Here is a 72,089-nt window from a genome sequence, read left to right on the forward strand (position 1 = left end):
AGACTGGAATTGCATGTAAAGCATAGGAAAAGAGGCAGAACGACCACAATGATGCACTTGGCCAAAAAGGGCGTATGCGTTTTTTCCTGAATATATTCAGGAAAAAACGCATACGCCCTTTTTGGCCAAGCAAGCAAGCTTGCAAAGGAAATCTGCACTACAATGAAGTCTCACTGCCCCCCGGTCAAAACGGCCATCTGATAAAAGTGTAAAATCCAGAAAGGCAGGACAGGCCATGGAGAACTGGGAGCCTTGTTATGCTGATGCGCGGGATGTAAATTGCCAACAGCCACTCTGGAGAAGTGTATGGTGTTTCCTGAAACATCCAAAAAACAAAGCAACAGAGCCTAGGGCACTTCCACTTATGGTCCTATAGCTTAGGGAAATTAAAATCAAAAAGACACAGCCACCCCAAAGTTTGGGACGGCTCTGTTTACAAGAACCTCGTTTACGGTAGAAGTTCAATACCACAAAAAGCAAAAAATGGATAAAGAAGTTGTGGTACTTACGTACAATGCAATATCACTCAGAAATGAAATCTATGTCATCAGGCCCATCGCAGCATAATGAGTGGATTCAGGTACGATGATTCTAAGTGAAATAAGTCACACAGAAAAAGAAACATCATAAGATATCACTACTACACGGAATGTAAACTTGGCTACACAGGAACTGAATTACAAAACAGAACAGGGTCTCAAACGTAGAACACCAACTTATGCTTGCTTAAGGGGAAAGGTGAGTTGGGGTGCTGCATAAAACCAGAGATTGAAATTAGCACAGATACCGTTCCATTAGCCTAATATGTAATAGACAAGAGCTACTCCTTGCTCATCGAAGTGGACTCAACACCCCATTTTAAACGCCTAAGAATATACCTGACTAGTAAGAATCTTAAAACCTATGGATTTATATGTCTCCGAAAGAGAATCAAGCGTGTGTTCAGCGGCATAAATGCAGCAGTGATAGGATTGGTGAGGTTTGGTGAGCAAATGCAGACCCTTTGAAGTCATATTGCATGGTACCCATTCCATGGGTCTCAACTCTCCAGGTAAGGGATTCTTCCTTCAGCTAAAACATGCATGTGGAACCCAGAGTATGATCCACCGTGTGATCGGGAAATGTGTTCAAATGTGTCTCAGTTTTCGTCCCCTGGTACTCGGGTCAACATTCCAGACGCTTTACTAACACTCTCCCAACTTGGAGAGTCAGTGCCTTTAACCTCCTGTTTGGCCCAGTTTGCAATTTCTGTGGAAAATGAACAGGAATAGGGAGAACCAATGAGAGACTAGCTGGAGGTGTCTGGACGGGCAAATTTAACTCTCATTTCCCACCAGGAAGAGGAATTAACCAAAGGCTCAGCGTGACGTGCCGGAACCACACTAGGGCCTGAAGCAATCCTGTGCTGTTGTGGCCAGCTCACAAGAAAGAGAGTTGAAGAAAGGAGCTCAGGGGCACTGTAATTCACAATCCTGCAGAGTTATAAATGACAGCTATCGTCCAAAAATATATTGAAGTAAGGCTGCCAAGAGGACTTGAAAGCAGGGCAGAATTGCAGGAAACCGATTTCAGGAGGTAGACTGGAATTGTATGTAAAGCATAGGAAAAGAGGCAGAGCGTCCAAAATGATGCACTTGGCCAAAAAGGGCGTATGCGTTTTTTCCTGAATATATTCAGGAAAAAACGCATACGCACTTTTTGGCCAAGCGAGCAAGCTTGCAAAGGAAATCTGCACTACAAAGAAGTCTCACAGCCCCCCGGTCAAAAGGGCCATCTGAAAAAAGTGTAAAATCCAGAAAGGTAGGACAGGCCATGGAGAACTGGGAGCCTTGTTATGCTGATGGGTGGGATGTAAATTGCCAACAGCCACTCTGGAGAAGTGTATGGTGTTTCCTGAAACATCTAAAAAACAAAGCAACAAAGCCTACGGCAATTCCACTTATGGTCCTATAGCTTAGGGAAATTAAAATAAAAAAGACACAGCCACCCCAAATTTTCGGACGGCTCTGTTTACAAGACCTCGTTTATGGTACAAGTTCAATATCGCAGAAAGCGAAAAATGGATAAAGAAGTTGTGGTACTTACGTACAATGCAATATCACTCAGCAATGAAATCTATGTCATCAGGCCCATAGCAGCATAATGAGTGGATTCAGGTATGATGATTGTAAGTGAAATAAGTCACACAGAAAAAGAAACATCATAAGATAACACAAATACATGGAATGTAAACTTGGCTACACAGGAACTGAATTACAAAACAGAAGAGGGTCTCAAATGTAGAAAACCAACTTATGCTTGCTTAAGTGGAAAGGTGAGTTGGGGTGCTGCATAAAACCAGAGATTGAAATTAGCACAGATACCGTTCCATAAGCCAAATATGTAATAGACAAGAGCTACTCCTTGCTCAACAAAGTGGACTCAACATGCCATATTAAACGCCTAAGAATATTCCTGACTAATAAGAATCTTTAAACCTTTGGATTTATATGTCTCTGAAAGAGAATCAAGCATGTTTACAGCGGCATAAATGCAGCAGTGATAGGATTGGTGAGGTTCGGTGAGCAAATGCAGACCCGTTGAAGTCATATTGCATGGTACCCATTACATGGGTCTCAACTCTCCAGGTTTAAGGGATTCTTCCTTCAGCTAAAACATGCATGTGGAACCCAGAGTATGATCCACCATGTGATCAGGAAATGTGTTCAAATGTGTCTCAGTTTTCGTGCCCTGGTACTCGGTTGCAACATTCCAGACGCTTTACTAACACTCTCCCCACTTGGAGAGTCAGTGCCTTTAACCTCCTGTTTGGCCCAGTTTGCAATTTCTGCGGAAAATGAACAGGAATAGGGAGAACCCATGAGAGACTAGCTGGAGGTGTCTGGACGGGCAAATTTAACTCTCATTTCCCACCAGGAAGAGGAATTAACCAAAGGCTCAGCGTGCCGTGCCAGAACCACACTAGGGCCTGAAGCAATCCAGCAGTGTTGCGGACAGCTCACAAGAACGCGAGTTGAAGAAAGGAGCTCAGGGGCACTGTCATTCACAAACCTGCAGAGTTATAAATGACAGCTATAGTCCAAAAATATATTGAAGTAAGGCTGCCAAGAGGACTTGAAAGCGGGGCAGAATTGCAGGAAACCAATTTCAGGAGGTAGACTGGAATTGCATGTAAAGTATAGAAAAAGAGGCACAACGTCCACAATGATGCACTTGGCCAAAAAGGGCGTATGCGTTTTTTCCTGAATATATTCAGGAAAAAACGCATACGCCCTTTTTGGAAAACCAAGCAAGCTTGCAAAGGAAATCTGCACTACAATGAAGTCTCACTGCCCCCCGGTCAAAAGGGCCATCTAAAAAAAGTGTAAAATCCAGAAAGGCAGGACAGGCCATGGAGAACTGGGAGCCTTGTTATGCTGATGGGTGGGATATAAATTGCCAACAGCCACTCTGGAGAAGTGTATGGTGTTTCCTGAAACATCCAAAAAACAAAGCAACAGAGCCTAGGGCATTTCCATTTATGGTCCTATAGTTTAGGGAAATTAAAATCAAAAAGACACAGCCACCCCGAAATTTGGGACGGCTCTGTTTACAAGAACCTCGTTTACGGTACAAGTTCAATATCACAGAAAGCGAAAAATGGATAAAGAAGTTGTGGTACTTACGTACCAGGCAATATCACTCAGCAATGAAATCTATGTCATCAGGCCCGTCGCAGCATAATGAGTGGATTCAGGTACGATCATTCTAAGTGAAATAAGTCACACAGAAAAAGAAACATCATAAGATATCATTACTACACGGAATGTAAACTTGGCTACACAGGAACTGAATTACAAAACAGAACAGGGTCTCAAATGTAGAACACCAACTTATGCTTGCTTAAGGGGAAAGGTGAGTTGGGGTGCTGCATAAAACCAGAGATTGAAATTAACACAGATACCATTCCATAAGCCAAATATGTAATAGACAAGAGCTACTCCTTTCTCAACGAAGTGGACTCAACACCCCATATTAAACGCCTAAGAATATACCTGACTAGTAAGAATCTTAAAACCTATGGATTTATATGTCTCTGAAAGAGAATCAAGCGTGTGTACAACAGCATAAACGCAGCAGTGATAGGATGGGTGAGGTTCGGTGAGCAAATGCAGACCCTTTGAAGTCATATTGCATATTACCCATTCCATGGGTCTCAACTCTCCAGGTTTAAGGGATTCTTCCTTCAGCTAAAACATGCATGTGGAACCCAGAGTATGATCCACCGTGTGATCGGGAAACGTGTTCAAATGTGTCTCAGTTTTCGTCCCCTGGTACTCGGTTGCAACATTCCAGACGCTTTACTAACACTCTCCCCACTTGGAGAGTCAGTGCCTTTAACCTCCTGTTTGGCCCAGTTTGCAATTTCTGCGGAAAATGAACAGGAATAGGGAGAACTAATGAGAGACTAGCTGGACGTGTCTGGACGGGCAAATTTAACTCTCATTTCCCACCAGGAAGAGGAATTAACCAAAGGCTCAGCGTGCCGTGCCAGAACCACACTAGGGCCTGAAGCAATCCTGCAGTGTTGCGGCCAGATCACAAGAACGCGAGTTGAAGAAAGGAGCTCAGGGGCACTGTCATTCACAAATCTGCACAGTTATAAATGACAGCTATCGTCCAAAAATATATTGAAGTAAGGCTGCCAAGAGGACTTGAAAGCGGGGCAGAATTGCAGGAAACCGATTTCAGGAGGTAGACTGGAGTTGCATGTAAAGCATAGGAAAAGAGGCAGAACGTCCACAATGATGCACTTGGCCAAAAAGTGTGTATGCGTTTTTTCCTGAATATATTCAGGAAAAACGCATACGCCCTTTTTGGCCAACCAAGCAAGCTTGCAAAGGAAATCTGCACTACAAGGAAGTCTCACTTCCACCCGGTCAAAAGGGCCATCTGAAAAATGTGTAAAATCCAGAAAGGCAGGACAGGCCATGGAGAACTGGGAGCCTTGTTATGCTGATGGGCGGGATGTAAATTGCCAACAGCCACTCTGGAGAAGTGTATGGTGTTTCCTGAAACATCTAAAAAACAAAGTAACAGAGCCTCCGGCACTTCCACTTATGGTCCTATAGCTTAGGGAAATTAAAATAAAAAAGACACAGCCACCGCAAAGTTTGGGACGGCTCTGTTTACAAGAACCTCGTTTACGGTACAAGTTCAATATCGCAGAAAGTGAAAAATGGATAAAGAAGTTGTGGTACTTACGTACAAGGCAATATCACTCAGCAATGAAATCTATGTCATCAGGCCCGTCGCAGCATAATGAGTGGATTCAGGTACGATCATTCTAAGTGAAATAAGTCACACAGAAAAAGAAACATCATAAGATATCATTACTACACGGAATGTAAACTTGGCTACACAGGAACTGAATTACAAAACAGAACAGGGTCTCAAATGTAGAACACCAACTTATGCTTGCTTAAGGGGAAAGGTGAGTTGGGGTGCTGCATAAAACCAGAGATTGAAATTAACACAGATACCATTCCATAAGCCAAATATGTAATAGACAAGAACTACTCCTTGCTCAACGAAGTGGACTCAACACCCCATATTAAACGCCTAAGAATATACCTGACTAGTAAGAATCTTAAAACCTATGGATTTATATGTCTCTGAAAGAGAATCAAGCGTGTGTACAACAGCATAAACGCAGCAGTGATAGGATGGGTGAGGTTCGGTGAGCAAATGCAGACCCTTTGAAGTCATATTGCATATTACCCATTCCATGGGTCTCAACTCTCCAGGTTTAAGGGATTCTTCCTTCAGCTAAAACATGCATGTGGAACCCAGAGTATGATCCACCGTGTGATCGGGAAACGTGTTCAAATGTGTCTCAGTTTTCGTCCCCTGGTACTCGGTTGCAACATTCCAGACGCTTTACTAACACTCTCCCCACTTGGAGAGTCAGTGCCTTTAACCTCCTGTTTGGCCCAGTTTGCAATTTCTGCGGAAAATGAACAGGAATAGGGAGAACTAATGAGAGACTAGCTGGAGGTGTCTGGACGGGCAAATTTAACTCTCATTTCCCACCAGGAAGAGGAATTAACCAAAGGCTCAGCGTGCTGTGCCAGAACCACACTAGGGCCTGAAGCAATCCTGCAGTGTTGCGGCCAGATCACAAGAACGCGAGTTGAAGAAAGGAGCTCAGGGGCACTGTCATTCACAAACCTGCACAGTTATAAATGACAGCTATCGTCCAAAAATATATTGAAGTAAGGCTGCCAAGAGGACTTGAAAGCGGGGCAGAATTGCAGGAAACCGATTTCAGGAGGTAGACTGGAGTTGCATGTAAAGCATAGGAAAAGAGGCAGAACGTCCACAATGATGCACTTGGCCAAAAAGTGTGTATGCGTTTTTTCCTGAATATATTCAGGAAAAACGCATACGCCCTTTTTGGCCAACCAAGCAAGCTTGCAAAGGAAATCTGCACTACAAGAAAGTCTCACTTCCCCCCGGTCAAAAGGGCCATCTGAAAAATGTGTAAAATCCAGAAAGGCAGGACAGGCCATGGAGAACTGGGAGCCTTGTTATGCTGATGGGCGGGATGTAAATTGCCAACAGCCACTCTGGAGAAATGTATGGTGTTTCCTGAAACATCTAAAAAACAAAGTAACAGAGCCTCCGGCACTTCCACTTATGGTCCTATAGCTTAGGGAAATTAAAATAAAAAAGACACAGCCACCGCAAAGTTTGGGACGGCTCTGTTTACAAGAACCTCGTTTACGGTACAAGTTCAATATCGCAGAAAGTGAAAAATGGATAAAGAAGTTGTGGTACTTACGTACAAGGCAATATCACTCAGCAATGAAATCTATGTCATCAGGCCCGTCGCAGCATAATGAGTGGATTCAGGTACGATCATTCTAAGTGAAATAAGTCACACAGAAAAAGAAACATCATAAGATATCATTACTACACGGAATGTAAACTTGGCTACACAGGAACTGAATTACAAAACAGAACAGGGTCTCAAATGTAGAACACCAACTTATGCTTGCTTAAGGGGAAAGGTGAGTTGGGGTGCTGCATAAAACCAGAGATTGAAATTAACACAGATACCATTCCATAAGCCAAATATGTAATAGACAAGAGCTACTCCTTGCTCCACGAAGTGGACTCAACACCCCATATTAAACGCCTAAGAATATACCTGACTAGTAAGAATCTTAAAACCTATGGATTTATATGTCTCTGAAAGAGAATCAAGCGTGTGTACAACAGCATAAACGCAGCAGTGATAGGATGGGTGAGGTTCGGTGAGCAAATGCAGACCCTTTGAAGTCATATTGCATATTACCCATTCCATGGGTCTCAACTCTCCAGGTTTAAGGGATTCTTCCTTCAGCTAAAACATGCATGTGGAACCCAGAGTATGATCCACCGTGTGATCGGGAAACGTGTTCAAATGTGTCTCAGTTTTCGTCCCCTGGTACTCGGTTGCAACATTCCAGACGCTTTACTAACACTCTCCCCACTTGGAGAGTCAGTGCCTTTAACCTCCTGTTTGGCCCAGTTTGCAATTTCTGCGGAAAATGAACAGGAATAGGGAGAACTAATGAGAGACTAGCTGGAGGTGTCTGGACGGGCAAATTTAACTCTCATTTCCCACCAGGAAGAGGAATTAACCAAAGGCTCAGCGTGCCGTGCCAGAACCACACTAGGGCCTGAAGCAATCCTGCAGTGTTGCGGCCAGATCACAAGAACGCGAGTTGAAGAAAGGAGCTCAGGGGCACTGTCATTCACAAACCTGCACAGTTATAAATGACAGCTATCGTCCAAAAATATATTGAAGTAAGGCTGCCAAGAGGACTTGAAAGCGGGGCAGAATTGCAGGAAACCGATTTCAGGAGGTAGACTGGAGTTGCATGTAAAGCATAGGAAAAGAGGCAGAACGTCCACAATGATGCACTTGGCCAAAAAGTGTGTATGCGTTTTTTCCTGAATATATTCAGGAAAAACGCATACGCCCTTTTTGGCCAACCAAGCAAGCTTGCAAAGGAAATCTGCACTACAAGGAAGTCTCACTTCCCCCCGGTCAAAAGGGCCATCTGAAAAATGTGTAAAATCCAGAAAGGCAGGACAGGCCATGGAGAACTGGGAGCCTTGTTATGCTGATGGGCGGGATGTAAATTGCCCACAGCCACTCTGGAGAAGTGTATGGTGTTTCCTGAAACATCTAAAAAACAAAGTAACAGAGCCTCCGGCACTTCCACTTATGGTCCTATAGCTTAGGGAAATTAAAATAAAAAAGACACAGCCACCGCAAAGTTTGGGACGGCTCTGTTTACAAGAACCTCGTTTACGGTACAAGTTCAATATCGCAGAAAGTGAAAAATGGATAAAGAAGTTGTGGTACTTACGTACAAGGCAATATCACTCAGCAATGAAATCTATGTCATCAGGCCCGTCGCAGCATAATGAGTGGATTCAGGTACGATCATTCTAAGTGAAATAAGTCACACAGAAAAAGAAACAACATAAGATATCATTACTACACGGAATGTAAACTTGGCTACACAGGAACTGAATTACAAAACAGAACAGGGTCTCAAATGTAGAACATCAACTTATGCTTGCTTAAGGGGAAAGGTGAGTTGGGGTGCTGCATAAAACCAGAGATTGAAATTAACACAGATACCATTCCATAAGCCAAATATGTAATAGACAAGAGCTACTCCTTGCTCCACGAAGTGGACTCAACACCCCATATTAAACGCCTAAGAATATACCTGACTAGTAAGAATCTTAAAACCTATGGATTTATATGTCTCTGAAAGAGAATCAAGCGTGTGTACAACGGCATAAACGCAGCAGTGATAGGATGGATGAGGTTCGGTGAGCAAATGCAGACCCTTTGAAGTCATATTGCATATTACCCATTCCATGGGTCTCAACTCTCCAGGTTTAAGGGATTCTTCCTTCAGCTAAAACATGCATGTGGAACCCAGAGTATGATCCACCGTGTGATCGGGAAACGTGTTCAAATGTGTCTCAGTTTTCATCCCCTGGTACTCGGGTGCAACATTCCAGACGCTTTACTAACACTCTCCCCACTTGGAGAGTCAGTGCCTTTAACCTCCTGTTTGGCCCAGTTTGCAATTTCTGCGGAAAATGAACAGGAATAGGGAGAACCAATGAGAGACTAGCTGGAGGTGTCTGGAGAGGCAAATTTAACTCTCATTTCCCACCAGGAAGAGGAATTAACCAAAGGCTCAGCGTGCCGTGCCGGAACCACACTAGGGCCTGAAGCAATCCTGCAGTGTTGCGGCCAGATCACAAGAACGCGAGTTGAAGAAAGGAGCTCAGGGGCACTGTAATTCACAAACCTGCACAGTTATAAATGACAGCTATCGTCCAAAAATATATTGAAGTAAGGCTGCCAAGAGGACTTGAAAGCGGGGCAGAATTGCAGGAAACCGATTTCAGGAGGTAGACTGGAGTTGCATGTAAAGCATAGGAAAAGAGGCAGAACGTCCACAATGATGCACTTGGCCAAAAAGTGTGTATGCGTTTTTTCCTGAATATATTCAGGAAAAAACGCATACGCCCTTTTTGGCCAACCAAGCAAGCTTGCAAAGGAAATCTGCACTACAAGGAAGTCTCACTTCCCCCCGGTCAAAAGGGCCATCTGAAAAATGTGTAAAATCCAGAAAGGCAGGACAGGCCATGGAGAACTGGGAGCCTTGTTATGCTGATGGGCGGGATGTAAATTGCCAACAGCCACTCTGGAGAAGTGTATGGTGTTTCCTGAAACATCTAAAAAACAATGCAACAGAGCCTAGGGCACTTCCACTTATGGTCCTATAGCTTAGGGAAATTAAAATCAAAAAGACACAACCACCCCAAAGTTTGGGACGGCTCTGTTTACAAGAACCTTGTTTACCGTACAAGTTCAATATCACAGAACGCGAAAAATGGATAAAGAAGTTGTGGTACTTACGTACAATGCAATATCACTCAGCAATGAAATCTATGTCATCAGGCCCGAGGCAGCATAATCAGTGGATTCAGGTACGATGATTCTAAGTCACACAGAAAAAGAAACATCATAAGATATCACTACTACACGGAATGTAAACTTGGCTACACAGGAACTGAATTACAAAACAGAACAAGGTCTCAAATGTAGAACACCAACTTATGCTTGCTTAAGGGGTAAGGTGAGTTGGAGAGCTGCATAAAACCAGACATTGAAATTAGCACAGATACCGTTCCATAAGTCAAATATGTAACAGACAAGAGCTACTCCTTGCTCAACGAAGTAGACTCAACACCCCATATTAAACGCCTAAGAATATACCTGACTAGTAAGAATCTTAAAACCTATGGATTTATATTTCTCTGAAAGAGAATCAAGCGTGTGTACAGTGGCATAAACGCAGCAGTGATAGAATGGGTGAGGTTCGGTGAGCAAATGCAGACCCTTTGAAGTCATATTGCATGGTACCCATTCCACGGGTCTCAACTCTCCAGGTTTAAGGGATTCTTCCTTCAGCTAATACATGCATGTGGAACCCAGAGTATGATCCACCGTGTGATCAGGAAATGTGTTCAAATGTGTCTCAGTTTTCGTCCCCTGGTACTCAGGTGCAACATTCCAGACGCTTTACTAACACTCTCCCCACTTGGAGAGTCAATGCCTTTAACCTCCTGTTTGGCCGAGTTTGCAATTTTTGAGGAAAATGAACAGGAATAGGGAGAACCAATGAGAGACTAGCTGGAGGTGTCTGGACGGGCAAATTTAACTCTCATTTCCCACCAGGAAGAGGAATTAACCAAAGGCTCAGCGTGCCATGCCGGAACCACACTAGGGCCTGAAACAATCCTGCGGTGTTGCGGCCAGCTCACAAGAAAGCGAGTTGAAGAAAGGAGCTCAGGGGTACTGTCATTCACAAACCTGCAGAGTTATAAATGACAGCTATCGTCCAAAAATATATTGAAGTATGGCTGCCAAGAGGACTTACAGCGGGGCAGAATTGCAGGAAACCGATTTCAGGAGGTAGACTGGAATGGAATGTAAAGCATAGGAAAAGAGGCAGAACGTCCACAATGATGCACTTGGCCAAAAAGTGCATATGTTTTTTTTCCTGAATATATTCAGGAAAAAACGCATACGCCCTTTTTGGCCAACCAAGCAAGCTTGCAAAGGAAATCTGCACTACAATGAAGTCTCACTGCCCCCCGGTCAAAAGGGCCATCTGAAAAAAGTGTAAAATCCAGAAAGGCAGGATAGGCCATGGAGAACTGGGAGCCTTGTTATGCTGATGGGCGGGATGTAAATTGCCAACAGCCACTCTGAAGAAGTGTATGGTGTTTCCTGAAACATCCAAAAAACAAAGCAACAGAGCCTAGGGCACTTCCACTTATGGTCCTATAGCTTAGGGAAATTAAAATCAAAAAGACACAGCCACCCCAAAGTTTCGGACGGCTCTGTTTACAAGAACTTCGTTTACGGTACAAGTTCAATATCACAGAAAGCGAAAAATGGATAAAGACGTTGTGGTACTTACGTACAATGCAATATCACACAGCAATGAAATCTACGTCATCAGGCCCCTACCAGCATAATCAGTGGATTCAGGTACGATGATTCTAAGTGAAATAAGTCACACAGAAAAAGAAACATCATAAGATATCACTAATACACAGAATGTAAACTTGGCTACACAGGAACTGAATTACAAAACAGAACAGGGTCTCAAATGTAGAAAACCAACTTATGCTTGCTTAAGGGGAAAGGTGAGTTGGGGTGCTGCATAAAACCAGAGATTGAAATTAGCACAGATACCGTTCCATAAGCCAAATATGTAATAGACAAGAGCTACTCCTTGCTCAACGAAGTGGACTCAACACCCCATATTAAACGCCTAAGAATATACCTGACTGGTAAGAATCTTAAAACCTATGGATTTATATGTCTCCGAAAGAGAATCAAGCATGTGTACAGCAGCATAAACGCAACAGTGATAGGGTTGTTGAAGTTCGGTGAGCAAATGCAGACCCCTTGAAGTCATATTGCATGGTACCCATTCCATGGGTCTCAACTCTCCAGGTTTAAGGGATTCTTCCTTCAGCTACAACATGCATGTGGAACCCAGAGTATGATCCACCGTGTGATCGGGAAACGTGTTCAAATGTGTCTCAGTTTTCGTCCCCTGGTACTCGGGTGCAACATTCCAGACGCTTTACTAACTCTCCCCACTTGGAGAGTCAGTGCCTTTAACCTCCTGTTTGGCCCAGTTTGCAATTTCTGCGGAAAATGAACAGGAATAGTGAGAACCAATGAGAGACTAGCTGGAGGTGTCTGGAAGGGCAAATTTAACTCTCATTTCCCACCAGGAAGAGGAATTAACCAAAGGCTCAGCATGCCATGCCGGAACCACACTAGGGCCTGAAGCAATCCTGCGGTGTTGCGGCCAGCTCACAAGAAAGCGAGTTGAAGAAATGAGCTCAGGGGCACTGTAATTCACAAACCTGCAGAGTTATAAATGACAGCTATCGTCCAAAAATATATTGAAGTAAGGCTGCCAAGAGGACTTGAAAGCGGGGCAGAATTGCAGGAAACCGATTTCAGGAGGTAGACTGGAATTGCCTGTAAAGCATAGGAAAAGAGGCAGAACGTCCACAATGATGCACTTGGCCAAAAAAGGCATATGCGTTTTTTCCTGAATATATTCAGGAAAAAACGCATACGCCCTTTTTGGCCAACCAAGAAAGCTTGCAAAGGAAATCTGCACTAAAATGAAGTCTCACTGCCCCCCTGTCAAAAGGGCCATCTGAAAAAAGTGTAAAATCCAGAAAGGCAGGACAGGCCATGGAGAACTGGGAGCCTTGTTATGCTGATGGGCGGGATGTAAATTGCCAACAGCCACTCTGCAGAAGTGTATGGTGTTTCCTGAAACATCCAAAAAACAAAGCAACAGAGCCTAGGGCACTTCCACTTATGGTCCTATAGCTTAGGGAAATTAAAATCAAAAAGACACAGCCACCCCAAAGTTTGGGACGGCTCTGTTTACAAGAACCTCTTTTACAGTACAAGTTCAATATCGCAGAAAGCGAAAAATGGATAAAGAAGTTGTGGTACTTACATACAATGCAATATCACTCAGCAAAGAAATCTATGTCATCAGGCCCATAGCAGCATAATGAGTGGATTCAGGTACGATGATTCTAAGTGAAATAAGTCACACAGAAAAAGAAACATCATAAGATATCACTAATACACGGAATGTAAACTTGGCTACACAGGAACTGAATTACAAAACAGAACAGTGTCTCAAATGTAGAAAACCAACTTATGCTTGCTTAAGGGGAAAGGTGATTTGGGGTGCTGCATAAAACCAGAGATTGAAATTAGCACAGATACCGTTCCATAAGCCAAATATGTAATAGACAAGAACTACTCCGTGCTCAACGAAGTGGACTCAACACCCAATATTAAATGCCTAAGAATACACCTGACTAGTAAGAATCTTAAAACCTATGGATTTATATGTCTCCGAAAGAGAATCAAGCGTGTGTACAGCGGCATAAACGCAGCAGTGATAGGATTGGTGACGTTTGGTGAGCAAATGCAGACCCTTTGAAGTCATATTGCATGGTACCCATTCCATGGGTCTCAACTATCCAGGTTTAAGGGATTCTTCCTTCAGCTAAAACATGCATGTGGAACCCAGAGTATGATCCACCATGTGATCGGGAAACGTGTTCAAATGTGTCTCAGTTTTCGTCCCCTGGTACTCGGGTGCAACATTCCAGACGCTTTAGTAACACTCTCCCCACTTGGAGAGTCAGTGCCTTTAACATCCTGTTTGGCCCAGTTTGCAATTTCTGCGGAAAATGAACAGGAATAGAGAGAACCCATGAGAGACGAGCTGGAGGTGTCTGGAAGGGCAAATTTAACTCTCATTTCCCACCAGGAAGAGGAATTAACCAAAGGCTCAACGTGCCGTGCCGGAATCACATTAGGGCCTGAAGTAATCCTGCGGTGTTGCGGCCAGCTCACAAGAAAGCGAGCTGAAGAAAGGAGCTCAGGGGCACTGTTATTCACAAACCTGCAGAGTTATAAATGACAGCTATCGTCCAAAAATATATTGAAGTAAGGCTGCCAAGAGGACTTGAAAGTGGAGCAGAATTGCAGGAAACCGATTTCAGGAGGTAGACTGGAATTGCATGTAAAGCATAGGAAAAGAGGCAGAACGTCCACAATGATGCACTTGGCCAAAAAGGGCGTATGGGTTTTCTCCTGAATATATTCAGGAAAAAACGCATACGCACTTTTTGGCCAACCAAGCAAGCTTGCAAAGGAAATCTGCACTACAATGAAGTCTCACTGCCCCCCGGTCAAAAGGGCCATCTGAAAAAAGTGTAAAATCCAGAAAGGCAGGACAGGCCATGGAGAACTGGGAGCCTTGTTATGCTGATGGGTGGGATGTAAATTGCCAACAGCCACTCTGGAGAAGTGTATGGTGTTTCCTGAAACATCTAAAGAACAAAGCAACAGAGCCTAGGGCACTTCCAATTATGGTCCTATAGCTTAGGGAAATTAAAATCAAAAAGGCAAAGCCACCACAAATTTTGGGATGCCTCTGTTTACAAGAAACTCTTTTACGGTACAAGTTCAATATCACAGAAAGCGAAAAATGGATAAAGAAGTTGTGGTACTTACGTACAATGCAATATCACTCAGCAATGAAATCTATGTCATCAGGCCCGTAGCAGCATAATGAGTGGATTCAGGTACGATGATTCTAAGTGAAATAAGTCACACAGAAAAAGAAACATCATAAGATATCACTACTACAGGGAATGTAAACTTGGCTACACAGGAACTGAATTACAAAACAGAACAGGGTCTCAAATGTAGAAAACCAGCTTATGCTTGCTTAAGGGGAAAGGTGAGTTGGGGTGCTGCATAAAACCAGAGATTGAAATTAGCACAGATACCGTTCCATAAGCCAAATATGTAATAGACAAGAGCTACTCCTTGCTCAACGAAGTGGACTCAACACCCCATATTAAACGCCTAAGAATATACCTGACTAGTAAGAATCTTAAAACATATGGATTTATATGTCTCCGAAAGAGAATCAAGCGTGTGTACAGCGGCATAAGCGCAGCACTGATAGGATTGGTGAGGTTCGGTGAGCAAATGCAGACCCTTTGAAGTCATATTGCATGGTACCCATTCCATGGGTCTCAGCTCTCCAGGTTTAAGTGATTCTTCCTTCGGCTAAAACATGCATGTGGAACGCAGAGTATGATATACCGTGTGATCGGGAAATGTGTTCAAATGTGTCTCAGTTTTCGTCCCCTGGTACGTGGGTGCAACTTTCCAGACGCTTTACTAACACTCTCCCCACTTGGAGAGTCAGTGCCTTTAACCGCCTTTTTGGCCCAGTTTGCAATTTCTGCGGAAAATGAACAGGAATAGGGAGAACCAATGAGAGACTAGCTGGAGGTGTCTGGACGGGCAAATTTAACGCTCATTTCCCACCAGGAAGAGGAATTAACCAAAGGCTCAGCGTGCCATGCCGGAACCACACTAGGGCCTGAAGCAATCCTGCGGTGTTGTGGCCAGCTCACAAGAAAGCGAGTTGAAGAAAGGAGCTCAGGGGCACTGTAATTCACAAACCTGCAGAGTTATAAATGACAGCTATCGTCCAAAAATATATTGATGTAAGGCTGCCAAGAGGACTTGAAAGCGGGGCAGAATTGCAGGAAACCGATTTCAGGAGGTAGACTGGAATTGCATGTAAAGCATAGGAAAAGAGGCAGAACGTCCACAATGATGCACTTGGCCAAAAAGGGCGTATGCGTTTTTTCCTGAATATATACAGAAAAAAACGCATACGCACTTTTTGGCCAACCAAGCAAGCTTGCAAAGGAAATCTGCACTACAATGAAGTCTCTCTGCCCCAGGGTCAAAAGGGCCATCTGAAAAAAGTGTAAAATCCAAAAAGGCAGGACAGGCCATGGAGAATTGGGAGCCTTGTTATGCTGATGGGCGGGATGTAAATTGCCAACAGACACTCTGGAGAAGTGTATGGTGTTTCCTGAAACATCCAAAAAACAAAGCAACAGAGCCTAGGGCACTTCCAATTATTGTCCTATAGTTTAGGGAAATTAAAATAAAAAAGACACAGCCACCCCAAAGTTTGGGACGGCTCTGTTTACAAGAACCTCGTTTACAGTACAAGTTCAATATCACAGAAAGCGAAAAATGGATAAAGAAGTTGTGGTATTTACGTACAATGCAATATCACTCAGCAATGAAATCTATGTCATCAGGCCCGTAGCAGCATAATGAGCGGATTCAGGTACGATGATTCTAAGTGAAATAAGTCACACAGAAAAAGAAACATCATAAGATATCACTAATACACGGAATGTAAACTTGGCTACACAGGAACTGAATTACAAAACAAAACAGGGTCTCAGATGTAGAAAACCAACTTATGCTTGCTTAAGGGGAAAGGTGAGCTGGGGTGCTGCATAAAACCAGAGATTGAAATTAGCACAGATACCATTCCATAAGCCAAATATGTAATAGACAAGAGCTACTTCTTGCTCAACGAAGTGGACTCAACACCCCATATTAAACGCCTAAGAATATACCTGACTAGTAAGAATCTTAAAACCTATGGATTTATATGTCTCTGAAAGAGAATCAAGCGTGTGTACAGCGGCATAAACGCAGCAGTGATAGGATTGGTGGGGTTCGGTGAGCAAATGCAGACCCTTTGAAGTCATATTGCATGGTACCCATTCCATGGGTCTCAACTCTCCAGGTTTAAGGGATTCTTCCTTCAGCTAAAACATGCATGTGGAACCCAGAGTATGATCCACCTTGTGATCGGGAAACGTGTTCAAATGTGTCTCAGTTTTTGTCCCCTGGTACTCCGGTGCAAAATTCCAGACGCTTTACTAACACTCTCCCCACTTGGAGAGTCAGTGCCTTTAACCGCCTTTTTGGCCCAGTTTGCAATTTCTGCGGAAAATGAACAGGAATAGGGAGAACCAATGAGAGACTAACTGGAGGTGTCTGGACGGGCAAATTTAACGCTCATTTCCCACCAGGAAGAGGAATTAACCAAAGGCTCAGCGTGCCATGCCGGAACCACACTAGGGCCTGAAGCAATCCTGCGGTGTTGTGGCCAGCTCACAAGAAAGCGAGTTGAAGAAAGGAGCTCAGGGGCACTGTAATTCACAAACCTGCAGAGTTATAAATGACAGCTATCGTCCAAAAATATATTGAAGTAAGGCTGCCAAGAGGACTTGAAAGCGGGGCAGAATTGCAGGAAACCGATTTCAGGAGGTAGACTGGAATTGCATGTAAAGCATAGGAAAAGAGGCAGAACGTCCACAATGATGCACTTGGCCAAAAAGGGCGTATGCGTTTTTTCCTGAATATATACAGAAAAAAACGTATACGCCCTTTTTGGCCAACCAAGCAAGCTTGCAAAGGAAATCTGCACTACAATGAAGTCTCTCTGTCCCAGGGTCAAAAGGGCCATCTGAAAAAAGTGTAAAATCCAAAAAGGCAGGACAGGCCATGGAGAACTGGGAGCCTTGTTATGCTGATGGGCGGGATGTAAATTGCCAACAGACACTCTGGAGAAGTGTATGGTGTTTCTTGAAACATCCAAAAAACAAAGCAACAGAGCCTAGGGCACTTCCAATTATGGTCCTATAGTTTAGGGAAATTAAAATAAAAAAGACACAGCCACCCCAAAGTTTGGGACAGCTCTGTTTACAAGAACCTCGTTTACAGTACAAGTTCAATATCACAGAAAGCGAAAAATGGATAAAGAAGTTGTTGTATTTACGTACAATGCAATATCACTCAGCAATGAAATCTATGTCATCAGGCCCGTAGCAGCATAATGAGTGGATTCAGGTATGATGATTCTAAGTGAAATAAGTCACACAGAAAAAGAAACATCATAAGATATCACTAATACACGGAATGTAAACTTGGCTACACAGGAACTGAATTACAAAACAGAACAGGGTCTCAGATGTAGAAAACCAACTTATGCTTGCTTAAGGGGAAAGGTGATTTGGGGTGCTGCATAAAACCAGAGATTGAAATTAGCACAGATACCGTTCCATAAGCCAAATATGTAATAGACAAGAGCTACTCCTTGCTCAACCAAGTGGACTCAACACCCCATATTAAACGCCTAAGAATACACCTGACTAGTAAGTATTTTAAAACCTATGGATTTATATGTCTGCGAAAGAGAATCAAGCATGTGTACAGTGGCATAAACGCAGCAGTGATAGGATTGGTGGGGTTCGGTGAGCAAATGCAGACCCTTTGAAGTCATATTGCATGGTACCCATTCCATGGGTCTCAACTCTCCAGGTTTAAGGGATTCTTGCTTCAGCTAAAACATGCATGTGGAACCCAGAGTATGATATACCGTGTGATCGGGAAACGTGTTCAAATGTGTCTCAGTTTTCGTCCCCTGGTACTCGGGTGCAGCATTCCAGACGCTTTACTAACACTCTCCTCACTTGGAGAGTCAGTGCCTTTAACCTCCTGTTTGGCCCAGTTTCCAATTTCTGCGTAAGATGAACAGGAATAGGGAGAACCCATGAGAGACTAGCTGGAGGTGTCTGGACGGGCAAATTTAACTCTCATTTCCCACCAGGAAGAGGAATTAACCAAAGGCTCAGCGTGCCATGCCGGAACCACACTAGGGCCTGAAGCAATCTTGTGGTGTTGCGGCCAGCTCACAAGAAAGCGAGTTGAAGAAAGGAAATCAGGGGCACTGTCATTCACAAACCTGCAGAGTTATAAATGACAGCTATCGTGCAAAAATATATTGAAGTAAGGCTGCCAAGAGGACTTGAAAGCGGTGCAGAATTGCAGGAAACCGATTTCAGGAGGTACAGGGGAGTCGCTCTTAAAGCATAGGAAAAGAGACAGAACTTGGAAAATAATGCACTTGGCAAAAAAGTGCATATTTATTTTATCCAGAGCTCTCATAACTGAGGGGAGGAGATTCCCAGCAGGCTCCAACTGCCACCTGAGGGCTCACGTTGCCAAGGCAACATGAGCAAGCCAGGCAGGAGTTACCTCACAGCAGAGGTCCCACCTCACAGAAGGGTGAGAACCCCAGCCAACATCAGACTCTCACCAGAGGGCCCACATCACCAAGTGTATGGGAACCAGGAAGGAGTGTCTTCACACCAGTGGGGCCACATCATCGAAAGGTGAGGTACTCAGCACATGTGTCCTCAAACCAGAGGACCCACATCACCAAGGGCCTCGGAGTGAGGCAGGCAGGAGTAGCCTCACAACACTGGGCACATAGAATAACAAAGTGAGGAATCCAGCAGTTGGAACCTCCCAGCAGGCGGCCCAGAGCACCGAGGCTATGGGATCCAGGCCACAGTGAACTCACAGAAGAGGGCTCATGTCATGAAACTAAGCAACCCAGCCATTGGGACCTCAGAGCAGGAGGCCCACATACCCATGGGGATGGAAATCTGGTAGGAGTGTCCTCGCACCACTGAGAACCTATCAGAAAAGTTTGGGAGACCAGCACTTAGGGCCTGACGCCAGAGGGCCCTCATCACCAAGGGAAGGAGACTCCCAGCAGGCTCCAACTGCCACCAGAGGGCTGACATCGCCAAGGCGATGTGTGCCAACCAGGCACGAATGACCTCACAGCAGAGGGCCCACCTCAGAGAAGTGTGACGAACCCAGTCAGGATCAGCCTCACACCAGAGGGCCCACTTCACCAAGGGGATGGGAACCAGGCAGGAGTGTCCCCACACCAGTGGGACAACATCATCAAAAGGTGAGGATCCCAGCACATGTAGCCTCAAACCAGAGGAACCACATCACCAAGGGGTTCAGAATTAGGCTGGCAGGACCAGCCTCACAACACAGGGTCCATAGAATATAAAAGTTGAGGAATCCAGCAGTTGGAACCTCCCAGCAAGCTGCCCAGAGCACCGAGGCTATGGGATCCAGGCCGCAGTAAACTCACAGCAGAGGGCCCACATCATGAACCTGTGAGCAGCCCAGCCTTTGGGACTTCAGAACAGAAGGCCCACATCCCCATTGGGATGGGAACCTGGCAGGAGTGGCCTCGCACCACTTAGCACATATCAGAAAATGTTAGGAGCCCAGCAGTTAGGGCCTGACGCCAGGGGGCCCTCATAACTGAGGGGAGGAGACTCCCAGCAGGTTCCAACTGCCAACAGAGGGCCCACGTCTACAAGGTGGCATGTGCCAGCCAGGCAGTAGTGACCTCACAGCAGAGGGCCTATCTAACAGAAGGGTGAGGAACCGAGGCAGGATGAGACTCTCGCCAGAGGGCCCACAACACCAAGGGGATGGGAACCAGTCAGGACTGTCCTCCCACCAGTGGGACCACATCATCGAAAGGTGAGGAACCCAGCACATGCGGCCTCATATCAGAGGACATACATCACAAAGGGGATGGGAGTGAGGCAGGTAGGAGTAGCCTAAAAACAGAGGGCCCAAAGAATAAGAAAGGTGAGGAATCCAGCAGTTGGAACCTCCCAGCAGGCGGCCGAGAGCACAGAAGCTATGGGATGCAGACAGGAGTGAACTAACAGCAGAGAGCCCACATCATGAAACTGTGAGCAACCCAGGCGTTGGGACCTCAGAGCAGAAGGCCCACATCCCAATGGGGATGTGAACCTGGCTGGAGTGTCCTCGCACCACTGGGCGCACATCACAAAATGTGGGGAGCCCAGCAGTTAGGGCCTGACGCCAGAGGGCCCTCATCACCGAGGGGAGGAGGCTCCCAGCAGGCTCCAAGTGCCACCAGAGGGCTCATGTCCACAAGGCGAGGTGAGCAAGCCAGGCAGGAGTGACCTCACAGCAGACGGCCCACCTCACAGATGGGTGAGGAACCCAGCCAGGATCAGACTCTCAACAGAGGGCCCACATCACCAAGGGGATGGGAACCAGGCAGGAGTCTCCTAAGACCATTGGTCCCACATCATCGAAAGGTGAGGAACCCAGCACATGTGGCCTCAAACCAGATGACACACATCACGAAGGGGCTGGGAGTGAGGCAGGCAGGAGGATCCTCACAACAGAGGGCCCAAAACATTAAAAAAGTGAGGAATTCAGCAGTCGGAACCTCCCAGCAGGTGGCCAAGAGCACAGAGGCTATGGGATCCAGGCCTCTGTGAACTAACACCAGAGAGCCCACATCATGAAAATGTGAACAACCCAGCCGTTGGGACCTCAGAGCAGAAGGCCCACATCCCCATGGAGATGAGATCCTAAGAGGAGTGCCAAAGCATCACTGGGCTCACTAAGAAAAGTTGGTGAGCCCAGCAGTTAGGGCCTGACCCAAGAGGGCCCTCATCACCGGGGGGAGGAGATTCCCAGCACGCTCCAACTGCCACCACATGGCTGACTTCACCAAGGCAATGTGTGCCAGCCATGCAGGAGTGACCTATCAGCAGAGGGTCTCCCTCACAGAAGGGTGAGGAACACAGCCAGGAACAGACTCTCACCAGGGGGTCCACATAACCACGTGGATGAGAACCAGGCAGGAGTGTCCTCACACTAGTGGGGCCACATCATCGAAAGGTGAGGAACCCAGCAAAGGTGGCCACAAACCAGAGGACCCACATCACCAAGGGGTTGAGAGTGAGGTAGGTGTCTGGACGGGCATATTTAACACTCATTTCCCACCAGGAAGAGGAATTAACCAAAGGCTCAGTGTGCCCTGCCAGAAGCAGATTAGGGCCTGAAGCAGTCTTGCGGGTTTGCGGCCAGCTCACAAGAAAGCGAGTTGAAGAAAGGAGCTCAGGGGCTCTGTAATTCACAAACCTGCAGAGTTATAAATGACAGATAACGTCCAAAAATATATTGAAGTAAGGCTGTGAAGAGGACTTGAAAGCGGGGCAGAATTTCAGGAAACCGATTTCAGGAGGTAGACTGGATTTGCATTTAAAGCATAGGAAAAGAGGCAGAACATCGACAATGATGCACTTGGCATAAAAGGGTGTATGAGTTTGTTCCTGAATATATTCAGGAAAAAACACATACGCCCTTTTTGGCAAACCAAGCAAGCTTGCAATGGAAATCCGAACTACTATGAAGTGTCACTTCCCCCCGGTCTAAAGGGCCATCTGAGAAAAGTGTAAAATCCAGAAAGGCAAGACAGGCCATGGGGAAAAAGGAGCCTTGTTATGCTGATGGGCGGGATGTAAATTGCCAACAGCCACTCTGGAGAAGTGTATGGTGTTTCCTGATACAACTGAAAAACAAAGCAAAAGAGTCTAGGGCATTTCCACTTATGGTGCTATAGCTTAGGGAAATTAAAATCAAAAAGACACAGCCACCCCAAAATTTGGGACAGCTCTGTTTACAGGAACCTCTTCTACAGTACAAGTTAAATATCCCAGAGAACAAATAATTGATAAAGAAGTTGCGGTACTTACATACAACAGAATACCACTCAGCAATGAAATCTGTGTCACCAGGCCTGTACCAGCATAATGAGTGGATTGAGGCACGATGATTCTAAGTGAAATAAGTCACACAGAAAAAGAAACATCATAAGGTATCACTAATGTACGGAATGTAAACTTGGCTACACATGAACTGAATTACAAAACAGAACAGGGTCTCAAGTTTAGAAAACCAACTTATGCTTGCTTAAGGGGAAAGGTGAGTTGGGGTGCTGCATAAAACCAGAGTTTGAAATTAGCACAGATACCGTTCCATAAGCCAAATATGTAATAGACAAGAGCTACTCCTTGCTCAACGAAGTGGACTCAACACCCCATATTAAACGCCTAAGAATATATGTGAGTAGTAAGAATCTTAAAACATATGGATTTATATGTCTCCGAAAGAGAATCAAGCGTGTGTACAGCGGCATAAGCGCAGCACTGATAGGATTGGTGAGGTTCGGTGAGCAAATGCAGACCCTTTGAAGTCATATTGCATGGTACCCATTCCATGGGTCTCAGCTCTCCAGGTTTAAGTGATTCTTCCTTCGGCTAAAACATGCATGTGGAACGCAGAGTATGATATACCGTGTGATCGGGAAATGTGTTCAAATGTGTCTCAGTTTTCGTCCCCTGGTACGTGGGTGAAACTTTCCAGACGCTTTACTAACACTCTCCCCACTTGGAGAGTCAGTGCCTTTAACCGCCTTTTTGGCCCAGTTTGCAATTTCTGCGGAAAATGAACAGGAATAGGGATAACCAATGAGAGACTAGCTGGAGGTGTCTGGACGGGCAAATTTAACGCTCATTTCCCACCAGGAAGAGGAATTAACCAAAGGCTCAGCATGCCATGCCGGAACCACACTAGGGCCTGAAGCAATCCAGCGGTGTTGTGGCCAGCTCACAAGAAAGCGAGTTGAAGAAAGGAGCTCAGGGGCACTGTAATTCACAAACCTGCAGAGTTATAAATGACAGCTATCGTCCAAAAATATATTGATGTAAGGCTGCCAAGAGGACTTGAAAGCGGGGCAGAATTGCAGGAAACCAATTTCAGGAGGTAGACTGGAATTGCATGTAAAGCATAGGAAAAGAGGCAGAACGTCCACAATGATGCACTTGGCCAAAAAGGGCGTATGCGTTTTTTCCTGAATATATACAGAAAAAAACGCATACGCACTTTTTGGCCAACCAAGCAAGCTTGCAAAGGAAATCTGCACTACAATGAAGTCTCTCTGCCCCAGGGTCAAAAGGGCCATCTGAAAAAAGTGTAAAATCCAAAAAGGCAGGACAGGCCATGGAGAACTGGGAGCCTTGTTATGCTGATGGGCGGGATGTAAATTGCCAACAGACACTCTGGAGAAGTGTATGGTGTTTCCTGAAACATCCAAAAAACAAAGCAACAGAGCATAGGGCACTTCCAATTATTGTCCTATAGTTTAGGGAAATTAAAATAAAAAAGACACAGCCACCCCAAAGTTTGGGACGGCTCTGTTTACAAGAACCTCGTTTACAGTACAAGTTCAATATCACAGAAAGCGAAAAATGGATAAAGAAGTTGTGGTATTTACGTACAATGCAATATCACTCAGCAATGAAATCTATGTCATCAGGCCCGTAGCAGCATAATGAGCGGATTCAGGTACGATGATTCTAAGTGAAATAAGTCACACAGAAAAAGAAACATCATAAGATATCACTAATACACGGAATGTAAACTTGGCTACACAGGAACTGAATTACAAAACAAAACAGGGTCTCAGATGTAGAAAACCAACTTATGCTTGCTTAAGGGGAAAGGTGAGCTGGGGTGCTGCATAAAACCAGAGATTGAAATTAGCACAGATACCGTTCCATAAGCCAAATATGTAATAGACAAGAGCTACTTCTTGCTCAACGAAGTGGACTCAACACCCCATATTAAACGCCTAAGAATACACCTGACTAGTAAGAATCTTAAAACCTATGGATTTATATGTCTCTGAAAGAGAATCAAGCGTGTGTACAGCGGCATAAACGCAGCAGTGATAGGATTGGTGGGGTTCGGTGAGCAAATGCAGACCCTTTGAAGTCATATTGCATGGTACCCATTCCATGGGTCTCAACTCTCCAGGTTTAAGGGATTCTTCCTTCAGCTAAAACATGCATGTGGAACCCAGAGTATGATCCACCGTGTGATCGGGAAACGTGTTCAAATGTGTCTCAGTTTTTGTCCCCTGGTACTCCGGTGCAAAATTCCAGACGCTTTACTAACACTCTCCCCACTTGGAGAGTCAGTGCCTTTAACCGCCTTTTTGGCCCAGTTTGCAATTTCTGCGGAAAATGAACAGGAATAGGGAGAACCAATGAGAGACTAACTGGAGGTGTCTGGACGGGCAAATTTAACGCTCATTTCCCACCAGGAAGAGGAATTAACCAAAGGCTCAGCGTGCCATGCCGGAACCACACTAGGGCCTGAAGCAATCCTGCGGTGTTGTGGCCAGCTCACAAGAAAGCGAGTTGAAGAAAGGAGCTCAGGGGCACTGTAATTCACAAACCTGCAGAGTTATAAATGACAGCTATCGTCCAAAAATATATTGAAGTAAGGCTGCCAAGAGGACTTGAAAGCGGGGCAGAATTGCAGGAAACCAATTTCAGGAGGTAGACTGGAATTGCATGTAAAGCATAGGAAAAGAGGCAGAACGTCCACAATGATGCACTTGGCCAAAAAGGGCGTATGCGTTTTTTCCTGAATATATACAGAAAAAAACGTATACGCCCTTTTTGGCCAACCAAGCAAGCTTGCAAAGGAAATCTGCACTACAATGAAGTCTCTCTGCCCCAGGGTCAAAAGGGCCATCTGAAAAAAGTGTAAAATCCAAAAAGGCAGGACAGGCCATGGAGAACTGGGAGCCTTGTTATGCTGATGGGCGGGATGTAAATTGCCAACAGACACTCTGGAGAAGTGTATGGTGTTTCTTGAAACATCCAAAAAACAAAGCAACAGAGCCTAGGGCACTTCCAATTATGGTCCTATAGTTTAGGGAAATTAAAATAAAAAAGACACAGCCACCCCAAAGTTTGGGACAGCTCTGTTTACAAGAACCTCGTTTACAGTACAAGTTCAATATCACAGAAAGCGAAAAATGGATAAAGAAGTTGTGGTATTTACGTACAATGCAATATCACTCAGCAATGAAATCTATGTCATCAGGCCCGTAGCAGCATAATGAGTGGATTCAGGTATGATGATTCTAAGTGAAATAAGTCACACAGAAAAAGAAACATCATAAGATATCACTAATACACGGAATGTAAACTTGGCTACACAGGAACTGAATTACAAAACAGAACAGGGTCTCAGATGTAGAAAGCCAACTTATGCTTGCTTAAGGGGAAAGGTGATTTGGGGTGCTGCATAAAACCAGAGATTGAAATTAGCACAGATACCGTTCCATAAGCCCAATATGTAATAGACAAGAGCTACTCCTTGCTCAACGAAGTGGACTCAACACCCCATATTAAACGCCTAATAATACACCTGACTAGTAAGTATTTTAAAACCTATGGATTTATATGTCTGCGAAAGAGAATCAAGCATGTGTACAGTGGCATAAACGCAGCAGTGATAGGATTTGTGACGTTCGGTGAGCAAATGCAGACCCTTTGAAGTCATATTGCATGGTACCCATTCCATGGGTCTCAACTCTCCAGGTTTAAGGGATTCTTGCTTCAGCTAAAACATGCATGTGGAACCCAGAGTATGATATACCGTGTGATCGGGAAACGTGTTCAAATGTGTCTCAGTTTTCGTCCCCTGGTACTCGGGTGCAGCATTCCAGACGCTTTACTAACACTCTCCTCACTTGGAGAGTCAGTGCCTTTAACCTCCTGTTTGGCCCAGTTTCCAATTTCTGCGTAAGATGAACAGGAATAGGGAGAACCCATGAGAGACTAGCTGGAGGTGTCTGGACGGGCAAATTTAACTCTCATTTCCCACCAGGAAGAGGAATTAACCAAAGGCTCAGCGTGCCATGCCGGAACCACACTAGGGCCTGAAGCAATCTTGTGGTGTTGCGGCCAGCTCACAAGAAAGCGAGTTGAAGAAAGGAAATCAGGGGCACTGTCATTCACAAACCTGCAGAGTTATAAATGACAGCTATCGTGCAAAAATATATTGAAGTAAGGCTGCCAAGAGGACTTGAAAGCGGTGCAGAATTGCAGGAAACCGATTTCAGGAGGTACAGGGGAGTCGCTCTTAAAGCATAGGAAAAGAGACAGAACTTGGAAAATAATGCACTTGGCAAAAAAGTGCATACTTATTTTATCCAGAGCTCTCATAACTGAGGGGAGGAGATTCCCAGCAGGCTCCAACTGCCACCTGAGGGCTCACGTTGCCAAGGCAACATGAGCAAGCCAGGCAGGAGTTACCTCACAGCAGAGGTCCCACCTCACAGAAGGGTGAGAACCCCAGCCAACATCAGACTCTCACCAGAGGGCCCACATCACCAAGTGTATGGGAACCAGGAAGGAGTGTCTTCACACCAGTGGGGCCACATCATCGAAAGGTGAGGTACTCAGCACATGTTTCCTCAAACCAGAGGACCCACATCACCAAGGGCCTCGGAGTGAGGCAGGCAGGAGTAGCCTCACAACACTGGGCACATAGAATAACAAAGTGAGGAATCCAGCAGTTGGAACCTCCCAGCAGGCGGCCCAGAGCACCGAGGCTATGGGATCCAGGCCACAGTGAACTCACAGAAGAGGGCTCATGTCATGAAACTAAGCAACCCAGCCATTGGGACCTCAGAGCAGGAGGCCCACATACCCATGGGGATGGAAATCTGGTAGGAGTGTCCTCGCACCACTGAGAACCTATCAGAAAAGTTTGGGAGACCAGCACTTAGGGCCTGACGCCAGAGGGCCCTCATCACCAAGGGAAGGAGACTCCCAGCAGGCTCCAACTGCCACCAGAGGGCTGACATCGCCAAGGCGATGTGTGCCAACCAGGCACGAATGACCTCACAGCAGAGGGCCCACCTCAGAGAAGTGTGACGAACCCAGTCAGGATCAGCCTCACACCAGAGGGCCCACTTCACCAAGGGGATGGGAACCAGGCAGGAGTGTCCCCACACCAGTGGGACAACATCATCAAAAGGTGAGGATCCCAGCACATGTAGCCTCAAACCAGAGGAACCACATCACCAAGGGGTTCAGAATTAGGCTGGCAGGACCAGCCTCACAACACAGGGTCCATAGAATATAAAAGTTGAGGAATCCAGCAGTTGGAACCTCCCAGCAAGCTGCCCAGAGCACCGAGGCTATGGGATCCAGGCTGCAGTAAACTCACAGCAGAGGGCCCACATCATGAACCTGTGAGCAGCCCAGCCTTTGGGACTTCAGAACAGAAGGCCCACATCCCCATTGGGATGGGAACCTGGCAGGAGTGGCCTCGCACCACTTAGCACATATCAGAAAATGTTAGGAGCCCAGCAGTTAGGGCCTGACGCCAGGGGGCCCTCATAACTGAGGGGAGGAGACTCCCAGCAGGTTCCAACTGCCAACAGAGGGCCCACGTCTACAAGGTGGCATGTGCCAGCCAGGCAGTAGTGACCTCACAGCAGAGGGCCTATCTAACAGAAGGGTGAGGAACCGAGGCAGGATGAGACTCTCGCCAGAGGGCCCACAACACCAAGGGGATGGGAACCAGTCAGGACTGTCCTCCCACCAGTGGGACCACATCATCGAAAGGTGAGGAACCCAGCACATGCGGCCTCATATCAGAGGACATACATCACAAAGGGGATGGGAGTGAGGCAGGTAGGAGTAGCCTAAAAACAGAGGGCCCAAAGAATAAGAAAGGTGAGGAATCCAGCAGTTGGAACCTCCCAGCAGGCGGCCGAGAGCACAGAAGCTATGGGATGCAGACAGGAGTGAACTAACAGCAGAGAGCCCACATCATGAAACTGTGAGCAACCCAGGCGTTGGGACCTCAGAGCAGAAGGCCCACATCCCAATGGGGATGTGAACCTGGCTGGAGTGTCCTCGCACCACTGGGTGCACATCACAAAATGTGGGGAGCCCAGCAGTTAGGGCCTGACGCCAGAGGGCCCTCATCACCGAGGGGAGGAGGCTCCCAGCAGGCTCCAAGTGCCACCAGAGGGCTCATGTCCACAAGGCGAGGTGAGCAAGCCAGGCAGGAGTGACCTCACAGCAGACGGCCCACCTCACAGATGGGTGAGGAACCCAGCCAGGATCAGACTCTCAACAGAGGGCCCACATCACCAAGGGGATGGGAACCAGGCAGGAGTCTCCTAAGACCATTGGTCCCACATCATCGAAAGGTGAGGAACCCAGCACATGTGGCCTCAAACCAGATGACACACATCACGAAGGGGCTGGGAGTGAGGCAGGCAGGAGGATCCTCACAACAGAGGGCCCAAAACATTAAAAAAGTGAGGAATTCAGCAGTCGGAACCTCCCAGCAGGTGGCCAAGAGCACAGAGGCTATGGGATCCAGGCCTCTGTGAACTAACACCAGAGAGCCCACATCATGAAAATGTGAACAACCCAGCCGTTGGGACCTCAGAGCAGAAGGCCCACATCCCCATGGAGATGAGATCCTAAGAGGAGTGCCAAAGCATCACTGGGCTCACTAAGAAAAGTTGGTGAGCCCAGCAGTTAGGGCCTGACCCAAGAGGGCCCTCATCACCGGGGGGAGGAGATTCCCAGCACGCTCCAACTGCCACCACATGGCTGACTTCACCAAGGCAATGTGTGCCAGCCATGCAGGAGTGACCTATCAGCAGAGGGTCTCCCTCACAGAAGGGTGAGGAACACAGCCAGGAACAGACTCTCACCAGGGGGTCCACATAACCACGTGGATGAGAACCAGGCAGGAGTGTCCTCACACTAGTGGGGCCACATCATCGAAAGGTGAGGAACCCAGCAAAGGTGGCCACAAACCAGAGGACCCACATCACCAAGGGGTTGAGAGTGAGGTAGGTGTCTGGACGGGCATATTTAACACTCATTTCCCACCAGGAAGAGGAATTAACCAAAGGCTCAGCGTGCCCTGCCAGAAGCAGATTAGGGCCTGAAGCAGTCTTGCGGGTTTGCGGCCAGCTCACAAGAAAGCGAGTTGAAGAAAGGAGCTCAGGGGCTCTGTAATTCACAAACCTGCAGAGTTATAAATGACAGATAACGTCCAAAAATATATTGAAGTAAGGCTGTGAAGAGGACTTGAAAGCGGGGCAGAATTTCAGGAAACCGATTTCAGGAGGTAGACTGGATTTGCATTTAAAGCATAGGAAAAGAGGCAGAACATCGACAATGATGCACTTGGCATAAAAGGGTGTATGAGTTTGTTCCTGAATATATTCAGGAAAAAACACATACGCCCTTTTTGGCAAACCAAGCAAGCTTGCAATGGAAATCCGAACTACTATGAAGTGTCACTTCCCCCCGGTCTAAAGGGCCATCTGAGAAAAGTGTAAAATCCAGAAAGGCAAGACAGGCCATGGGGAAAAAGGAGCCTTGTTATGCTGATGGGCGGGATGTAAATTGCCAACAGCCACTCTGGAGAAGTGTATGGTGTTTCCTGATACAACTGAAAAACAAAGCAAAAGAGTCTAGGGCATTTCCACTTATGGTGCTATAGCTTAGGGAAATTAAAATCAAAAAGACACAGCCACCCCAAAATTTGGGACGGCTCTGTTTACAGGAACCTCTTCTACAGTACAAGTTAAATATCCCAGAGAACAAATAATTGATAAAGAAGTTGCGGTACTTACATACAACAGAATACCACTCAGCAATGAAATCTGTGTCACCAGGCCTGTACCAGCATAATGAGTGGATTGAGGCACGATGATTCTAAGTGAAATAAGTCACACAGAAAAAGAAACATCATAAGGTATCACTAATGTACGGAATGTAAACTTGGCTACACATGAACTGAATTACAAAACAGAACAGGGTCTCAAGTTTAGAAAACCAACTTATGCTTGCTTAAGGGGAAAGGTGAGTTGGGGTGCTGCATAAAACCAGAGTTTGAAATTAGCACAGATACCGTTCCATAAGCCAAATATGTAATAGACAAGACCTACCCCTTGCTCAACGAAATGGACTCAACAATGAGGTATCACCTCACACCTGTTAGAATGGGCATCATCTGAAAATCTACAAACAACAAATGCTGGAATGGGTGTGGAGAAAAGGAGGCCTCTTCCACTATTGTTGGGAATATAAATTGATACAGTCACTATGGAGAACAATATGGAGTTTCTTAAGAAACTAATAATAGAATTACCATATGATACAGCAATCCCAGTACTGGACATATACCCAGACAAAACCATAAATCAAAAAGAGACATTCACCGCAATGTTCATTGCATCACTATTTACAATATCGAGGTAATGGAAGCAACCTAAATGCCCACAGACAGACGAATGCATAAAGATGTGGTACATATATAAAATGGAATATTACTAAGCCATGAAAGGAATGAAATTGGGTCATTTGTAGAGACGTCGATGGATCTAGAGACTGTCATACAGAGTGAAGTAAGTCAGAAAGAGAAAAACAAATCTTGTATATTCATGCATATATGTGGAACCTAGAAAAACTGTACAGATTAACTGTTTTGCAAGGCATAAATAGAGCAACAGATGCAGACAACAATCGTATGGACAACAAGGGGGGAAAGCTCTTGGGGGGGTGGTGGTGGGAGGAGTTGAGAGATTGGGATTGGCATGTAAACATTTATATGTATAAAATAGATAACCAATAAGAACCTGCTGTATAAAAATATAAAATAAAATTCAAAATTAAAAAGAAATAAAATTTAAAAAATAAAACAGAAAAAACAATTATTCCCTTCACATACATGTATTTATATGAATAAATTATTTCCATGCTTATATCTGTAAATACAAAAAAGAGGAATAAAATCTACCTTGAACCAAAAACGAAAAAGAGAAAAAAAAAAACAGAACCCACCAGTTACACAGAGGAAAACCGTATCAGGGCACTTGCTCCAGTTGTAAACAATTCTGAAGTTGGTCAGTGGTGGGGAATCGTCTCCCATTCAGCCAGCAGCCCCCACACAACAAGCGTCCTCATTGCAAAGCTGGGGCACTGTGCCGAGGCATCTGTGAGTAAACGTGAGCTGAGCCCCAGGCCAGTTGCTGCTGAACTGTTCCCACCCTTCCCAGGTAAAACACCTGAATATATACAAGGACTTGAAAGCATAGGGGAAGGGCCATGGAGCCACATGAGTGACAGCATGCCAGCTGACTTGGTGCCTGCAGGCCAGCCAGGATGGTCCTGGCCCTGGGTGCTCTTCTGGAAGATTTCCATTTCCCTGCCTGAGATACCCGTCCTGTCCCTGCCCCCACTGCTTTTTTCCTTCCTCACCTCTGCCCAGGGAGAAATTCCAGCAGCAGGTATGGGTGACACATCCTCTTCTTTAGCAGGTGGCAGCCTGGCAACTGCTGCAGAAAGTCCAGCAGAGCCCCACTCACACTGGGCCACCCACAAAGCCGTGGCCTCTCACTCCCTCCCACCAGCCCAGCCCCGAGACTGCTGACAGGGCAGAGAAAATGGCGTCAGGCACAGCTGCAGGGGCTCTTGCTGCCTGGAGTGGTATTTATATTGATCTCAACCCAGGCACACCTGGGGAGGGCTGGCCGGCACGGTAAGGCTGCCCAGCTCAGCCAATCATCACCCCTCAGGGGCTCACAGTTGCAGAAAAGGGAACTTGCTGAACCGGCCAGGTCCAAGGAACAGGTGTGGGCTCCTGAGAGTCAAGATAGACAAGGGGATGCAGCTTTGGCTTGTTTTCTAATCATTTTATCTGGCCCATGAGTGGGAGACAACTTCAAGAAAACCCTCTCCTAATGAGAGGAACCCAGGAGTCAGGGAGAGGAGGGGTGGGTGGTGGTTGGAGACAGAGGCCTGGTGCCCTGGGTGCAGTGGAAGTCTCTGGAAGACCAGGTGGAGGGAGGCCACACACAGTGATGCCCAGGGTCACAGACCTGTCGGAGCTGCTGTTTGTTAGTTCAAGTCCTGCTCTGAGGTGCTCTGTGTCAGCTCTGAGCAACAGGTGAGCTGGGGGTGCTCTTCAATGAGGGCTATGTGCACGGTTCCTGTGTGCCCAGCCTTGCCATGGTACCTGCAAGGGTAGCTCTGTATCCTGGGAGAGGCTTGACCACGAGAGCCCCGTGGGCTGGGTTGGGGGTGGGGTACCTGCCCAGGAGAGCTCCATATCCTGGGATTGGCCTGACCACGAGAGCCCCATGGGCTGCTGGGGACCTGGTAAAGGATGTCAGGACAGTCAGTGAAGCCACCAAGGATATACCTCCAGTTGCTCCTGATTCCTACACCCTGCTGGTCATTCTACCAACCACCAGGACATGGTATTCTGTATTAGTCTTCAATGATGCCTTCTTTTGTATTCCATTAGTCCCAGAGTCACAAGAAATTTTGGCTTGTGAGTGGCAGGACTCAACATACAACTAAAACAATACTTCCGGGCCGTCTTGCCCCAAGGGTTCAAAAATTCCCACACCATCTTTGGGGAAAGCTTAGCTAAAGACCGAAAAGTTCTACCTCTGGAAAAGGAAACCCTCCTTCAATATGCAGATGACATTCTGATCGCCAGCCCTACTAAGGAGGCCTCTGAACTACCAAGCCAATAAAGGATAGAAGTTGTCCAAGAAAAAGCTCAAATATCACAGACTGCGGTGACCTGCCTGGGCTTCATTCTCACACAAGGTCAGAGAAGCCCATCCCAGGAAAGGGAAGAAACCATTTGCAGCCTTACCCCTTTCTAAAACTAGAAGACAGCTTAGGCGCTCCTGGGGAGGCCAGGGTTTGCTGCTTCTGGATCCCTAACTACAGTCTACTAGCTGGGCCTCTATATGAAACACTGAAAGGAAAAGATGATGATCCTTTTGAACAGAATCCAGAAGTGGCCTTTCAAGAATGGAAAGAGCAGTCAATTCAGACCCTTGCCCTGGACCTCCCTAATTGAGCTAAACCCTTTGACCTTTCCATTCCCGGTGAAAGGTGAATCGCCATTGGAGAATTAGTGCAAAAACTGGGACCACTTGAAATGGAACAACGCAAGAATGCCATCCAGGTAGGATAAACTACAGTCACCAAGGGGCTTGGCCCACTGCCACATCTGGCCAAGATACTGGTGGTATCTAAAAACCTGGAAATCAGCAGCCCAAAAGGCCACCTCCCTCCTAAGGGAAAAGGACCCCACGTGGTGATCCTAATCACCAGCCATGCCCTGAAGTTGCAGGGTTCGCTCCGTGGGCACACCGACCTCGAGTGAAGAGGCCCTCCAACTCCAACATCCAGAGAGATAACCGGGGGCAACAGGGCACCATGACGACTCGTGTGAACATCACTTGACCTGGAGTTTCTCTCATAAAACAACAATAGTGTGTCCCAAAGGAGTAGACTACTGCTTGCAGGACTTACTGCACCCGGAGGGGAGCTAATAATCTTGGCGGGGGAACCGTATATCACACTGTCACCATAGAAAAGCCTACAGACACCGTGATGATGGTGGCCAATAAGACCGGCTGGACTCCTGTTTACTTCAAAAGGCTGTTGACTCAGTGGCCATCATGGTCCTTGATCACCACTGACCCTGGACTGTCTGGGAGTTGAGCGGGCAGGGCTCTGACACCTGGTGCTGTTTTTACGTTAATTCAGGGGCCTCATTGAAGAAAGAGCAGACTACTGGTCAGAGCATCTAGGCTGGCAGAAACGGTCAGCCTAAGGTGGCCAAACAAATGTGGGGCGGGGTGAAACCGGCCCCCACAGCGTCTCTGCACATCTCTTTCCTGGACCCTTAAAGGTCATTAGAATCTATAACACTTCCAATGCTGGTGCCCAGGCGGACGAGCAGGGAGGCAGGGGTCCTGGGGCCAATCAACGTCACCTGGAGGCTGCTGGGGAGAAGTTCTGACCCTCGTCCCCTGGTATGAGGGCTCCCAACTCAGCACTCAGCAGTTACAGAAGAAGGGTCTGCACCCTCAGCACTCCAAGAATGAGGAACGGGACAAAAGGCAGAGGAGGGGTTTGTCCCCAGCAAAGCCCATTAAAAATCCCTGGGAGATAAAAATAGAATCTGGGCAATAAAGTCAAGTCTGACCTTTTTTATCCTTTGTGCTTTGTCTAATTTCACGTGCTCCTAGGGTCCCGCATGCAGAGGTTCCACACCCGGCACTTCAGACCAGATTTCCTAGTGCAGAATGGCTGGGTCGACACCTCAGCTCCTGGGGCCCAGTGCAGACTCCGAGATATAGAGCCTGAGCTGCAGCCAACCCGGCCCTCGAGAGCTCCGCCCCCTCCCTCCCACTGACTCTCACAGGATCTCTACACAGCAGCCCAGCCCACAGCCCACGGGGTAGTGCATGCTCTCACCTCTCCATTCTCTGATCAAAATATAAAGTTTCCTTTGCTTGTGAACCAAACTCAGTCTCGATCTGTTGGCCCCAATGACACTGGGCAGGGGGACACTTGTTGGGGTCCACTCTGGAGGATCAGTTACAGAAATTGAGACTATTGTAACTTCAATGAACAGATGTGTGAGCCAAACTGTAGTTAACATAGAACAGCTTATAAGGCTCGGGTAAAATAAGATGTTTCTAACACTTCCATTTGATATTTCCATCACTTTATTATAAGCAAGTTCAGTGAAAAGGTTTGTCTTATTTGTCAGGTCAATATTAGAGAAATGAAGTGATTTCTTTCCAAGGATGTACATCTAATAATCTTGGTTAAAGCTTCAATCTTGTTTTAAATGCTTTTCCATTGAAAATGATACCTCTCTTTCAGCTCCCCCATTTCTGAGAAGTATAAAATCTTATAATTTATTATTACCAAAGGGGAAAGGTGGGAGGAGGGATAAATTAACAGTTTGGAATTAACACATACACACTGCTATGTATAAAATAGATCATCAACAAGGAACTACTGTATAGCACAGGGAACTACACTCAATATTTTGCAATAACCTATAAGGGGAAATAATCGGAAAAAGAATATATTTTTATTGACATCATCTATCAATGACTGTTAAAGTGTAACCTACGGGAAGCCGGTGGTGAGTGCTTCTGACCCTGAAGACTTCAATCATCTAAAGTTTGGACTCTGCCTACTTCCCAAGGCCCTTAATGAACATATGTGTAGCCATAGCTTAAAAAACTCCCCAGTTTGGGTTTCGGGGAGACACTGATTTTGAAAAAGCCCTGGTGTTCTCCTTACATGAATGGGACTCTTCCTACTGCTAAAACATGTCTGTCACACCCAGAGGATGTTATACCGTCTGATCGGGAAGAGTTTGGAAAAGGCATCTCATCTCCTCATCTCCTGGTGCTCAGGTTCACCCCTCCAGCGTCTTTACTAACAGTCTCCCCACTTGGAGATGTCAGCACTGTCAACATCCTGTTGCGTACAGTTTGGAATTTGTCCAGAGGATGAAGCGGAAGGATGAGGAACAATGAGAGACAAGTCCTAGGTGTTCAGACAGGCACATGTCACTCTAATTTCCAATCAGGAAGACGAATTGACCAAAGGCTAGGGTTGCCCATGGAAACAGTATAGGGCTTGAGGAAATCCCACTGCTTTGTGGCCAGTTCCCATAAACACAAGTTGAACAATGGAACTCAGGGGCAGTAAAATTCACGAAACTGCAGAGTTGAAAATATCTATCACTGAAAAATGTCTTGAGGAAAGTCAGAGAAAAGGATTGGTAAGCAAGGGAGAATGGCAGGAAAGGGATTTGAGGAGGTAGAAAGGACTTGCCATTAAGCACAAGAAAAGGGGCTGAACATTGCCAACATTGCAGTTGGCCAAAAAGGCTGTATGCGTTTTTTTCTGTATATATTCAAGAAAAGGGCATACACTTTTTTAGCCAACCAAACAGGTGGGCACTGGAAATCAATACTACAAAAGATATCACTTCGCATCAGTCAGAAGAGCCATCCTCATAAAGTGTAAACACCAGAAATGCAGGACAGGGCAAGGAGAAGAGGGAGCCCTGTGAGGCTTATAGTGGAAATGTATATTGCCAACGGCCATTCTGGAGAAGTGTATTGTGTTTACTAAAGCATCTAAAAAATGAGCTACAGAGCATAGGGCACTTGCACTCATGGGCGTATATCTTGGGAAAAACAAAAATCGAGAGGACACAGGCACCTCAATGTTTACTGCCTCTCTGTTTAAAAGATCCTCGACTAGGATATAACTTAAATGTCTCTGGAGGGAAAAAATGGATAGAGATGTGGTACTTATGTAGAGTGGAATATTACTCAGCCTGGAAATCAATGAAATATGGCCAGTTGTAACAACTCCGGAGGAGTTACGTATGATCATTCTAAGTGACATAATTCAAAAAGAAAAAGACACATATCATAAGATATCACTTAAAGGTGGAATCCAAAATGGCTACACATGAAATAAATTACAAAACAAAAACATAGTCAAATATGTAGAAAACACGCGTAAGGCTGCTAAACGGGAAAGGTGGGGAGGGGTGAGGCATCATCCAGGAGGTTGAAATTAGCAAAGATACCATTCCAAATACCAAACTGATAATCAACAAGGCCTACATGGTAGCTAAAAGAACTGCACTCAGCACACTCAAGTCACCGGAAAAGAATATCTATGACTGGTAAGAATCTGAAAAAGAATTTATTGATGTCTCTCTGTACGTGAATCAAGTGGATGTACAGCAGCAAGAAACAGAGCTTTGAAAATCAGCTGTAACCAATATAGTAATAAATTGAAAAAAATAAACGACAGAGAGACAGAGAAAACCTCTTACAACTTTTCCTCAGGGACGGTGATGCAACATGGATTGAACACATCTAGACCCACAGCAGGATGAGACATAAGGCTGGAAACTGTTCGCGCTAAGAGAAATGTGAGGTTGGGTGAGGAAATGCACACCCTTTAAAGTAATACTACCTGGTACCCATTCAATGGGTCCCAAATCTGCAGGTTCAAGGAATCTTCCTACAGCTAAAACATGCATGGAAAACCCAGAGGACTGTACACCATGTGATCGGGAGATGTGTCTAAAATGCACCTCATTTATCCTCTCCTGGTGCTCCTGTTCATCATTCCAGCCACGTTACTTAGAATCTCCCCACTTAGAGAATCAGCACATTTAAACTTCTGTTTCACACATTTTGCAAATTGTGAGGAGGATGAACGGGAAGAGGGGGAACCAATGAGAGAATAGTTGTAGGGGTTTGGACGGGCACATGTCACTCTAATTTCCCATTAAGAATAAGAATTAAAAAAAGGCTCAGCCCACCTCGCCGGAGCCAAAATAGGGCCTGAAGCAATCCTGCGGCTTTGAGGCCAGCTCACAAAAGAGCAACTTAAAAAATGGAGCTCAGGGTCACTGCAATTCGCAAACCTGCAGAGTTATAAATGAAAACTAACGTCCAAAAATATGTTGAGGTAAGGCAAAGAAGAGGATCTGAATGCAAGACAGAATTGCAAGAAACAGATTTCAAGAGATAGATTGGACTCGTCTTTAAAGCACATGAAAAGCGGCAGAATTTCGACAATGATGCAGTTGGCCCAAAAGGGAGTATGCGTTTTTTCCTGAATATATCCAGGAAAAAACGCATACGCACTTTATGGGCAACCAAGCAAGCAAGCAATGCAAATGTGCACAACAAAGAAGTCTCATTTCCCACCGGTCAAAAGGGCCATCCGAAAAAATTGTAAAAACCAGAAATGCAGGACAGGCCATGGAGAACAGGGAGCCTTTAGACGCTGATGGACAGTGTGTGAACTGTCGAGAGCCACTCCGGAGAAGTGTATGGTGGTTCCTAAATCATCTAAAAAACAGAGCTACAGAGCATAGGGCACTTCCAATCACGGGAGTATATCTAGGGAAGTCTAAAAATCAACAAGACACAAGCACACCACAGTTTAGGGCTACTCTGTTTACAAGAACCTCAACTTCAGTACACCTTAAATATCCCAGGAAAGAGAACAATGGATAAAGAAAATGTGGTACTTATGTACAATGGAATATCTCTTCACCATGAAATCAATGTAATAAGGCTAGTAGAAGGATAAAGAGTGGATTTAGGTCTGATAATACTACTTGAAATAAGTCAAACCGAAAAAGAAACATATCATAAGATATAACTTATAGAGGGAGGATAAATATGGCTGCACAAAAAATGAATTACAAAACAGAACAGTGTCTCACATTTAGAAAACACACTTATGTCAGCTTAAGGGGAAAGGAGAGGTGGGGTGATGCATAAAACCAGAGTTTGAAATTAGCACAGATACCGTTCAATAAACCAAATAGGTATTAGACAAGATCTACACCTTGCTCAATGAACTGGCCTCAACACACCCTATACACCGCAGAGAAATATATCTGAGTAATAAGAATCTTAAAACCCATGTATTGATATATCTCCATAAGGGAATCAAGTGTGTGCAGAGCGGCACAAACACAGCAGTGAAAATGAGCTAAACCCCATTATAGAAATAAATTTTAAAACCAAAACGCAGAAACAATGAAAGAGAGAAAAATTCTTACAAAATTTGCTCAGGGGCTGTGATGCAACCTGGAATGACCACATATAAACCCACAGCTGGATAAGACATAAGGCTGGACAGTTGGGGCTGAGAGGAATGGTGAGCTTTGGTGAGCAACTGCCGAAATGCAATACTTCATGCTACTCATTCCAAGGGTCCCAACACTCCAGGTTGAAGGGAATCTTCCTACAGCTAAACCATGCATGGGAAATCCAGCAGATGGTATACCATATGATCGGGAAAGGTTTCTAAAACACACCTCATTTTCCTCTCCTGGGGCTCCGGATCAACATTCCAGCCACTTTACTAACAACATCCCCACATGGAGAGTCAATGCCTTTAAGTTCCGGTATCGCACAGCCTGCAGTTAGTGTGGAGGATGAATGGGACTAGGGGGAACCAGTGAGAAAATAGCTGTAGCGGTTTCAATGGCCACATGTCACTCTAATTTCACATAGGAAGAAGAATTAACCAAAGGCACAGCAAGGCACCCCAGAAGAAGAATAGGGCCTGAAGAAATCCTGCGGATATGAGGCAAGATCACAAAAATAAGACCTGAAAAATGGAGCTAAGGGCCACTGCAATTCAAAAACCTGCAGAGTTATAAAGGCCAATTATTTTTCAAAAGTATATTGAGGTAAGGCTATGAAGGGGCACTGACAGCAAGGCAGAATTGCAGGAAACCGATTTCAGGAGGTAGACTGGAATTGCATTGAAAACATATGAAAAGACTCAGAACATCGACAATCATGCACTTGGCCAAAAAGGGCGTATGCGTTTTTTCCTGAATATATTCAGGAAGAAACGCATACGCCCGTTCTGGCCAACCAAGCAAGCTTGCAAAGGAAATCTGCATTACAATGAAGTCTCACCTCCGCCCAGTCAAAAGGGGCATCTGAAAAAGTGTAAAATCCAGAAAGGCAGGACAGGCCATGGAGAACTGGGAGCCTTGTTATGCTGATGGGCGGGATGTAAATTGCCAACAGCCACTCTGGAGAAGTGTATGGTGTTTCCTGAAACATCTAAAAAACAAGCAACAGAGAATAGGGCACTTCCACTTATGGTCCTATAGCTTAGGGAAATTAAAATCAAAAAGACACAGCCACTCCAAAATTTGGGACGGCTCTGTTTACAAGAAACTCATTTACGGTACAAATTCAATATCGCAGAAAGCGAAAAATGGATAAAGAAGTTGTGGTACTTACGTACAATGCAATATCACTCAGCAATGAAATCTATGTCATCAGGCCCGTAGCAGCATAATGAGTGGATTTAGGTACGATGATTCTAAGTGAAATAAGTCACACATAAAAAGAAACATCATAAGATATCACTACTACACGGAATGTAAACTTGGCTACACAGGAACTGAATTACAAAACAGAACAGGGTCTCAAATGTAGAAAACCAACTTATGCTTGCTTAAGGGGAATGGTGAGTTGGGGTGCTGCATGAAACCAGAGATTGAAATTAGCACAGATACCGTTCCATAAGCCAAATATGTAACAGACAAGAGCTACTCCTTGCTAAACGTAATGGACTCAACACCTCCTATTAAACGCCTAAGAATATATCTGACTAGTAAGAATCTTAAAACCTATGGATTTATATCTCTCCGAAAGAGAATCAAGCGTGTGTACAGCGGCATAAACGCAGCAGTGGTAGGATTGGTGAGGTTCGGTGAGCAAATGCAGACCCTTTGAAGTCATATTGCATGGTACCCATTCCACGGGTCTCAACTCTCCAGGTTTAAGGGATTCTTCCTTCAGCTAAAACATGCATGTGGAACCCAGAGTATGATACGCCGTGCGTTCAGGAAACGTGTTCAAATGTGTCTCAGTTTTCGTCCCCTGGTACTCAGGTGCAACATTCCAGACGCTTTACTATCACTCTCCTCACTTGGAGAGTCAGTGCCTTTAACCACCTGTTTGGCCCAGTTTGCAATTTCTGCGGAAGATGAACAGGAATAGGGAGAACCAATGAGAGTCTAGCTGGAGGTGTCTGGACGGGAAAATTTAACTCTGATTTCCCACCAGGAAGAGGAATTAAACAAAGGCTCAGCGTGCCGTGCCGGAACCACACTAGGGCCTGAAGCAATACTGCGGAGTTGCAGCCAGCTCAAAGAAAGCGAGTTGAAGAAAGCAGCTCAGGGGCACTATCATTCACAAACCTGCAGAGTTATAAATGACAGCTATCATCCAAAAATATATTGAAGTAAGGTTGCCAAGAGGACTTGAAAGCAGGGCAGAATTGCAGGAAACCGATTTCAGGAGGTAGACTGGAATTTCCTTTAAAGCATAGGAAAAGAGGCAGAACATCCACAATGATGCACTTGGTCAAAAAGTGCATATGCATTTTTTCCTGAATATATTCAGGAAAAAACGCATATGCACTTTTTGGCCAACCAAGCAAGCTTGCAAAGGTAATCTGCACTACAATGAAGTCTCACTGCCCCCCGGTCAAAAGGGCCATCTGAAAAAAGTGTAAAATCCAGAAAGGCAGGACAGGCCATGGAGAACTGGGAGCCTTGTTATGCTGATGGGAGGGATGTAAATTGCCAACAGCCACTCTGGAGAAGTGTATGGTGTTTCCTGAAACATCTAAAAAACAAAGCAACGGAGCCTAGGGCACTTCCACTTATGGTCCTATAGCTTAGGGAAATTAAAATCAAAAAGACACAACCACCCCAAAGTTTGGGATGGCTCTGTTTACAAGAACCTCGTTTATGGTACAAGTTCAATATCATGAAAGGAAAAAATGGATAAAGAAGTTGTTGTACTTATGTACAATGCAATATCACTCAGCAATGAAATCTATGTCATCAGGCCCGTAGCAGCATAATGACTGGATTCAGGTATGATGATTCTAAGTGAAATAAGTCACACAGAAAAAGAAACATCATAAGATATCACTACTACACGGAATGTAAACTTGGTTACACAGGAACTGAATTACAAAACAGAACAGGGTCTCAAATGTAGAAAATCAACTTATGCTTGCTTAAGGGAAAAGGTGAGTTGGGGTGCTGCATAAAACCAGAGATTGAAATTAGCACAGATACCGTTCCATTAGCCAAATATGTAATAGACAAGAGCTACTCCTTGTACAACGAAGTGAACCCAACACCCCATATTAAACGCCTAAGAATACACCTGACTAGTAAGAAACTTAAAACCTATGGATTTATTTGTCTCCGAAAGAGAATCTAGCATGTGTAGAGCGACATAAACGCAGCAGTGATAGGATTGGTGAAGTTCGGTGAGAAAATGCAGAACCTTTGAAGTCATATTGCATGGTACCCATTCCATGGGTCTCAACTCTCCAGGTTTAAGGGATTCTTCCTTCAGCTAAAACATGCATGTGGAACCCAGAGTGATCCACCGTGTGATCGGGAAACGTGTTCAAATGTGTCTCAGTTTTCATCCCCTGGTACTCGGGTGCAACATTCCAGACGCTTTACTAACACTCTCCCCACTTGGAGAGTCAGTGCCTTTAACCTCCTGTTTGGGCCAGTTTACAATTTCTGCGTAAGATGAACTGGAATTGGGATAACCAATGAGAGACTAGCTGGAGGTGTCTGGACGGGCAAATTTACCTCTCATTTCCCACCAGGAAGAGGAATTAACCAAAAGATCAGCGTGCTGTGCCGGAACCACACTAGGGCCTGAAGCAATCCTGCGGTGTTGCGGCCAGCTCACAAGAAAGCGAGTTGAAGAAAGGAGCTCAGGGGCACTGTTATTCACAAACCTGCAGAGTTATAAATGACAGCTATCATCCAAAAACATATTGAAGTAAGGCTGCCAAGAGGACTTGAAAGCGGCTCAAAATTGCAGGAAACCGATTTCAGGAGGTAGACTGGAATTGCATTTAAAGCATAGGAAAAGAGGCAGAACGTCCACAATGATGCACTTGGCCAAAAAGTGTGTATGCGTTTTTTCCTGAATATATTCAGGAAAAAACGCATACGCCCTTTTTGGCCAAGCAAGCAAGCTTGCAAAGGAAATCTGCACTACAATGAAGTCTCACTGCCCCCCTGTCAAAAGGGCCATCTGAAAAAAGTGTAAAATCTAGAAAGGCAGGACAGGCCATGGAGAACTGGGAGCTTTGTTATGCTGATGGTCGGGATGTAAATTGCCAACAGCCACTCTGGAAAAGTGTATGGTGTTTCCTGAAACATCTAAAAAACGAAGCAACAGAGCCTAGGGCACTTCCACTTATGGTCCTATAGCTTAGGGAAATTAAAATCAAAAAGAAACAGCCACCCCAAAGTTTGGGACGGCTCTGTTTACAAGAACCTCGTTTATGGTACAAGTTCAATAACACAGAAAGTGAGAAATGGATAAAGAAGTTGTGGTACTTACGTACAATGCAATATCACTCAGCAATAAAATCTATGTCATCAGGCCCGTGGAATCATAATGAGTGGATTCAGGTACGATGATTCTAAGTGAAATAAGTCACACAGAAAAAGAAACAGCATAAGATATCACTACAACACGGAATGTAAACTTGGCTACACAGGAACTGAATTACAAAACAGAAGAGGGTCTCAAATGTAGAAAAGCAACTTATGCTTGCTTAAGGGGAAAGGTGAGTTGGCGTGCTGCATAAAACCAGAGATTGAAATTAGCACAGATACCGTTCCATTAGCCTAATATGTAATAGACAAGAGCTACTCCTTGCTCAACAAAGTGGACTCAACACCCCATATTAAACGCCTAAGAATATACCTGACTAGTAAGAATCTTAAAACCTATTGATTGATATGTCTCTGAAAGAGAATCAAGCATGTGTACAGTGGCATAAACGCAGCAGTGATAGGATTGGTGAGGTTCGGTGAGCAAATGCAGACCCTTTGAAGTCATATTGCATTGTACCCATTCCATGGGTCTCAACTCTCCAGGTTTAAGGGATTCTTCCTTCAGCTAAAACATGCATGTGGAACCCAGAGTATGGTCCACCGTGTGATTGGGAAACGTGTTCAAATGTGTCTCAGTTTTCGTCCCCTGGTACTCGGGTGCAACATTCCAGACGCTTTAGTAACACTCTCCCCACTTGGAGAGTCAGTGCCTTTAACCTCCTGTTTGGCCCAGTTTGCAATTTCTGCGGAAAATGAACAGGAATAGGGAGAACCAATGAGAGACTAGCTGGAGGTGTCTGGACAGGCAAATTTAACTCTCATTTCCCACCAGGAAGAGGAATTAACCAAATGCTGAGCATGCCATGCCGGAACCACACTAGGGCCTGAAGCAATCCTGCGGTGTTGCGGCCAGCTCAGAAAAAAGCGAGTTGAAGAAAGGAGCTCAGGGGCACTGTAATTCACAAACCTGCAGAGTTATAAATGACAGCTATCGTCCAAAAATATATTGAAGTAAGGCTGCCAAGAGGACTTGAAAGTGGGGCAGAATTGCAGGAAACCGATTTCAGGAGGTAGACTGGAATTGCATGTAAAGCATAGGAAAAGAGGCAGAACGTCCACAATGATGCACTTGGCCAAAAAGGGCGTATGCGTTTTTTCCTGAATAGGAAAAAACGCATATGCGCTTTTTGGTCAACCAAGCAAGCTTGCAAAGGAAATCTGCACTACAATGAAGTCTCACTGCCTCCCGGTCAAAAGGGCCATCTGAAAAAAGTGTAAAATCCAGAAAGGCAGGACAGGCCGTGGAGAACTGGGAGCCTTGTTATGCTGAAGAGTGGGATGAAAATTGCCAACAGCCACTCTGGGGAAGTGTATGGTGTTTCCTGAAACATCCAAAAAACAAAGCAACAGAGCCTAGGGCACTTCCACTTATGGTCCTATAGCTTAAGGAAATTAAAATCAAAAAGACATAGCCACCCCAAAGTTTGGGACGGCTCTGTTTATAAGAACCTCATTTACGGTACAAGTTCAATATCACAGAAAGCGAAAAATGGATAACGAAGTTGTGATACTTATGTACAATGCAATATCACTCAGCAATGAAATCTATGTCATCAGGCCCGTAGCAGCATAATGAGTGGATTCAGGTACGATGATTCTAAGTGAAATAAGTCACACAGAAAAAGAAATATCATAAGATATCACTAATACATGGAATGTAAACTTGGCTACACAGGATCTGAATTACAAAACAGAACAGGGTCTAAAATGTAGAACACCAACTTATGCTTGCTTAAGGGGAAAGGTGAGTTGGCGTGCTGCATAAAACCAGAGATTGAAATTAGCACAGATACCATTCCATTAGCCAAATACATAATAGACAACAACTACTCCTTGCTCAATGAAGTGGACTCAACACCCCATATTAAACGCCTAAGAATATACCTGACTAGTAAGAATCTTAAAACCTATGGATTTATATGTCTCCGAAAGAGAATCAAGCGTGTGTAGAGCGGCATAAATGCAGCAGTGATAGGATTGGTGAGGTTCGGTGAGCAAATGCAGAGCCTTTGAAGTCATATTTCATGGTACCCATTGCATGGGTCTGAACTCTCCAGGTTTAAGGGATTCTTCCTTCAGCTAAAACATGCATGTGGAACCCAGAGTATGATCCACCATGTGATCGGGAAATGTGTTCAAATGTGTCTCAGTTTTCGTCCCTTGGGACTCGGGTGCAACATTCCAGACGCTTTACTAACACTCTCCACACTTGGAGAGTCAGTGCCTTTAACCTCCTGTTTGGCCCAGTTTACCATTTCTGAGGAAAATGAACAGGAATAGGGAGAACGAATGAGAGACTAGCTGCAGATGTCTGGACGGCCAAATTTAACTCTCATTTCCCACCAGGAAGAGGAATTAACCAAAAGATCAGCGTGCTGTGCCAGAACCACACTAGGGCCTGAAGCAATCCTGCGGTGTTGCGGCCAGCTCACAAGAAAGCGAGTTGAAGAAAGGAGCTCAGGGGCACTGTAATTCACAAACCTGCAGAGTTATAAATGACAGCTATCATCCAAAAACATATTGAAGTAAGGCTGCCAAGAGGACTTGAAAGCGGCTCAAAATTGCAGGAAACCGATTTCAGGAGGTAGACTGGAATTGCATTGAAAGCATAGGAAAAGAGGCAGAACGTCCACAATGATGCACTTGGCCAAAAAGTGTGTATGCGTTTTTTCCTGAATATATTCAGGAAAAAACGCATACGCCCTTTTTGGCCAAGCAAGCAAGCTTGCAAAGGAAATCTGCACTACAATGAAGTCTCACTGCCCCCCTGTCAAAAGGGCCATCTGAAAAAAGTGTAAAATCCAGAAAGGCAGGACAGGCCATGGAGAACTGGGAGCTTTGTTATGCTGATGGTCGGGATGTAAATTGCCAACAGCCACTCTGGAAAAGTGTATGGTGTTTCCTGAAACATCTAAAAAACGAAGCAACAGAGCCTAGGGCACTTCCACTTATGGTCCTATAGCTTAGGGAAATTAAAATCAAAAAGACACAGCCACCCCAAAGTTTGGGACGGCTCTGTTAACAAGAACCTCGTTTACGGTACAAGTTCAATAACACAGAAAGTGAGAAATGGATAAAGAAGTTGTGGTACTTACGTACAATGCAATATCACTCAGCAATAAAATCTATGTCATCAGGCCCGTGGAAGCATAATGAGTGGATTCAGGTACGATGATTCCAAGTGAAATAAGTCACATAGAAAAAGAAACATCATAAGATATCACTACTACACGGAATGTAAACTTGGCTACACAGGAACTGAATTACAAAACAGAATAGGGTCTCAAATGTAGAAAACCAACTTATGCTTGCTTAAGGGGAAAGGTGAGTTGGGGTGCTGCATAAAACCAGAGATTGAAATTAGCACAGATACCGTTCCATTAGCCTAATATGTAATAGACAAGAGCTACTCCTTGCTCAACAAAGTGGACTCAACACCCCATATTAAACGCCTAAGAATATACCTGACTTGTAAGAATCTTAAAACCTATGGATTGATATGTCTCTGAAAGAGAATCAAGCATGTGTACAGTGGCATAAACGCAGCAGTGATAGGACTGGTGAGGTTCGGTGAGCAAATGCAGACCCTTTGAAGTCATATTGCATTGTACCCATTCCATGGGTCTCAACTCTCCAGGTTTAAGGGATTCTTCCTTCAGCTAAAACATGCATGTGGAACCCAGAGTATGGTCCACCGTGTGATTGGGAAACGTGTTCAAATGTGTCTCAGTTTTCGTCCCCTGGTACTCGGGTGCAACATTCCAGACGCTTTACTAACACTCTCCCCACTTGGAGAGTCAGCGCCTTTAACCTCCTGTTTGGCCCAGTTTGCAATTTCTGCGGAAAATGAACAGGAATAGGGAGAACCAATGAGAGACTAGCTAGAGGTGTCTGGACGGGCAAATTTAACTCTCATTTCCCACCAGGAAGAGGAATTAACCAAATGCTGAGCATGCCATGCCGGAACCACACTAGGGCCTGAAGCAATCCTGTGGTGTTGCGGCCAGCTCAGAAAAAAGCGAGTTGAAGAAAGGAGCTCAGGGGCACTGTAATTCACAAACCTGCAGAGTTATAAATGACAGCTATCGTCCAAAAATATATTGAAGTAAGGCTGCCAAGAGGACTTGAAAGCGGGGCAGAATTGAAGGAAACCGATTTCAGGAGGTAGACTGGAATTGCATGTAAAGCATAGGAAAATAGGCAGAAAGTCCACAATGATGCACTTGGCCACAAAGGGCGTATGCGTTTTTTCCTGAATATATTCAGGAAAAAACGCATACGCCCTTTTTGGCCAACCAAGCAAGCTTGCAAAGGAAATCTGCACTACAATGAAGTCTCACTGCCCCCCTGTCAAAAGGGCCATCTGAAAAAAGTGTAAAATCCAGAAAGGCAGGACAGGCCATGGAGAACTGGGAGCTTTGTTATGCTGATGGTCGGGATGTAAATTGCCAACAGCCACTCTGGAAAAGTGTATGGTGTTTCCTGAAACATCTAAAAAACGAAGCAACAGAGCCTAGGGCACTTCCACTTATGGTCCTATAGCTTAGGGAAATTAAAATCAAAAAGACACAGCCACCCCAAAGTTTGGGACGGCTCTGTTTACAAGAACCTCGTTTGTGGTACAAGTTCAATACCACAGAAAGCGAGAAATGGATAAAGAAGTTGTGGTACTTACGTACAATGCAATATCACTCAGCAATAAAATCTATGTCATCAGGCCCGTGGAAGCATAATGAGTGGATTCAGGTACGATGATTCTAAGTGAAATAAGTCACATAGAAAAAGAAACATCATAAGATATCACTAATACACGGAATGTAAACTTGGCTACACAGGAACTGAATTACAAAACAGAATAGGGTCTCAAATGTAGAAAACCAACTTATGCTTGCTTAAGGGGAAAGGTGAGTTGGGGTGCTGCATAAAACCAGAGATTGAAATTAGCACAGATACCGTTCCATTAACCAAATATGTAATAGACAAGAGCTACTCCTTGCTCAACAAAGTGGACTCAACACCCCATATTAAACGCCTAAGAATATACCTGACTTGTAAGAATCTTAAAACCTATGGATTGATATGTCTCTGAAAGAGAATCAAGCATGTGTACAGTGGCATAAACGCAGCAGTGATAGGACTGGTGAGGTTCGGTGAGCAAATGCAGACCCTTTGAAGTCATATTGCATTGTACCCATTCCATGGGTCTCAACTCTCCAGGTTTAAGGGATTCTTCCTTCAGCTAAAACATGCATGTGGATCCGAGAGTATGGTCCACCGTGTGATTGGGAAACGTGTTCAAATGTGTCTCAGTTTTCGTCCCCTGGTACTCGGGTGCAACATTCCAGACGCTTTAGAAACACTCTCCCCACTTGGAGAGTCAGTGCCTTTAACCTCCTGTTTGGCCCAGTTTGCAATTTCTGCGGAAAATGAGCAGGAATAGGGAGAACCAATGAGAGACTAGCTGGAGGTGTCTGGACGGGCAAATTTAACTCTCATTTCCCACCAGGAAGAGGAATTAACCAAATGCTGAGCATGCCATGCCGGAACCACACTAGGGCCTGAAGCAATCCTGTGGTTTTGCGGCCAGCTCAGAAAAAAGCGAGTTGAAGAAAGGAGCTCAGGGGCACTGTAATTCACAAACCTGCAGAGTTATAAATGATAGCTATCGTCCAAAAATATATTGAAGTAAGGCTGCCAAGAGGACTTGAAAGCGGGGCAGAATTGAAGGAAACCGATTTCAGGAGGTAGACTGGAATTGCATGTAAAGCATAGGAAAATAGGCAGAAAGTCCACAATGATGCACTTGGCCACAAAGGGCGTATGCGTTTTTTCCTGAATATATTCAGGAAAAAACACATACGCCCTTTTTGGCCAACCAAGCAAGCTTGCAAAGGAAATCTGCACTACAATGAAGTCTCACTGCTCCCCTGTCAAAAGGGCCATCTGAAAAAAGTGTAAAATCCAGAAAGGCAGGACAGGCCATGGAGAACTGGGAGCCTTCTTATGCTGATGGTCGGGATGTAAATTGCCAACAGCCACTCTTGAGAAGTGTATGGTGTTTCCTGAAACATCTAAAAAACAAAGCAACAGAGCCTAGGGCACTTCCACTTATGGTCCTATAGCTTAGGGAAATTAAAATCAAAAACACACAGCCACCCCAAAGTTTGGGACGGCTCTGTTAACAAGAACCTCGTTTACGGTACAAGTTCAATATCGCAGAAAGTGAAAAATGGATAATGAAGTTGTGGTACTTACGTACAATGCAATATCACTCAGCAATGAAATCTATGTTTTCAGTCCTCTAGCAGCATAATGAGTGGATTCAGGTACGATGATTCTAAGTGAAATAAGTAACACAGAAAAAGAAACATCATAAGATATCACTAATACACGGAATGTAAAATTGGCTACACAGGAACTGAATTACAAAACAGAACAGGGTCTCAAATGTAGAAAACCAACTTATGCTTGCTTAAGGGGAAAGGTGAGTTGGGGTGCTGCATAAAACCAGAGATTGAAATTAGCACAGATACCGTTCCATAAGCCAAATATGTAATAGACAAGAGCTACTCCTTGCTCAACCAAGTGGACTCAACACCCCATATTAAACGCCTAAGAATATACCTGACTTGTAAGAATCTTAAAACCTATGGATTGATATGTCTCTGAAAGAGAATCAAGCGTATGTACAGTGGCATAAACGCAGCAGTGATAAGATTGGTGAGGTTCGGTGAGCAAATGCAGACCCTTTGAAGTCATATTGCATGGTACCCATTCCATGGGTCTCAACTCTCCAGGTTTAAGGGATTCTTCCTTCAGCTAAAACATGCATGTGGAACCCAGAGTATGATCCACCGTGTGATCGGGAAACGTGTTCAAATGTGTCTCAGTTTTCATCCCCTGGTACTCGGGTGCAACATTCCAGACGCTTTACTAACACTCTCCCCACTTGGAGAGTCAGTGCCTTTAACGTCCTGTTTGGCCCAGTTTGCAATTTCTGCGTAAGATGAACTGGAATAGGGATAACCAATGAGAGACTAGCTGGAGGTGTCTGGACGGGCAAATTTAACTCTCATTTCCCACCAGGAAGAGGAATTAACCAAAAGATCAGCGTGCTGTGCCGGAACCACACTAGGGCCTGAAGCAATCCTGCGGTGTTGCGGCCAGCTCACAAGAAAGCGAGTTGAAGAAAGGAGCTCAGGGGCACTGTAATTCACAAACCTGCAGAGTTATAAATGACAGCTATCATCCAAAAACATATTGAAGTAAGGCTGCCAAGAGGACTTGAAAGCGGCTCAAAATTGCAGGAAACCGATTTCAGGAGGTAGACTGGAATTGCATTGAAAGCATAGGAAAAGAGGCAGAACGTCCACAATGATGCACTTGGCCAAAAAGTGTGTATGCGTTTTTTCCTGAATATATTCAGGAAAAAACGCATACGCCCTTTTTGGCCAACCAAGCAAGCTTGCAAAGGAAATCTGCACTACAATGAAGTCTCACTGCCCCCCTGTCAAAAGGGCCATCTGAAAAAAGTGTAAAATCCAGAAAGGCAGGACAGGCCGTGGAGAACTGGGAGCCTTGTTATGCTGAAGAGTGGGATGAAAATTGCCAACAGCCACTCTGGGGAAGTGTATGGTGTTTCCTGAAACATCCAAAAAACAAAGCAACAGAGCCTAGGGCACTTCCACTTATGGTCCTATAGCTTAAGGAAATTAAAATCAAAAAGACACAGCCACCCCAAAGTTTGGGACGGCTCTGTTTACAAGAACCTCGTTTACGGTACAAGTTCAATATCACAGAAAGCGAAAAATGGATAACGAAGTTGTGGTACTTATGTACAATGCAATATCACTCAGCAATGAAATCTATGTCATCAGGCCCGTAGCAGCATAATGAGTGGATTCAGGTACGATGATTCTAAGTGAAATAAGTCACACAGAAAAAGAAATATCATAAGATATCACTAATACACGGAATGTAAACTTGGCTACACAGGATCTGAATTACAAAACAGAACAGGGTCTCAAATGTAGAAAACCAACTTATGCTTGCTTAAGGGGAAAGGTGAGTTGGCGTGCTGCATAAAACCAGAGATTGAAATTAGCACAGATACCGTTCCATTAGCCAAATACATAATAGACAACAACTACTCCTTGCTCAACGAAGTGGACTCAACACCCCATATTAAACGCCTAAGAATATACCTGACTAGTAAGAATCTTAAAACCTATGGATTTATATGTCTCCGAAAGAGAATCAAGCGTGTGTAGAGCAGCATAAATGCAGCAGTGATAGGATGGGTGAAGTTCGGTGAGCAAATGCAGAGCCTTTGAAGTCATATTTCATGGTACCCATTCCATGGGTCTGAACTCTCCAGGTTTAAGGGATTCTTCCTTCAGCTAAAACATGCATGTGGAAATCAGAGTATGATCCACCATGTGATCGGGAAATGTGTTCAAATGTGTCTCAGTTTTCGTCCCTTGGGACTCGGGTGCAACATTCCAGACGCTTTACTAACACTCTCCACACTTGGAGAGTCAGTGCCTTTAACCTTCTGTTTGGCCCAGTTTGCCATTTCTGAGGAAAATGAACAGGAATAGGGAGAACCAATGAGAGACTAGCTGCAGATGTCTGGACGGCCAAATTTACCTCTCATTTCCCACCAGGAAGAGGAATTAACCAAGGCTCAGCATGCCATGCTGGAACCACACTAGGGCCTGAAGCAATCCTGCGGTGTTGCGGCCAGCTCACCAGAAAGCGAGTTGAAGAAAGGAGCTCAGGGGCACTGTAATTCACAAACCTGCAGAGTTATAAATGACAACTATCGTCCAAAAACTTATTGAAGTAAGGCTGCCAAGAACACTTGAAAGCGGGGCAGAATTGCAGGAAACCGATTTCAGGCGGTAGACTGGAGTTGCATGTAAAGCATAGGAAAAGAGGCAGAACGTCCACAATGATGCACTTGGCCAAAAAGGGCGTATGCGTTTTTTCCTGAATATATTCAGGAAAAAACGCATACGCACTTTTTGGCCAAGCAAGCAAGCTTGCAAAGGAAATCTGAACTACAATGAAGTCTCACTGCCCCCCGGTCAAAAGGGCCATCTGAAAAAAGTGTAAAATCCAGAAAGGCAGGACAGGCCATGGAGAACTGGGAGCCTTGTTATGCTGATGGGTGGGATGTAAATTGCCAACAGCCACTCTGGAGAAGTGTATGGTGTTTCCTGAAACATCTAAAAAACAAAGCAACAGAGCCTAGGGCACGTCCACTTATGGTCCTATAGCATAGGGAAATTAAAATCAAAAAGACACAGCCACCCCAAAGTTTGGGACGGCTCTGTTTACAAGAACCTCGTTTACGGTACAAGTTCAATATCACAGAAAGCGAAAAATGGATAAAGAAGTTGTGGTACTTATGTACAATGCAATATCACTCAGAAATGAAACCTATGTCATCAGGCCCGTAGAAGCATAATGAGTGGATTCAGGTACGATGATTCTAAGTGAAATAAGTCACACAGAAAGAGAAACATCATAAGATATCACTACTACACGGAATGTAAACTTTGCTACACAGGAACTGAATTACAAAACAGAACAGGATCTCAAATGTAGAAAACCAACTTATGCTTGCTTAAGGTGAAAGGTGAGTTGGGGTGCTGCATAATACCAGAGATTGAAATTAGCATAGATACCATTTCATAAGCCAAATATGCAATAGACAAGAGCTACCCCTTGCTCAACGAAGTGGACTCAACACCCCATATTAAACGCCTAAGAATATACCTGACTAGTAACAATCTTAAAACCTATGGATTTATATGTCTCCGAAAGAGAATCAAGCGTGTGTACAGTGGCACAAACGCAGCAGTGATAGGATTGGTGAGGTTCGGTGAGCAAATGCAGACCCTTTGAAGTCATATTGCATGGTACCCATTCCATGGGTCTCAACTCTCCAGTTTAAGGGATTCTTCCTTCAGCTGAAACATGCATGTGGAACCCAGAGTATGATCCACCATGTGATCGGGAAACGTGTTCAAATGTGTCTCAGTTTTCATCCCCTGGTACTCGGGTGCAACATTCCAGACGCTTTACTAACACTCTCCCCACTTGGAGAGTCAGTGTCTTTAACCTCCTGTTTGGCCCAGCTTGCAATTTCTGCGTAAGATGAAGAGGAATAGGGAGATCCAATGAGAGACTAGCTAGAAGTGTCTGGACGGGCAAATTTAACTCTCATTCCCCACCAGGAAGAGGAATTAACCAAAGGCTCAGCGTGCCATGCCAGAACCACACTAGGGCCTTAACCAATCCTGCGGTGTTGCGGCCAGCTCACAAGAAAGTGAGGTGAAGAAAGAAGCTCAGGGGCACTGTAATTCACAAACCTGCAGAGATATAAATGACAGCTATCGTCCAAAAATATATTGAAGTAAGGCTGCCAAGAGGACTTGAAAGCGGGTCACAATTGCAGGAAACCGATTTCAGGAGGTAGACTGGAATTGCATGTAAAGCATAGGAAAAGAGGGAGAACGTCCAAAATGATGCACTTGGCCAAAAAGGGCGTATGCGTTTTTTCCTGAATATATTCAGGAAAAAACGCATACGCCATTTTTGGCCAATCAAGGAAGCTTGCAAATGAAATCTGCACTACAATGAAGTCTCACTGACCCCCGGTCAAAAGGGCCATCTGAAAAAAGTGTAAAATACAGAAAGGCAGGACAGGCCATGGAGAACTGGAAGCTTGTTACGCTAATGGGCGGGATGTAATTGCCAACAGCCACTCTGGAGAAGTGTTTGGTGATTCCTGAAACATCTAAAAATAAAGCAACAGAGCCTAGGGCACTACCACTTATGGTACTATAGCTTAGGGAAATTAAAATAAAAAGACACAGCCACCCATATGTTCAGGACGGCTCTGTTTACAAGAACCTCGTTTACGGTACAAGTTCAATATCACAGAAAGCGAAAAATGGATAAAGAAGTTGTGGTACTTACGTACAATGCAGTATCACTCAGCAATGAAATCTATGTCATCAGGCCCGTAGCAGCATAATGAGTGGATTCAGGTACGATGATTCTAAGTGAAATAAATCAAAGAGAAAAAGAAACATCATAAGATGTCACTACTAGACGGAATGTAAACTTGGCTACACAGGAACTGAATTACAAACAGAACAGGGTCTCAAATGTAGAAAACCAACTTATGCTTGCTTAAGGGGAAAGGTGAGTTGGGGTGCTGCATAAAACCAGAGATTGAAATTAGCACAGATACCGTTCCATAAGCCAAATATGTAATAGACAAGAGCTACTCCTTGCTCAACGAAGTGGACTCAACACCCCATATTAAACACCGAAGAATATACCTGACTAGTAAGAATCTTAAAACCTATGGATTTATATGTCTCCAAAAGAGAATCAAGCGTATGTACAGCAGCATAAACGCAGCAGTGATAGGATTGGTGAGGTTTGGTGAGCAAATGCAGACCCTTTGAAGTCATATTGCATGGTACCCATTCCATGGGTCTCAACTCTTCAGGTTTAAGGGATTCTTCCTTCAGCTAAAACATGCATGTGGAACCCAGAGTATGATCCACCGTGTGATCAGAAACGTGCTCAAATGTGTCTCAGTTTTCGTCCCCTGGTACTCGGGTGCAACATTCCAGACGATTTACTAACACTCTCCCCACTTGGAGAGTCCGTGCCTTTAACCTCCTGTTTGGCCCAGTTTGCAATTTTGCGGAAAATGAACAGGAATAGGGAGAACCAATGAGAGACTAGCTGGAGGTGTCTGGACGGGCAAATTTAACTCTCATTTCCCACCAGGAAGAGGAATTAACCAAAGGCTCAGCGTGCCATTCCAGAAAGACACTAGGGCCTGAAGCAATCCTGCGGTGCTGCGGCCAGCTCACAAGAAAGCGAGTTGAAGAAAGGAACTCAAGGACACTGTAATTCACAAACGTGCAGAGTTATAAATGACAGCTATCGTCCAAAAATATATTGAAGTAAGGCTGCCAATAACACTTGAAAGCGGGGCAGAATTGCAGGAAACCGATTTCAGGAGGTAGACTGGAGTTGCATGTAAAGCATAGGAAAAGAGGCAGAACGTCCACAATGATGCACTTGGCCAAAAAGGGTGTATGCATTTTTTCGTGAGGAAAAAACGCATACGCCCTTTTTGGCCAACCAAGCAAGCTTGCAAAGGAAATCTGCACTACAATGAAGTCTCACTGCCCCCCGGTCAAAAGGGCCATCTGAAAAAAGTGTAAAATACAGAAAGGCAGGACAGGCCATGGAGAACTGGGAGCCTTGATGTGCTGATGGGCGGGATGTAAATTGCCAACAGCCACTCTGGAGAAGTGTATGGTGTTTCCAGAAATATCCAAAAAACAAAGCAACAGAGCCTAGGGTACTTCCACTTATGATCCTATAGTTAGGGAAATTAAAATCAAAAAGACACAGCCACCCCAAAATTTGCGACGGCTCTGTTTACAAGAACCTCATTTACGGGACAAGTTCAATATCGCAGAAAGCGAAAAATGGATAAACAAGTTGTGGTACTTACGTACAATGCAATATCACTAAGCAATGAAATCTATGTCATCAGGCCCGTAGCAGCATAATGAGTGGATTCAGGTATGATGATTCTAAGTGAAATAAGTCACACAGAAAAAGAAACGTCATAAGATATCACTACTACACGGAATGTAACCTGGGCTACTCAGGAAGTGAATTACAAAACAGAACAGTGTCTCAAATGTAGAAAACCAACTTATGCTTGCTTAAGTGGAAAGGTGAGTTGGGGTGCTGCATAAAACCAGAGATTGAAATTAGCACAGATACCGTTCCATAAGCCAAATATATAATAGACAACAGCTACACCTTGCTCAACAAAGTGGACTCAACACCACATATTAAACGCCTAAGAATATACCTGACTAGTAAGAATCTTTAAACCTTTGGATTTATATGTCTCCGAAAGAGAATCGAGCGTGTGTACAGCGGCATAAAGGCAGCAGTGATAGGATTGGTGAGGTTCGGTTTGCAAATGCAGACCCCTTGAAGTCATATTGCATGGTACCCATTATATGGGTCTCAACTCTCCAAGTTTAAGGTATTCTTCTTTCAGCTAAAACATGCATGTGGAACCCAGAGTATGATCCACCGTGTGATCGGGAAACGTGTTCAAATGTGTCTCAGTTTTTGTCCCCTGGTACTCGGGTGCAACATTCCAGACGCTTTACTAACACACTCCGCACTTGGAGAGTCAGTGCCTTTAACCTCCTGTTTGTCCCAGTTTGCAATTTCTGCAGAAAATGAACAGGAATAGGGAGAACCAATGAGAGACTAGCTGGAGGTGTCTGGACGGGCAAATTTAACTCTCATTTCCCACCACGAAGAGGAATTAACCAAAGGCTCAGCGTGCCGTGCCGGAACCACACTAGGGCCTGAAGCAATCTTGCGGTGTTGCGGCCAGCTCACAAGAAAGCGAGTTGAAGAAAGGAGCTCAGGGGCACTGTAATTCACAAACGTGCAGAGTTATAAATGACACCTATCGTCCAAAAATATATTGAAGTAAGGCCGCCAAGAGGACTTGAAAGCGGGGCAGAATTGCAGGAAACCGATTTCAGGAGGTAGACTGGAATTGCATGTACAGCATAGAAAAAGAGGCAGAACTTCCACAATGATGCACTTGGCCAAAAAGGGCGTATGCGTTTTTTCCTGAATATATTCAGGAAAAAACGCATACGCCCTTTTTGGCCAACCAAGCAAACTTGCAAAGGAAATCTGCACTACAATGAAGTCTCACTGCCCCTCGGTCAAAAGGGCCATCTCAGAAAAGTCTAAAATCCAGAAAGGCAGGATAGGTCATGGAGAACTGGGAGCCTTGTTATGCTGATGGGCGGGATGTAAATTGCCAGCAGCCACTCTGGAGAAGTGTATGGTGTTTCCTGAAACATCTAAAAAACAAAGCAACAGAGCCTACGGCACTTCCACTTATGGTCCTATAGCTTAGGGAAATTAAAATCAAAAAGACACAGCCACCCCAAAGTTTGGGACGGCTCTGTTTACAAGAACCTCATTTACGGGAAAAGTTCAATATCGCAGAAAGCGAAAAATGGATAAACAACTTGTGGTACTTACGTACAATGCAATATCACTAAGCAATGAAATCTATGTCATCAGGCCCTTAGCAGCATAATGAGTGGATTCAGGTATGATGATTCTAAGTGAAATAAGTCACACCGAAAAAGAAACGTCATAAGATATCACTACTACACGGAATGTAAACTTGGCTACACAGGAACTGAATTACAAAACAGAACAGGGTCTCAAATGTAGAAAACCAACTTATGCTTGCTTAAGTGGAAAGGTGAGTTGGGGTGCTGCATAAAACCAGAGATTGAAATTAGCACAGATACCGTTCCATAAGCCAAATATGTAATAGACAAGAGCTACTCCTTGCTCAACAAAGTGGACTCAACACCACATATTAAACACCTAAGAATATACCTGACTAGTAAGAATCTTTAAACCTTTGGATTTATATGTCTCCGAAAGAGAATCGAGCGTGTGTACAGCGGCATAAAGGCAGCAGTGATAGGATTGGTGAGGTTCGGTTTGCAAATGCAGACCCTTTGAAGTCATATTGCATGGTACCCATTATATGGGTCTCAACTCTCCAAGTTTAAGGTATTCTTCCTTCAGCTAAAACATGCATGTGGAACCCAGAGTATGATCCACCGTGTGATCGGGAAACGTGTTCAAATGTGTCTCAGTTTTCGTCCCCTGGTACTCGTGTGCAACATTCCAGACGCTTTACTAACACACTCCGCACTTGGAGAGTCAGTGCCTTTAACCTCCTGTTTGTCCCAGTTTGCAATTTCTGCAGAAAATGAACAGGAATAGGGAGAAGCCATGAGAGAGTAGCTGGAGGTGTCTGGACGGGCAAATTTAACTCTCATTTCCCACCAGGAAAAGGAATTAATGAAAGGCTCAGCGTGCCGAGCCAGAACCACACTAGGGCCTGAAGCAATCCTGCGGTGTTCTGGCCAGCTCACAAGAAAGCGAGTTGAAGAAAGGAGCTCAGGGGCACTGTAATTCACAAACCTGCAGAGTTATAAATGACACCTATCGTCCAAAAATATATTGAAGTAAAGCTGCCAAGAGGACTTGAAAGTGGGGCAGAATTGCAGGAAACCGATTTCAGGAGGTAGAATGGAATTGCATGTAAAGCATAGGAAAAGAGGCAGAACGTCCACAATGATGCACTTGGCCAAAAAGGGCGTATGCGTTTATTCCTGAATATATTCAGAAAAAAATGCATACGCCCTTTTTGGCCAACCAAGCAAGCTTGCAAAGAAAATCTGCACTACAATGAACTCTCACTGCCCCCCGGTCAAAAGGGCCATCTGAAAAAAGTGTAAAATCCAGAAAGGCAGCACAGGCCATGGAGAACTGGGAGCCTTGTTATGCTGATGGGCGGGATGTAAATTGCCAGCAGCCACTCTGGAGAAGTGTATTGTGTTTCCTGAAATATCTAAAAAACGAAGCAACAGAGCCTAGGGCACTTCCACTTATGGTCCTATAGCTTAGGGAAATTAAAATCAGAAAGACACAGCCAACCCCAATGTTTGGGACGGCTCTGTTTACAAGAACCTCGTATACAGTACAAGTTCAATATCACAGAAAGCAAAAAATGGATAAAGAAGTTGTGGTACTTACGTACAATGCAATATCACTCAGCAATGAAATCTATGTCATCAGGCCCGTAGCAGCATAATGAGTGGATTCAGGTACGATGATTCTAAGTGAAATAAGTCACAGAGAAAAAGAAACATCATAAGATATCACTAATACACGGAATGTAAACTTGGCTACCCAGGAACTGAATTATAAAAGAGAACAGGGTCTCAAATGCAGAAAACCAACTTATGCTTGCTTAAGGGGAAAGGTGAGTTGGGGTGCTGCATAAAACCAGAGATTGAAATTAGCACAGATACCGTTCCATAAGCCAAATATGTAATAGACAAGAGCTACTCCTTGCTCAACGAAGTGGACTCAACACCCCATATTAAACGCCTAAGAATATACCTGACTAGTAAGAATCTTAAAACCTATGGATTTATATGTCTCCGAAAGAGAATCAAGCATGTGTACAGCGGCATAAACGCAGCAGTGATAGGATTGGTGAGGTTCGGTGAGAAAATGCAGACCCTTTGAAGTCATATTGCATGATACCCATTCCATGGGTCTCAACTCTCCAGGTTTAAGGGATTCTTCCTTCAGCTAAAACATGCATGTGGAACCCAGAGTATGATCCACCGTGTGATCGGGAAATGTGTTCAAATGTGTCTCAGTTTTCATCCCCTGGTACTCGGGTGCAACATTCCAGATGCTTTACTAACACTCTCCCCACTTGGAGAGTCAGTGCCTTTAACCTCCTGTTTGTCCCAGTTTGCAATTTCTGCAGAAAATGAACAGGAATAGGGAGAACCAATGAGAGACTAGCTGGAGGTGTCTGGACGGGCAAATTTAACTCTCATTTCCCACCACGAAGAGGAATTAACCAAAGGCTCAGCGTGCCGTGCCGGAACCACACTAGGGCCTGAAGCAATCTTGCGGTGTTGCGGCCAGCTCACAAGAAAGCGAGTTGAAGAAAGGAGCTCAGGGGCACTGTAATTCACAAACGTGCAGAGTTATAAATGACAGCTATCGTCCAAAAATATATTGAAGTAAGGCCGCCAAGAGGACTTGAAAGCGGGGCAGAATTGCAGGAAACCGATTTCAGGAGGTAGACTGGAATTGCATGTACAGCATAGAAAAAGAGGCAGAACTTCCACAATGATGCACTTGGCCAAAAAGTGCGTATGCGTTTTTTCCTGAATATATTCAGGAAAAAACGCATACGCCCTTTTTGGCCAACCAAGCAAACTTGCAAAGGAAATCTGCACTACAATGAAGTCTCACTGCCCCTCGGTCAAAAGGGCCATCTGAGAAAAGTCTAAAATCCAGAAAGGCAGGATAGGTCATGGAGAACTGGGAGCCTTGTTATGCTGATGGGCGGGATGTAAATTGCCAGCAGCCACTCTGGAGAAGTGTATGGTGTTTCCTGAAACATCTAAAAAACAAAGCAACAGAGCCTACGGCACTTCCACTTATGGTCCTATAGCTTAGGGAAATTAAAATCAAAAAGACACAGCCACCCCAAAGTTTGGGACGGCTCTGTTTACAAGAACCTCATTTACGGGAAAAGTTCAATATCGCAGAAAGCGAAAAATGGATAAACAACTTGTGGTACTTACGTACAATGCAATATCACTAAGCAATGAAATCTATGTCATCAGGCCCTTAGCAGCATAATGAGTGGATTCAGGTATGATGATTCTAAGTGAAATAAGTCACACCGAAAAAGAAACGTCATAAGATATCACTACTACACGGAATGTAAACTTGGCTACACAGGAACTGAATTACAAAACAGAACAGGGTCTCAAATGTAGAAAACCAACTTATGCTTGCTTAAGTGGAAAGGTGAGTTGGGGTGCTGCATAAAACCAGAGATTGAAATTAGCACAGATACCGTTCCATAAGCCAAATATGTAATAGACAAGAGCTACTCCTTGCTCAACAAAGTGGACTCAACACCACATATTAAACACCTAAGAATATACCTGACTAGTAAGAATCTTTAAACCTTTGGATTTATATGTCTCCGAAAGAGAATCGAGCGTGTGTACAGCGGCATAAAGGCAGCAGTGATAGGATTGGTGAGGTTCGGTTTGCAAATGCAGACCCTTTGAAGTCATATTGCATGGTACCCATTATATGGGTCTCAACTCTCCAAGTTTAAGGTATTCTTCCTTCAGCTAAAACATGCATGTGGAACCCAGAGTATGATCCACCGTGTGATCGGGAAACGTATTCAAATGTGTCTCAGTTTTCGTCCCCTGGTACTCGTGTGCAACATTCCAGACGCTTTACTAACACACTCCGCACTTGGAGAGTCAGTGCCTTTAACCTCCTGTTTGTCCCAGTTTGCAATTTCTGCAGAAAATGAACAGGAATAGGGAGAAGCCATGAGAGAGTAGCTGGAGGTGTCTGGACGGGCAAATTTAACTCTCATTTCCCACCAGGAAAAGGAATTAATGAAAGGCTCAGCGTGCCGAGCCAGAACCACACTAGGGCCTGAAGCAATCCTGCGGTGTTCTGGCCAGCTCACAAGAAAGCGAGTTGAAGAAAGGAGCTCAGGGGCACTGTAATTCACAAACCTGCAGAGTTATAAATGACACCTATCGTCCAAAAATATATTGAAGTAAAGCTGCCAAGAGGACTTGAAAGTGGGGCAGAATTGCAGGAAACCGATTTCAGGAGGTAGAATGGAATTGCATGTAAAGCATAGGAAAAGAGGCAGAACGTCCACAATGATGCACTTGGCCAAAAAGGGCGTATGCGTTTATTCCTGAATATATTCAGAAAAAAATGCATACGCCCTTTTTGGCCAACCAAGCAAGCTTGCAAAGAAAATCTGCACTACAATGAACTCTCACTGCCCCCCGGTCAAAAGGGCCATCTGAAAAAAGTGTAAAATCCAGAAAGGCAGCACAGGCCATGGAGAACTGGGAGCCTTGTTATGCTGATGGGCGGGATGTAAATTGCCAGCAGCCACTCTGGAGAAGTGTATTGTGTTTCCTGAAATATCTAAAAAACGAAGCAACAGAGCCTAGGGCACTTCCACTTATGGTCCTATAGCTTAGGGAAATTAAAATCAGAAAGACACAGCCAACCCCAATGTTTGGGACGGCTCTGTTTACAAGAACCTCGTGTACAGTACAAGTTCAATATCACAGAAAGCAAAAAATGGATAAAGAAGTTGTGGTACTTACGTACAATGCAATATCACTCAGCAATGAAATCTATGTCATCAGGCCCGTAGCAGCATAATGAGTGGATTCAGGTACGATGATTCTAAGTGAAATAAGTCACAGAGAAAAAGAAACATCATAAGATATCACTAATACACGGAATGTAAACTTGGCTACCCAGGAACTGAATTATAAAAGAGAACAGGGTCTCAAATGCAGAAAACCAACTTATGCTTGCTTAAGGGGAAAGGTGAGTTGGGGTGCTGCATAAAACCAGAGATTGAAATTAGCACAGATACCGTTCCATAAGCCAAATATGTAATAGACAAGAGCTACTCCTTGCTCAACGAAGTGGACTCAACACCCCATATTAAACGCCTAAGAATATACCTGACTAGTAAGAATCTTAAAACCTATGGATTTATATGTCTCCGAAAGAGAATCAAGCATGTGTACAGCGGCATAAACGCAGCAGTGATAGGATTGGTGAGGTTCGGTGAGAAAATGCAGACCCTTTGAAGTCATATTGCATGATACCCATTCCATGGGTCTCAACTCTCCAGGTTTAAGGGATTCTTCCTTCAGCTAAAACATGCATGTGGAACCCAGAGTATGATCCACCGTGTGATCGGGAAATGTGTTCAAATGTGTCTCAGTTTTCATCCCCTGGTACTCGGGTGCAACATTCCAGATGCTTTACTAACACTCTCCCCACTTGGAGAGTCAGTGCCTTTAACCTCCTGTTTGTCCCAGTTTGCAATTTCTGCAGAAAATGAACAGGAATAGGGAGAACCAATGAGAGACTAGCTGGAGGTGTCTGGACGGGCAAATTTAACTCTCATGTCCCACCACGAAGAGGAATTAACCAAAGGCTCAGCGTGCCGTGCCAGAACCACACTAGGGCCTGAAGCAATCTTGCGGTGTTGCGGCCAGCTCACAAGAAAGCGAGTTGAAGAAAGGAGCTCAGGGGCACTGTAATTCACAAACGTGCAGAGTTATAAATGACAGCTATCGTCCAAAAATATATTGAAGTAAGGCCGCCAAGAGGACTTGAAAGCGGGGCAGAATTGCAGGAAACCGATTTCAGGAGGTAGACTGGAATTGCATGTACAGCATAGAAAAAGAGGCAGAACTTCCACAATGATGCACTTGGCCAAAAAGGGCGTATGCGTTTTTTCCTGAATATATTCAGGAAAAAACGCATACGCCCTTTTTGGCCAACCAAGCAAACTTGCAAAGGAAATCTGCACTACAATGAAGTCTCACTGCCCCCCGGTCAAAAGGGCCATCTGAGAAAAGTCTAAAATCCAGAAAGGCAGGACAGGTCATGGAGAACTGGGAGCCTTGTTATGCTGATGGGCAGGATGTAAATTGCCAGCAGCCACTCTGGAGAAGTGTATGGTGTTTCCTAAAACATCTAAAAAACAAAGCAACAGAGCCTAGGGCACTTCCACTTATGGTCCTATAGCTTAGGGAAATTAAAATCAAAAAGACACAGCCACCCCAAAGTTTGGGACGGCTCTGTTTACAAGAACCTCATTTACCGGACAAGTTCAATATCGCAGAAAGCGAAAAATGGATAAACAAGTTGTGGTACTTACGTACAATGCAATATCACTAAGCAATGAAATCTATGTCATCAGGCCCGTAGCAGCATAATGAGTGGATTCAGGTATGATGATTCTAAGTGAAATAAGTCACACAGAAAAAGAAACGTCATAAGATATCACTACTACACGGAATGTAAACTGGGCTACACAGGAAGTGAATTACAAAACAGAACAGGGTCTCAAATGTAGAAAACCAACTTATGCTTGCTTAAGTGGAAAGGTGAGTTGGGGTGCTGCATAAAACCAGAGATTGAAATTAGCACAGATACCGTTCCATAAGCCAAATATATAATAGACAAGAGCTACTCCTTGCTCAACAAAGTGGACTCAACACCACATATTAAACGCCTAAGAATATACCTGACTAGTAAGAATCTTTAAACCTTTGGATTTATATTTCTTCGAAAGAGAATCGAGCGTGTGTAGAGCGGCATAAAGGCAGCAGTGATAGGATTGGTGAGGTTCGGTTTGCAAATGCAGACCCCTTGAAGTCATATTGCATGGTACCCATTATATGGGTCTCAACTCTCCAAGTTTAAGGTATTCTTCCTTCAGCTAAAACATGCATGTGGAACCCAGAGTATGATCCACCGTGTGATCGGGAAACGTGTTCAAATGTGTCTCAGTTTTCATTCCATGGTACTCGGGTGCAACATTCCAGACGCTTTACTAACACTCTCCGCACTTGGAGAGTCAGTGCCTTTAACCTCCTCTTTGGCCCAGTTTGCAATTTCTGCGGAAAATGAACAGGAATAGGGAGAAGCCAGAGAGAGTAGCTGGAGGTGTCTGGACGGGCAAATTTAACTCTTATTTCCCACCAGGAAGAGGAATTAACCAAAGGCTCAGTGTGCCATGCCGGAACCACACTAGGGCCTGAATCAATCCTGCGGTGTTGCGGCCAGCTCACAAGAAAGCGAGTTGAAGAAAGGAGCTCAGGGGCACTGTAAATCACAAACGTGTAGAGTTATAAATGACAGCTATCGTCCAAAAATATATTGAAGTAAGGCTGCCAAGAGGACTTGAAAGAGGGGCAGAATTGCAGGAAACCGATTTCAGGAGCTAGACTGGAATTGCATGTAAAGCATAGGAAAAGAGGCAGAACGTCCACAATGATGCACTTGGCCAAAAAGGGCTTATGCGTTTTTTCCTGAATATATTGAGGAAAAAACGCATACGCCCTTTTTGGCCAACCAAGCAAGCTTGCAAAGGAAATCTGCACTACAATGAAGTCTCACTTCCCCCCGGTCAAAAGGGTCATCTGAAAAAAGTGTAAAATCCAGAAAGGCAGGACAGGCCATGGAGAACTGGGAGCCTTGTTATGCTGATGGGCGGGATGTAAATTGCCAACAACCACTCTGGAGAAGTGTATGGTGTTTCCTGAAACATCCAAAAAACAAAGCAACAGAGCCTAGGGCACTTCCACTTATGGTCCTATAGCTTAGGGAATTTAAAATCAAAAAGACACAGCCACCCCAAAGTTTGGGACGGCTCTGTTTACAAGAACCTCGTTTACGGTACAAGTTCAATATCACAGAAAGCGAAAAATGGATAAAGAAGTTGTGGTACTTACGTGCAATGCCATATCACTCAGCAATGAAATCTATGTCATCAGGCCCGTAACCGCATAATGTGTGGATTCAGGTACGATGATTCTAAGTGAAATAAGTCACACAGAAAAAGAAACACCATAAGATATCACTAATACACGGAATGTAAACTTGGCTACACAGGAACTGAATTACAAACAGAAGAGTGTCTCAAATGCAGAAAACCAACTTATGCTTGCTTAAGGGGAAAGGTGAGTTGGGGTGCTGCATAAAACCAGAGATTGAAATTAGCACAGATACCGTTCAATAAGCCAAATATGTAATACACAAGAGCTACTCCTTGCTCAACGAAGTGGACTCAACACCCCATATTAAACGCCTAAGAATATACCTGACTAGTAAGAATCTTAAAACCTATGGATTTATATGTCACCGAAAGAGAATCAAGCGTGTGTACAGCGGCATAAATGCAGCAGTGATAGGATTGGTGAGGTTCGGTGAGCAAATGCAGACCCTTTGAAGTCATATTGCATGGTACCCATTCCATGGGTCTCAACTCTCCAAATTTAAGGTATTCTTCCTTAAGCTAAAACATGCATGTGGAACCCAGAGTATGATCCACCGTGTGATCGGGAAACGTGTTCAAATGTGTCTCAGTTTTCGTCCCCTGGTACTCGGGTGCAACATTCCAGACGCTTTACTAACACTCTCCCCACTTGGAGAGACAGTGCCTTTAACCTCCTGTTTGGCCCAATTTGCACTTTCTGCGGAAAATGAACAGGAATAAGGAGAAGAAATGAGAGAGTAGCTGGAGGTGTCTGGACGGGCAAATTTAACTCTCATTCCCCACCAGGAAGAGGAATTAACCAAAGGCTCAGCGTGCCGTGCCGGAACAACACTAGGGTCTGAAGCAATCCTGCGGTGTTGTGGCCAGCTCACAAGAAACCGAGTTGAAGAAAGGAGCTCAGGGGCACTGTAATTCACAAACCTGCAGAGTTATAAATGACAGCTATCGTCCAAAAATATATTGAAGTAAGGCTGCCAAGAGGACTTGAAAGTGGGGCAGAATCTCAGGAAACCGATTTGAGGAGGTAGACTGGAAATGCATTTAAAGCATAGGAAAAGAGGCAGAACGTCCACAATGATGCAATTGGCCAAAAAGTGCGTATGCGTTTTTTCCTGAATATATTCAGAAAAAACTGCACACGCCCTTTTTGGGCAACCAAGCTTGCTTGCAAAGGAAATCTGCACTACAATGAAGTCTCACTTCCCCCCGGTCAAAAGGGCCTTCTGAAAAAAGTGTAAAATCCAGAAAGGCAGCACAGGCCATGGAGAACTGGGAGCCTTGTTATGCTGATGGGCGGGATGTAAATTGCCAACAACCACTCTGGAGAAGTGTATGGTGTTTTCTGAAACATCCAAAAACAAAGCAACAGAGCCTAGGGCACTTCCACTTTTGGTCCTATAGCTTAGGGAAATTAAAATCAAAAAGACACAGCCACCCCAAAGTTTGGGACGGCTCTGTTTACAAGAACCTCGTTTACGGTACAAGTTCAATATCACAAAAAGCAAAAAATGGATAAAGAAGTTGTGGTACTTACGTACAATGCAATATCACTCAGCAATGAAATCTATGTCATCAGGCCCGTCGCAGCATAATGAGTGGATTCAGGTACGATGATTCTAAGTGAAATAATCACACAGAAAAAGAAACATCATAAGATATCACTAATACATGGAATGTAAACTTGGCTACACAGGAACTGAATTACAAAACAGAACAGGTTCTCAAACGTAGAACACCAACTTATGCTTGCTTAAGGGGAAAGGTGAGATGGGGTGCTGCATAAAACCAGAGATTGAAATTAGCACAGATACCGTTCCTTAAGCCAAATATGTAATAGACAAGAGCTACTCCTTGCTCAACGAAGTGGACTCAACACCCTATTTTAAACGCCTAAGAATATAGCTGACTAGTAAGAATCTTAAAACCTATGGATTTATATGTCTCCGGAAGAGAATCAAGCGTGTGTACAGCGGCATAAACGCAGCAGTGATAGGATTGGTGAGGTTCGGTGAGTAAATGCAGACCCTTTGAAGTCATATTGCATGGTACCCATTCCATGGGTCTCAACTCTCCAGGTTTAAGGGATTCTTCCTTCAGCTAAAACATGCATGTGTAACCCAGAGTATGATCCTCCGTGTGATCGGGAAATGTGTTCAAATGTGTCTCAGTTTTCATCCCCTGGTACTCGGGTGCAACATTCCAGACGCTTTACTAACACTCTCCCCATTTGGAGAGTCAGTGCCTTTAAACTCCTGTTTGGCCCAGTTTGCAATTTCTGCGGAAAATGAACAGGAATAGGGAGAACCAATGAGAGACTAGCTGGAGGTGTCTGGACGGGCAAATTTTACTCTCATTTCCCACCAGGAAGAGGAATTAACCAAAGGCTCAGCGTGCCATGCTGGAACCACACTAGGGCCTGAAGCAATCCTGCGGTGTTGCGGCCAGCTCACCAGAAAGCGAGTTGAAGAAAGGAGCTCAGGGGCACTGTAATTCACAAACCTGCAGAGTTATAAATGACAACTATCGTCCAAAAACTTATTGAAGTAAGGCTGCCAAGAACACTTGAAAGCGGGGCAGAATTGCAGGAAACCGATTTCAGGCGGTAGACTGGAGTTGCATGTAAAGCATAGGAAAAGAGGCAGAACGTCCACAATGATGCACTTGGCCAAAAAGGGCGTATGCGTTTTTTCCTGAATATATTCAGGAAAAAACGCATACGCACTTTTTGGCCAAGCAAGCAAGCTTGCAAAGGAAATCTGAACTACAATGAAGTCTCACTGCCCCCCGGTCAAAAGGGCCATCTGAAAAAAGTGTAAAATCCAGAAAGGCAGGACAGGCCATGGAGAACTGGGAGCCTTGTTATGCTGATGGGTGGGATGTAAATTGCCAACAGCCACTCTGGAGAAGTGTATGGTGTTTCCTGAAACATCTAAAAAACAAAGCAACAGAGCCTAGGGCACGTCCACTTATGGTCCTATAGCATAGGGAAATTAAAATCAAAAAGACACAGCCACCCCAAAGTTTGGGACGGCTCTGTTTACAAGAACCTCGTTTACGGTACAAGTTCAATATCACAGAAAGCGAAAAATGGATAAAGAAGTTGTGGTACTTATGTACAATGCAATATCACTCAGAAATGAAACCTATGTCATCAGGCCCGTAGAAGCATAATGAGTGGATTCAGGTACGATGATTCTAAGTGAAATAAGTCACACAGAAAGAGAAACATCATAAGATATCACTACTACACGGAATGTAAACTTTGCTACACAGGAACTGAATTACAAAACAGAACAGGATCTCAAATGTAGAAAACCAACTTATGCTTGCTTAAGGTGAAAGGTGAGTTGGGGTGCTGCATAATACCAGAGATTGAAATTAGCATAGATACCATTTCATAAGCCAAATATGCAATAGACAAGAGCTACCCCTTGCTCAACGAAGTGGACTCAACACCCCATATTAAACGCCTAAGAATATACCTGACTAGTAACAATCTTAAAACCTATGGATTTATATGTCTCCGAAAGAGAATCAAGCGTGTGTACAGTGGCACAAACGCAGCAGTGATAGGATTGGTGAGGTTCGGTGAGCAAATGCAGACCCTTTGAAGTCATATTGCATGGTACCCATTCCATGGGTCTCAACTCTCCAGTTTAAGGGATTCTTCCTTCAGCTGAAACATGCATGTGGAACCCAGAGTATGATCCACCATGTGATCGGGAAACGTGTTCAAATGTGTCTCAGTTTTCATCCCCTGGTACTCGGGTGCAACATTCCAGACGCTTTACTAACACTCTCCCCACTTGGAGAGTCAGTGTCTTTAACCTCCTGTTTGGCCCAGCTTGCAATTTCTGCGTAAGATGAAGAGGAATAGGGAGATCCAATGAGAGACTAGCTAGAAGTGTCTGGACGGGCAAATTTAACTCTCATTCCCCACCAGGAAGAGGAATTAACCAAAGGCTCAGCGTGCCATGCCAGAACCACACTAGGGCCTTAACCAATCCTGCGGTGTTGCGGCCAGCTCACAAGAAAGTGAGGTGAAGAAAGAAGCTCAGGGGCACTGTAATTCACAAACCTGCAGAGTTATAAATGACAGCTATCGTCCAAAAATATATTGAAGTAAGGCTGCCAAGAGGACTTGAAAGCGGGTCACAATTGCAGGAAACCGATTTCAGGAGGTAGACTGGAATTGCATGTAAAGCATAGGAAAAGAGGGAGAACGTCCAAAATGATGCACTTGGCCAAAAAGGGCGTATGCGTTTTTTCCTGAATATATTCAGGAAAAAACGCATACGCCATTTTTGGCCAATCAAGGAAGCTTGCAAATGAAATCTGCACTACAATGAAGTCTCACTGACCCCCGGTCAAAAGGGCCATCTGAAAAAAGTGTAAAATACAGAAAGGCAGGACAGGCCATGGAGAACTGGAAGCTTGTTACGCTAATGGGCGGGATGTAATTGCCAACAGCCACTCTGGAGAAGTGTTTGGTGATTCCTGAAACATCTAAAAATAAAGCAACAGAGCCTAGGGCACTACCACTTATGGTACTATAGCTTAGGGAAATTAAAATAAAAAGACACAGCCACCCATATGTTCAGGACGGCTCTGTTTACAAGAACCTCGTTTACGGTACAAGTTCAATATCACAGAAAGCGAAAAATGGATAAAGAAGTTGTGGTACTTACGTACAATGCAGTATCACTCAGCAATGAAATCTATGTCATCAGGCCCGTAGCAGCATAATGAGTGGATTCAGGTACGATGATTCTAAGTGAAATAAATCAAAGAGAAAAAGAAACATCATAAGATGTCACTACTAGACGGAATGTAAACTTGGCTACACAGGAACTGAATTACAAACAGAACAGGGTCTCAAATGTAGAAAACCAACTTATGCTTGCTTAAGGGGAAAGGTGAGTTGGGGTGCTGCATAAAACCAGAGATTGAAATTAGCACAGATACCGTTCCATAAGCCAAATATGTAATAGACAAGAGCTACTCCTTGCTCAACGAAGTGGACTCAACACCCCATATTAAACACCGAAGAATATACCTGACTAGTAAGAATCTTAAAACCTATGGATTTATATGTCTCCAAAAGAGAATCAAGCGTATGTACAGCAGCATAAACGCAGCAGTGATAGGATTGGTGAGGTTTGGTGAGCAAATGCAGACCCTTTGAAGTCATATTGCATGGTACCCATTCCATGGGTCTCAACTCTTCAGGTTTAAGGGATTCTTCCTTCAGCTAAAACATGCATGTGGAACCCAGAGTATGATCCACCGTGTGATCAGAAACGTGCTCAAATGTGTCTCAGTTTTCGTCCCCTGGTACTCGGGTGCAACATTCCAGACGATTTACTAACACTCTCCCCACTTGGAGAGTCCGTGCCTTTAACCTCCTGTTTGGCCCAGTTTGCAATTTTGCGGAAAATGAACAGGAATAGGGAGAACCAATGAGAGACTAGCTGGAGGTGTCTGGACGGGCAAATTTAACTCTCATTTCCCACCAGGAAGAGGAATTAACCAAAGGCTCAGCGTGCCATTCCAGAAAGACACTAGGGCCTGAAGCAATCCTGCGGTGCTGCGGCCAGCTCACAAGAAAGCGAGTTGAAGAAAGGAACTCAAGGACACTGTAATTCACAAACGTGCAGAGTTATAAATGACAGCTATCGTCCAAAAATATATTGAAGTAAGGCTGCCAATAACACTTGAAAGCGGGGCAGAATTGCAGGAAACCGATTTCAGGAGGTAGACTGGAGTTGTATGTAAAGCATAGGAAAAGAGGCAGAACGTCCACAATGATGCACTTGGCCAAAAAGGGTGTATGCATTTTTTCGTGAGGAAAAAACGCATACGCCCTTTTTGGCCAACCAAGCAAGCTTGCAAAGGAAATCTGCACTACAATGAAGTCTCACTGCCCCCCGGTCAAAAGGGCCATCTGAAAAAAGTGTAAAATACAGAAAGGCAGGACAGGCCATGGAGAACTGGGAGCCTTGATGTGCTGATGGGCGGGATGTAAATTGCCAACAGCCACTCTGGAGAAGTGTATGGTGTTTCCAGAAATATCCAAAAAACAAAGCAACAGAGCCTAGGGTACTTCCACTTATGATCCTATAGTTAGGGAAATTAAAATCAAAAAGACACAGCCACCCCAAAATTTGCGACGGCTCTGTTTACAAGAACCTCATTTACGGGACAAGTTCAATATCGCAGAAAGCGAAAAATGGATAAACAAGTTGTGGTACTTACGTACAATGCAATATCACTAAGCAATGAAATCTATGTCATCAGGCCCGTAGCAGCATAATGAGTGGATTCAGGTATGATGATTCTAAGTGAAATAAGTCACACAGAAAAAGAAACGTCATAAGATATCACTACTACACGGAATGTAACCTGGGCTACTCAGGAAGTGAATTACAAAACAGAACAGTGTCTCAAATGTAGAAAACCAACTTATGCTTGCTTAAGTGGAAAGGTGAGTTGGGGTGCTGCATAAAA

Source organism: Orcinus orca, chromosome 4, assembly GCF_937001465.1.
Source record: "Orcinus orca chromosome 4, mOrcOrc1.1, whole genome shotgun sequence".
Taxonomy (NCBI): Eukaryota; Metazoa; Chordata; class Mammalia; order Artiodactyla; family Delphinidae; genus Orcinus; species Orcinus orca.